Here is a 72,089-nt window from a genome sequence, read left to right as displayed (position 1 = left end):
GTGCAGGCAAGGTCACCAATGGCAAGTCAGGGAGGGATCGAGGGTGCTCCAACAGGAAAGGAGAGTGGTCAGGGTAAGTAGGACAATGAGTCCAGTGCAGGAAGGAGGATGGGTTGGAGCTCTGTAAGGGGGTCATGAGTTCCTTCCCATGGGGAGGCAGAATGTCAATGATGGATGGGAACTGGCAAATCCCAGAGGAGGGTGTTTAGAGAACTAGAAGAGGGCCTTAGGGGAATGGGACAATGTGCCAATGTGGCCAGACAAGGCCCTCAGTGAACCCAGACCAGGGGCACTCCGCTGCCCTGATGGCCTGGATGGTAGCAGAGGCTGACCCAGAGTCCCCACCACAGGATGCCAGAGGTACTGTTCTGGAACAGGCTCTGATATGGAGTGGCTCCCCACCAGGCCTTGCCCCAATCCCCCAATCCCTACCCCCCAGAGAGAGGACAGAACACAGAATATTAGAAGTCCTTTAATCAAAAACTGCTGTGAGACTGGGGCAGAGAGGGGGCAAAACAAGGGGCAGAGGATGCCCTGGTGGAGGCAGAACAGGAGGCAACAAGCTTGGCCACAGCTCACCAGCCCCGGAGGTAACATCTGCTCCTCTTGCAGAAAGATGTTGGGCTCAACCTGTGAAACAGCAGAGTCAGGGAAGAGCCTCAAGCCAGGGCCAGCCCACAGCCCTGCTCAACAGCCAGGACTGTGGGAAGGAGTATGGTATGTGTAACACTCACTTCAAAGGACCTGGAACTTGTCAGCCAGGTGCTGCATGGCGGCTGCAACAGGGAGAGGCATAAGAACGTGCTACAGACAAAATGATATAGAAGCCTGTCTCCTTGTCCCTGTGGGGAACCACCTAGCCCTACAACCTGAAACCCACCCCACTAGCCCCAGTGCAAAGAGCTCTGGGCCTGATCACCACCCACCACCTGAGTTAAATGTGGAGCTATTTCCTAAAATGAACCAAAATGTGCCAGCAGCTCTCAAGTTCAAAAATTGTCTCGCGAACAAACAATCTAACAAGAACCTTAGAGGCCACACCAAGCAGCAGTTAAAGGGAAAAATCAACATGGCATCTCTACAAGTCCTATCAGGAGGAGCTCTCTAGGACTCGAATGGCTGGCAGAGTGTGCGCGCAGTCCACACAGTACTTTGCTACTTGTCCACACGCCCAGCTGATCATGCACAGCACACTCCAGGGACACGCTTGCTAGGTTCTCCTCCCCACAGGAATGCTGATCCCTACGAGGTCCCCTGCACCTGCAGCCCACCCCACCCCAAGGGCCCACCCCGCTTCTGCACTAAGAACCCGCTGCTCTCTGTCCCTGGTTCCTGATACCGTATTGCTCCTTAAGGTCGTCTATTTCTCTCTGTAGCACCAGACGCTAGGCCAGTAGACATGGGAGGAAGAGAAAAGGTTAGTATACACTGCCCTCCTGTCGCCTCCTTTTTCTCCTCTCCCCAGGGCCATGCATCCCAAAGCCAGATGTCTAGAATGGCAAGGGAAAGACTTTCATCAGTGGAAAGGAGGTGGGCTCCTTCTGACCGGTGTGGGATGGGGACAAGGGGGGAGGCCCACACATTTCAGTTGAACTTGGATCCAGATTCCACCATGAGGATTGGGTGTGCATTTCAGGAGCCAGAGGAAGCATTACCCGAAGATAGTCCAGCATTCCCAGTGGCTGCTGCTGCCTTTCCAGTCTTGGGGAATGGTCAGTTGGTTCCTGGTCACCTGAGAGGGAAAGGGCACCCAATCCAGCTTCCCAGGCTCCCAGTGAGGTGGAAAGGGCCAACCAGGCTCTAACGCAAGGTGAGGCAGCACCCCCCTCTGCTGTCAACAGGCCTCCTCTGCTCTGCCTGGCAGCCCAAACCTTCTCTACGGGCCTGCCTCCCCTGTTCCCCAAGGGCAGCATTTTCACCACTGTGGTCCCCAAAGACTGTGGTTCTGGGTTCGAGCCTCTCAGAGCGGCAGCCACAGCCAGCACCTGGGAGAGCAATGTGGGTGAACAGCACTTCACAGAAAAGGCTATTAACCTGCAAGTTTACAGCCAGAGGAGCTGTTGGGGCACTGCCACTGATCACCTCTGCCAAACAAATCCCACACAGAGGATGATGGGGCCAGCCCTGTTGACATCCTGTTTCCCATGGAAGAAGCTGCCTAGGAGCAAGGCTGAGCCCCCAGGAGAGAGAGAGAGAGAGAGAGAGAGAGAGAGAGAGAGACAGAGAGAGAGGTTTCTGCCCTCACCCCTGGTCCCCTTCCCCCATATCAAAACCCAGGACACTCATCTGAGGGTTCAGGTCCTCTGGGCATGACTTCTCCCAGGTTCAGGGCCACGGGCTCTGAGTTTCCTGGGTCCTGGGGGGTCTCTGATGTGGAGGTCATCACTGCTGGGTTCTCCACGATGTGCCCATGGAGAAGATGGCCATGCCCCGTGAGTGGGCAGCTAAAAGAAAGATTTTTCACCAATCTGGACTAATGATGTGTGTGTGTATATATATGTATGTATGTGTGTACCAGTGCATTTATATGTCTATATCTGTGTATGTGTGAGCAGGTGTGATTTGGGACTGGGCTGAGGCGGGGGAATGGGAAGAGAATTGAAAGGCTGATCTCTTTAGCACTTTCTCCATCAGTCAGCCCCAGGCCAGCAGGCAGAGCTGAGCTGGGGACAACAGTGCAGCACTGAGAAAGCCCGGGCCCCTGAAAGGAGGTTTGGGGAACAGCTAGGAAGTAGGATTCAGGAAAGTGATTCATCTAAACACTGAAGCTCTATGAAGCTTTTAAGGGGTCCCCTTTACACAATTAAGCTACCAGCCCTCCCTTCCTCTCTAGTCCCAGACTCGCAGAGACTGGAAACAGGCCGAGGGTGGAGAACCCAGCCCAGCACACCCCAAGTGCTACTTTAACGTTTGCCCCTAGTAAAAGGACCCCAATATGGCATCCTAATGACCCACTGACCAAGGGGCACCCAATGATGACGCCTGAGGGATGGACAGAGGGAGCATGGGTGAAGAATTATGTCCTGGGGAGGGTGAGAGGGGGAAGAGTGGGGAGAGAGGAGGGGCCTGGCCTACTCACTTGGCCCTTTGTTACTGGGTCTCTATTTGGGTCGTTGTTTTCTCCCACCACCGCCATCACTGACACGGCCTCCCGTGCCCTCTTGGCCACAGATTTCGCACCAGCGCCCGTGTGCTTGGACTCTTTGGTTCCCAAAGGGACCAAGGTATGCCTCTTGGACCTCCCAAGCAGTGGAATGCCAGAGACTGGGGGCAAGGTGGCCGGTTCCAGGGAAGTGGCCACGATTCGCTGCTCCCAGGAAGGGAAGGTTCTCCCCAGGGCAGGTTTGGAGACGCCTCAGAGGGATTTCTTCTCCCGGTCTCCTTTCCTCCTAGGAGCGACCCGCGGCAGGCTGTCTGTAGTGGCAGCTGCAGTAGCTGCCGCTACTGGTACTCCCTGGTAGCTGTGCGGGCGGCCATCCTTCCCCCAGAGCTCGCTCTGCATTTTCTTAGGTGGAGAGATGTTCATTTAGCTCTGCATTGCCCTGCCTGTCCTGCCTTATCACAACCGAAGTGAATCCTCGCAGAGCGGAGGACAGGAACGGCCCTGGCAAGTGAAGGAGATTCTCCCTGCCCCAGACAGTCGAGTGTTTGGGCGTGTTCCTGGGACCCTTGAGGCTGTTGAGCTTGGCCTGGCCTCCTTCTTTGGGATAAATGCTCACCCTCATCAGCTCTCTCTCAATGAACTCATCAGAGGACTCGGAGTCAGACAGCAGCCCAAACGGGCCTTGCGAGGGCGGCCGCTGGTGATCCGCAGCCACGTTCAATGTACTCTTAGCGCCTCTCTTAGGGTTCCCCCAGGCCCGGCCCGCCTCGGCCCCACCGACCTGGAGAGGGCCAGCCGCAGCCAGCACCGCTGCCCCACAACTCTAGGGGACCGTGCCTCGACCGCTGGGACCCGCCTTGAGGTTGACCCACAAGGAGGTCTCATCAGTGATCGCATAGCTTTCCAGGGACAGGTATCTGCTGAAGCCCAGTACGTCCAGGTCGCTCAGTTGCCGCAGGATGGCCGCCACTGACTCGTCAGCCAGCTGCAGGGCATCCCCTTTGTCGTCGGCCAGGGAGCCAAGCTGGTCTTCGCAGCCCCACAGCACCGCCCCCCCCCACCCCCGCCCCCACCCCGCTTCCAGCACCTCCCGCTCTGAGTTGAATCCCTGAGTTTGGGTACCCATCTCCACTCTCACGGTGTCCTCACCTCGGAGCCCAGTCCAGGTCCCTGCGGGGCTGTGGAGCCGGCCTGAGGGACGCAGGTCCGCTCCCTGTCCTCTGGGCCGAAACCCGCTCCCCAAACTGACAGCTCATCATCTGGGGAATATGGGTGGCCCCCGGACCTGGGCTGGAGGTGATTTATCAACCGAGTTGCGGTGGCAGTGGTGGAGGCCGTCACGGAATGTGAGGCCAGCAGCGTCTGGAGCGAGCGGTCAAGCACCACAAGCACCGCACGCACAAGATTGTGGCCAACGGCGCCAGGCTTTCAGCAAGCCTGGGACGCCGGCGCCATGGCCTCCTTATTGGTCTGGTTCCCACCAACCAGCGCGCGCCTTGTTTGCCTGCCCCCTCGAGGAGTAACCAATGGGCCAAAGGCCTCCTCCTGTTTGCCGCCAAGCCCAAGGGTCATCAGGGCAGTTGATGAGTTGGCGGGTGAAGGTGATGGTGGTATGAGCACCTCTGTCAAGCCTCTCGTCCCACCTCCTCCTGTCCTGCCTTCCCTTTCTGATTAGAGTCACAGCTCTGAGCCCTGACTCTGTACAAAGTGGGTGGAGCGGGAAGCAGGAGGATCCTGAGGGCCCTGGTCTCCTGGGAGGTGAGGATGAAACGTCAGAATGGAGACGCTGAGCACTTAGAACGTGCTGAAACATTTGCCAGCCTCCCTTCCACCACAAGCCTTACGGCCCAATGAGAGAATGGGCAGAGGAATCCCACAGTCAGTGATCAGTGGTCGGCATACTTCTCCATATGTGGCCAGAGGGCAAAGGGATCCTATTTTTGTTCTGCAAGCAATCTGCCTCATCTGCTTCCATCAAACATTCTTGGCAGGCAGATTTGGGGGACAAACTGGGGTTGACCTCACTCCCTCAGCTCTTTCCCCACTCTGAGGCAATTCAAAGAATAGAGAGTCTCAGTGTCCAGTTACACCCACAAAGATGCTCACCACCGCTGATCCTGCAGATGTAAACTAAAACCATGAATCGGGTTTCACACTCTAGGACTGCAAGCTTCCAAGAGCTTAACCATTCTGAGAGTGGGAGAGGTTAGAAGCAAACCCCTGTGACTGTGCACCACTGTCTTGCACAGAGATCCATTTGGGGGGTAATTTGGGAAAATCTATGAAAAGCAACTTATACAGCAGGGACCCTGGGCCTGGCACTCTTCTAAGTGCTGTACATAAATAGTAATGCTTCCTTGTGACACTCCTAGGACTATAGTACCAATGAGTAAAAGCCTCTTACAGGTGAGGAAACAGGTTCTGAGAGGTTCAGCCACTGGCCCAAGGGCATTTGGCCCGTGCAGATCACTGGCAGAATTGAAACCAAGCAATATGACTCCAGAGTCCTTGCTTTGAGCCAAAGGTCTCAAATCTTGAACAAAAATGATAAAGCTATTTTTCCTCTGTTCCAGGAAGTCTGCTGCCAGGTACATCTTCCGGAGACACCCTGGTACTTGTGGTGTACAAAAACACATGCACAGTGGCATTGGTGATGGGAAAAACTGAGAACACTCCCAATTCTCATCAGTAAGCAAAGGGATCAATGCAACATGGTGTAGCATCCAGTAGATACAAGTGTGGCAGTCCAAAAGAATGGATCAGGCCATTATCATCGATTTCAAAAGCATCCTCCTGACTTCATTCTGCAAGTTGCAGGATGATGCTGTTGGATACATGTTTGTAAATTTATTAAAACCCCTGATGAATCCTATCTAATGTTTCATAGTCTTTGGGTGTATGTATGTTTCAGGTTCTGAAGTGTGTTTTTCACTGGCTGGGAAATATATTGGATAGCTCCTAACTGGATCCAGTAGGTGTATGGAACAAAGTTTTGGCCTTGGATCTCCCCGGGTTGGTTAAGAAGGTGTACAGTAGGTTTCTTTTAGGCTCAATGTTGCCTACAGGTACCCTGAAAGCAGCCGCTGTCAGTCTGCCTTCAATGAGGGCATGCTGGATTCAATCAGTTCTCCAATGGTATGATTATTGGCCACAATACTCATTCCTTCAGCTAGAATAGAAGATATTCCATATAGGAGCTTTAATAAAATTCACCCAGGAAGCCTTTAATGATAGTAACCAAGCCATTAGTTTGCTCAATTCAGGAATTGCCGTGGTGAGAAAAGCAGTCCTGCAGAATGCATGGCCCTCAATATTCTAACAGCTTCCCAAGGGGGACCTTATACTATAATACATAGTGAATGCTGTATTTTTACACCTGATGAGTCTTCTAATGCAACCCCCTTTATGATGTATATGAAAAGTCAAATTTCCACTCTGAATGATCCTCTTCTCAGTTTAAGGGAAATGCTAGGAAAATGGTTTGTTTCAAGAGGGTACTGGTTTAAATCTTTACTAATGATATCCTCCTATTTATTGGCAACTTTGATTATAGTTTGTGTATCTTATAAAGTGATAGTGTCTTGAATTTTGCACCGTGTATCACCTGTTCCTAGTAAAATAATGATATCTATAGAACCTGAAACTACTGATCACATCTATAGTTCTCTTTATTTTTTTATTTTTATTTTTTATGACTAATTTCTATAGTTCTCTTTAAAGTGGTGCACGTTTATTATGCACATGCATGTTAAAATTGGGATAGTCCTATTGGACAACTTGGAGTTGACTTTTATTCCTTGCCAGACATTTTACTATTACCACCCTCTAAAAGGAAACAGAGAGCTGGGTCTAGGACCCAACAGGGAGGGACATAGTGGACCCAGGGCAAGTGAAGAACCAATTGAGTGATGAAATACTTGATCACCTAATGCTTTCTATTGAAAGATTAATGATCAAAAGGAGAATTGATGAAATAAAATTAATTAAAGTACACACACACACACACCAGTCAGCCCCACTAAATGTTTGAGAATCATATAATCTATGTACAAGTATGTTTTCTTTTCATTCCAGTCCCAAAGAAAGGCAATGCCAAAGAATGATTAAGCTACTGCACAATTGCACTCATTTCACACATTAGCAAAATGCTCAAAATAATCAAAGCAAGGCTTTATGTTCATGTTCAGTCACTCAGTCGTGTCCAGCTCTTTGCGACCCCATGAATTGCAGCATACCAGGCCTCCCTGTCCATCACCATCCCGGAGTTCACTCAGACTCACATCCATCGAGTCAGTGATGCCATCCAGCCATCTCATCCTCTGTCGTCCCCTTCTCCTCCTGCCCCCAATCCCTCCCAGCATCACAGTCTTTTCCAATGAGTCAACTCTTCACATGAGGTGGCCAAAGTATTGGAGTTTCAGCTTTAGCATCATTCCTTCCAAAGAAATTCCAGGGCTGATCTCCTTCAGAATGGACTGGTTGGATCTCCTTGTAGTCCAAGGGACTCTCAAGAGTCTTCTCCAATACCACAGTTCAAAGCATCAGTTCTTCGGCGCTCAGCCTTCTTCATGATCCAACTCTCACATCCATACATGACCACAGGAAAAACCATAGCCTTGACTAGACGGACCTTAGTTGGCAAAGTAATGTCTCTCCTTTTGAATATGCTATCTAGGTTGGTCATAACTTTCTTTCCAAGGAGTAAGTGTCTTTTAATTCCATGGCTGCAGTCACCATCTGCAGTGATTTTGGAGCCCAAAAAGATAAAGTCTGACACTGTTTCCACTGTTTCCCCATCTATTTCCCATGAAGTGATGGGACCGGATGCCGTGATCTTAGTTTTCTGAATGTTGAGCGAGCCTCCAATAGTACACAAATGAGAACTTCCAGGTGTTCAAGTTGAATTTAGAAAAGGCAGAGGAACCAGAAATCAAATTGCCAACGTTCATTGGATCATAGAAAAAGCAAGAGAATTCCAGAAAAACACCTACTTCTGTTTAATTGGAAAATTCTCAAAGAGATGGTAATACCTTACCACCTTACCTGCCTCCTGAGAAATGTGAATTTAGATGAAGAAACAACAGTTAGAACTGGACATGGAACAATGGACTGTTATCAAATTGGGAAAGGAGTACATCAAGGCTGTATATTGTCACCCTGCTTATTTAATTTAAATGTAGAGTACATTATGTGAAATGCCAGGCTGGATTAAGCACAACCTGGAATAAATATTGCCAGGATATTTATTAATAACCTCAGATATGCAGATGACACCACACTTATGTCAGAAAGTGAAGAGTAACTAAAGAGCCTCCTGATGAAGGGGAAAGAGGAGAGTGAAAAAGCTGGGTTAAAACTCAACATTAAAAAGCTAAGATCATGGCATCCAGCCCCATCACTTCATGTCAAAAATAGATGGGGAAACAATGGAAACAGTGACAGACTTTATTTTCTTGGGCTCCAAAAATCACTGCAGATGGTGACTGCAACCATGAAATTAAAAGACACTTGCTCCTTGAAGAAAAGCTATGAGACACCTAGACAGCACATTAAAAAGTGGAGACACTACTTTGCCAACAAAGGTCCATCTAGTCAAAGCTATGGTTTTTTCAATAGTCACGTATGGATGTGAGAGTTGGACCATAAAGAAGGCTGATCGCCGAAAAATTGATGCTTTTGAACTGTGGTGAAGCCTCTTGAGGTTCCCTTGGACTGCAAGGAGATCCAGCCAGTCAATCCTAAAGAAAATCAGTCCTGAATATTCATTGGAAGCTGAAGCTGAAGCTCCAATACTTGGTCACCTATTGTGAAGAGCCGACTCATTAGAAAAGACCCTGATGCTGGGAAAGATTGAATGTGGGAGGAGAAGGGAATGACAGGGGATGAGGTTGTTGGATTGCATCACCGACTCGATGGACATGAGTTTGACCAAGCTCTTGGAGTTGGTGAAGGAAAAGAAAGCCTGGCATGCTGCAGTCCATGGGGTTGCAAAGAGTCAGACACGACTGAGTGACTGAACAACAACATGCAAGCAAATAAAAGTCCAGGGCCAAATGTCTTCACAGGCAAATTCTATCAGGCATTAAGGGAAGAGTCAATACCTATTCTTATGAATCTATTCCAAACTCATTCCATCAGGCCACTGTCACCCTGATACTGAAAGCAAACAAAGATACCACCAAAAGAGAAAATTATAGGTCGCTATCACTGATGAACATAGGCACAAAATCCTCAACAAAACAGTAGCAAACAGTCTGACAATACATTAAAAGGACCATACAATATTATCAAGTGGGATTTATCATATGATACAAGAATTTTTCAATATTCACAAATCCATAGGTCTCTATAGGCAGAAAAAGCTTTTGAGAAAAATCCAATAACCTTTTATGATTTAAATAAAAAGTTTACATTTCCTGAGGAAGGAGGCAAGTGGGCTTGAGTCTAGATATTTAAATCAGATTCCTGCTTGCACTTCAAAATAGAAATAACAACAGAAACAGGGTAGTCAGGCTTTGTCTCCTGAGGACACTTTAAGATGATAGCTATGGCAGAGACAGAGAGGGGCTACACCCTGTTTGAGTAAAAGATCAAGAGATCACATATTTCCCATCCTCAGGGCAGGAGAGACATGGCACATGTGCAGAATGTGCTCCTTGGGGGTCAAAAAGAAAAGGGCACCACCTCATAGTATGTGATGCCATCTACCCCATAGATGTCTGGGCTGGCTTCCATCTTGGAATAGAGTAGTGCATGCATGTTGGGAGGGTCCTAGGGCAAGTCAGATGTGGGAAAAGAAACCAGATAACTGGCCAAACATAAACTAAGACCCAGAATGACTGCCCTATATAAATGACTTAATTGACTCTTTACAGCACTCCTCCTCATTACAACGGATGCCCACACTGTTTCTCTCTAAGGGTGTATCTTTGCCTTCAGTTCAGTGCAGTCGCTCAGTTATGTCCCACTCTTTGCCACCCCATGGACTGCAGCATGCCAGGCTTCCCTGTCCATCACCAACTCCTGGAGCTTGGTCAAACTCATGTCCATCGAGTCGGTGATACCATCCCACTACCTCATGCTCTGTCATCCCCTTCTCCTCCTGCCTTCAATCTTTCCCAGCATCAGGGTCTTTTCCAATGAGTCACTTCTTCACATCAGGTGACCAAAGTATTGGAGCTTCAGCTTCAGCATCAGTCTTTCCAATGAATATTCAGGACTGATTTCCTTTAGGATGGACTGGTTTGATCTCCCTCCAGTCCAAGGACTCTCAAAAGTCTTCTCCAACACCACAGTGCAAAAGCTTCAATTCTTGGGTGCTCAGCTTTCTTTATGGTCCAACCCTCACATCCATACATGACCACTGGAAAAACCATAGCTTTGACCAGACGGACCTTTATTGGCAAAGTAATGTCTCCGCTTTTTAATACGCTGTCTGGGTTGGTCATAGTCTTTCTTCCGAGGAGCAAGTGTCTTTTAATTTTATGGCTGCAGGCACCATCTGCAGTGATTTTGGAGCCCAAGAAAATAGTCTGTCATGGTCCATTGTTTCCCCATCTTTTGCCATGAAGTGATGGGACTGGATACCATGGTCTTAGTTTTTTGAATGTTGAGTTTTGAGCTAGCTTTTTCACTCTATTCTTTCACTTCCATCAAGAGGCTCTTTAGTTCCTCTTTGGTGTCATCTGTGTATCTAAGGTTATTGATATTTCTTCCAGCAATCTTGATTCCAGCTTGTGCTTCATCCAGCCCAGCATTTTGCATAATGTGCTCTGCATATAAGTTAAATAAACAAGATGACAATATACAGCCTTGATGTACTCCTTTCCCAGTTTGAAACTAGTCCATTGTTCCATGTCAGTTGCTTCTTGCTGCGTACAGATTTCTTAGGAGGCAGGTCAGGTGATCTGGTATTCCCATCTCTTGAAGAATTTTCCAGTTTGTCATGATCCACACAGTCAAAGGCTCTGGCATAGTCAACAAAGCAAAAGTAGATGTTTTTCTGGAACTCTCTTGCTTTTCTTATGATCCAATGGATGTTGGCAACTTGCTCTCAGGCTCCTTTGCCTTTTCTAAATTCAGCTTGAACGTCTGGAAGTTCTTGGTTCATGCACTGTTGAAGCCTTGCTTGGAGAATTTTGAGCATTAATTTGCTATCGTGTGAGATGAATGCAATTGTGCAGTAGTTTGAACATTCTTTGGCATTGTCTTTCTTTGAGATTGGGATAAAAACTGACCTTTTTCCAGTCCTGTGGCCACAGCTGAGTTTTTAAAAATTCCTGGCATATTGAGTGCAGCACTTTCACAGCATCATCTTTTAGGATTTCAAATAGCTCAACTGGAATTCCATAAGCTCCAGTAGCTTTGTTCATAGTCATGCTTCCTAAGGCCCACTTGCCTTCACACTCCAGGATGTCTGGCTCTAGGTGAATGATCACACCATCATTGTTTTCCAGGTCATTAAGATCTTTTTTGTATAGATCTTCTGTGTATTCTTGCCACTTCTTCTTAATATCTTCTGCTTCTTTTAGGTCCATACCATTTCTGTCCTTTATTATGCCCATCTTTGCATGAAATGTTGCCTTGGTATCTCTAATTTTCTTGAAAAGATCTCTAGGCTTTACTATTCCATTGTTTTCCTCTATTTCTTTGCATTGATCACTTAGGAAGGCTTTCTTATCTCTCCTTGCTATTCTTTGGAACTCTGCATTCAGATGGGTATATCTTTCCTTTTCTCTTTTGCTTTGCTCTGTCTTAACGAAACAAACTGTTTCTCTGTGTGCTCTTCCACTTGTGCTGTATCACTAATAATAAACTTTGTACCTGTTTTTACAATGGAAACAGTGACAAAATTTATTTTCTTGGGTTCCAAAATCACTGCAGATGGTGACTGCAGCCATGAAATTAAAAGACGCTTACTCCTTGGAAGGAAAGTTATGACCAACCTAGATAGCATATTCAAAAGCAGAGACATAACTTTGCCAACAAAGGTCCGTCTAGTCAAGGCTATGGTTTTTCCTATGGTCATGTATGGATGTGAGAGTTGGACTGTGAAGAAGGCTGAGCACCGAAGAGTTGATGCTTTTGAACTGTGGTGTTGGAGAAGACTCTTGAGAGTCCCTTGACTACAAGGAGATCCAACCAGTCCATTCTGAAGGAGATCAGCCTGGATTTCTTTGGAAGGAATGATGCTAAAGCTGAAACCCAGTACTTTGGCCACTTCATGTGAAGAGTTGACTCATTGGAAAGACTCTGATGCTGGGAGGATTGGGGCAGGAGGAGAAGGGGACGACAGAGGATGAGATGGCTGGATGGCATCACTGACTCGATGGATGTGAGTCTGTGTGAACTCCGGGAGTTGGTGATGGACAGGGAGGCCTGGCATGCTGCTATTCATGGGGTTGCAGAGAGTCGGACAGGACTGAGCGACTGATCTGATCTGATCTGATCTGAGTAAAAGCTATGGTTTTTCCAGTGGTCATGTATGGATGTGAGAGTTGGACTATAAAGAAAGCTGAGTGCCGAAGAATTGATGCTTTTGAACTGTGGTGTTGGAGAAGACTCTTGAGAGTCCCTTGGACTGGAGAAAGATCAAACCAGTCCATCCTAAAGAAAACCAGCCCTGAGTATTCATTGGAAGGACTGATGCTGAAACCGAAGCTCCAATACTTTGGCCACCTGATGTGAAGAACGGACTCATTGGAAAAGACCTTGATGGTGGGAAAAATTGAAGGCAGGAGGAGAAGGGGATGACAGAGCATGAGATGGTTGGATGGTATCACTGACTCGATGGACATGAGTTTGAGCAAGCTCTGGGAGTTGGTGATGGAAGAAGTTGGGAAGCCTGGTGTGCTACAGTCCATGGTGTCACAAAGAGTCGGACACAACTGAGTGACTTAACTGACTGCACTGACTTAAAGTTTTTACTTCCTTGAGAAATGCAGTTTTCAATGGTGAAAGAGCTAGGGAAAACTTGCTTCTAGCCTCTAGCCGTTTTCAGTCTAGTGGGTAGGATTCCTGGTTTTCATCCAGGCTGTTGCTAAGTCACTTCAGTCGTGTCCGACTCTGTGTGACCCCATAGACGGCAGCCCACCAGTCTCCCCCGTCCCTGGGATTCTCTAGGCAAGAACACTGGAGAGGGTTGCCATTTCCTTCTCCAATGCATGAAAGTGAAAAGTGAAAGTGAAGTCACTCAGTTATGTTCAACCCTCAGTGACCCCATGGACTGCAGCCTTCCAGGCTCCTCCGTCCATGGGATTTTCCAGGCAAGAGTATTGGAGTGGGGTGCCATTGCCTTCTCCATTCATCCAGGCTACCCATGTTCAATTCCTGGGCAGGAAACTAAGATCTCATTCAAGCCACTGCTCACTGCTGCCTCTCCACTTGGATTGGAAGAATCAAAACTGTCAAAACGAATTCACTACCCAATGCAATCTACTGATCCAATGCAATCCTTATCAAATTACCAATGGTACCTTTCACAGAACTAGAAAAAAACTCAAAATTTGTATGGAGACACAAAGACCATGAATAGCCAAAGAAATCTTGAGAGAGAAAAATGGAGCTGGAGGAATCAGGCTCCAGGGCTTCAGAATATACTACAAAGGTGCAGTCACCGAAACAGTGTGGCACTGGCACAAACACAGAGATATTGATCAATGAAACAGGATAGAAAGCCCAGAAATAAACCCATGCACCTATGGTCAATCTCTGACAAAGGAGGAAAGAATAGACAAATGAGAAAAGACAGTCTCTGCAATAAGTGGTGCTGGGAAAGCAGTATGGTTACATGTCAAAAAATGAAATTAAAACATTTCCTAATATCATACAAAGAAATAAACTCAAAATGGATTAAAGACCTAAATGTAACACCAGAAACTATAAAATTGTTAGAGGAAAACATAGGCAGAACACTCTTTGACATAAATCGCAGCAATATGTTTTTTCATTCACCTCCTAGAGTAATGAAAATAAAAACAAAAATAAACAAATAGGACTTAATTAAAATTACAAGCTTTTGCACATCAAAGGAAACTATAAACAAGATGAAAGACATCACTCAGAATTGGAGAAAATATTTGCAAATATTTTTTGCAAATATTTTTGCAAACGAAGCAACCAACAAGGGATTACTTTCCAAAATATGCAAACAGGTCATGCAACTCTCTCTCTCTCTCTCTGTCTCTCTGTCCCTCTGTCTCACTCTCTCTCTCTACACACACACACACACACACACCTGGTTGTCATACATTTTACATCTATGCACATTATAAACTCTAAATACATTATCATTGTTCTGTTCTAAATGGTCAATTTTAAATATTTTTAATGAATAAAAATATCTTCTGTATTTGGCCACATACAAAGTAAAATAATTAAATAAGTAAAATAAAAACTAGTCAATTTGCCTAAGTTTTCAAACTGATTAGAATAAAATGGCTCATAGTGTCCTCTTTCCTCTCAAATTCTGTTTTTGGAAATATTAATATTTCTCCTACATACAGTAATTGCAAGAAAATAACACAGAACACCCAAACATCCATCACCTTGACTGACCCATTATTAAAATTTTGTCAAATTTCCCATATTCTGTTTCTGTCTCTGTTTTGTTGAATCATTAGAGTTACTTTAAGACATTGCAGTGTTTCTTCTCTCAATATTTCAGTATGTATCTCTTCAGAGAAAGATTAGTCTGCCTCAAATCTTAATTCAATTATCATATTCAGGAAATTTAACTTTGAGACAATATAATTAACTTACTATATGATCTTCATTCAAAATGTCTGATTGTCCCAAAATTGTTTTTGTACCTGAACTCTAAAATAAACCTTGCTTCCAAATAAAGGTTATGTAGTGCATTTGGTTGTCAGTGTCTTTAGTGTCCTTTATTTATTTTTTCTTTTTTTTTTAAAAAAAATTCTATTTTGGCCATGCCACATAGCATATGGGATCTTAGTTCCCCCACCAGGGATTGAACCTTCACCCCCTGCATTGGCAGCTCTGAGTCTTAACCACTGGACTGCCAGGGAAGCCCCTTTATTGTCCTTTAAACTATAACATTTTCCTAGATTTTTCGGGGGGGGGGGTCTTGCCTGATATTGAAAATTTTAAAGATCCAGTCCAGGTGGTTTTCAGAAAGCTTCTCCAGTGGAATTTGTCTGATTGCTGCTTCCTGATTCCATTCAAATTAAACGTTTCGGCAGGAATATTGCATAGGTGATGTCCTGTCTTTCTGAATTTATGGCATCAGGATATTCTTATGATTCTTCCAATTCTATTCAGATATATTTGACATACAGCACTGTATAAATTTAAAGTGTACAGCATAATGATTTGACATACATACATCATGAAATGATTATCACAATAAGTTTAGTAAACATGCATCTTCTCATATACACAGAAAATTAAAGATAAAGAAAAAATTTTTCTTGCGATGAGAACACTCGGAATTTATTCTCTTAACAACTTTCATATATAACATACAGCAATGTTAATTGTATTTATCTTGTTGTACATTACATCCCTTGTACTTATTTATCTAATAACTGGAAGTGTTTCCCTTCTGCCCACCTTTGTCCCCTCCCCCACACCTACCCTTTGGTAAGTGCAAATCTGAAATCTCTTCCTGTGAATCTTTGTTGGTTTGCTTGCTTGTTTGTTTTTGAAGTGTAATTGACCTACAACACTATATTAGCTCCTGGTACACAACATAGTGATTTATTATTTCTGTACATTTCAAAATGGTCAGCACTATGATTCCAGTTATAATGTGCCACCATACAGGATAGTACACAGCTATTGGCTATATTCCCTACACTGTGTGTAACTCTTTCTGTATCTGATTATTTTAAGTTGCTCACCTCTTAAGTTTAAACACATTTTAGTGCCCCCACATTTTTACTCCTCTCCTCATGTTTACTGTTTCTGACATCATATTTTCCCACTTTTTTTCTGTATATTCCTTAACTAAGGGGTTTCCCTGGTGGCTCAGCACTGGAGACATGAGTTCGATCCCCAGTTCGGGAAGATTCCCTGAAGAAGGAAATGGCAACCCACTCCACTATTCTTGCCTGGAGAATCCCATGGACAAAGGAGCCTGGCAGGTTACAGTCCATGGGATCTCGAAGAGTCGGACGTGACTTAGCAAATAAACAACAACAACAACAATCCATTAACTATGTATTGCGGATATAGATAATTTTACTACTTTTGTCTTTTAACCTTCCCACTAGCTTTGTAAGTCATTGATACAGCTTTGTAAACTGTATATTTGCCTTTATCAGTGAACTTTTTCCTTTCATCATTTTCATATTTCTAATTGTCTTTTTCTTTTTGCTTGGAGAAGTCCCCCTAACATTTCCTGTAAAGCTGGTTTGATGATGCTGAACTGTTAGCTTTTGCCTGTCTGTAAAACTTTTAATCTTCAAATCTGGATGACAGATTTGAAGAAATGACAGATTACCAGTAGTGTCTTCTTGGTTGTAGGTTTTCCTCTTTATTATTTTAAATATATCATGCCACTCCCTTCTCCCATGCAGAGTTTCTGCCCAAAAGTCCCTTGTTTGTAACTTGTTGCTTTTCCCTTGCTGCTTTTAATATCCACTCTTTAGCTTTAATTTTTGCCATTCTAATTACAGTGTGTCTTGTTGTGGTCTTTTTGTTTGGAACTCTGTGTTCCAGTACCTGGATGCCCATTTCTTTTCCCAGGTTAGCAAAGTGTTCAGCTAGTATGTCTTCACATATGCTCTCTGCCCCTTTCTCTCTTTCTTCTCCTGCTGGGACCCCCAGAATTCAAATGTTTCTATGCTTGATGTTGTCCCAGAGGTCTCTGAAACTCATTTTTGTTTATTCTTTCTTTTTTCTGTTCAGCTTCAGTGATTTCCACTATTCTGTCTTCCAGCTTATTGAGTCGTTCCTCTGTATCATCTCACCTACCATTGAAGTGTATTTTTCATTTCACTTATTGTACTCTTCAGCTCTGTTTGGTTCTCCTATAGATTTTTAATTTTTGGTTCTTTTTTAAACTTTTTTATTGATTATTTTTAATTGGAGGATAACTGCTTTAAAATATTATGTTGGTTTCTGACATACATCAACAGGAATCAGCCATAGGTATATATATGATCCTTTCCTCTGTTTTTTTGTACCCTTCTCTTGAACCTCCTTTTCAGCTCCCACCCCATCCCACCCATCTAGGTTGTCACAAAGCACCAAGTTTGAGCTCCCTGTGTCAGACAACAAATTCCCACTGGCTATCTGTTTTATATAAGGTAATGTATGTGTTTCAATGCTACTCTCTCCATTCGTTCCACCCACTCCTTCCCCCACTGTGTCCACATATCTGTTCTCTGTGTCTGTGTCTCCATTTCATCCCTGCAAATAGGTTCATCAGTACCATCTTTCTAGATTCCATGTGTATGCATTAATATCCGATACTTGTTTTTATCTTTCTGACTTACTTCATTCTGTATAATAGGCTCTAGGCTCATCCACCTCAATAGAACTGACTCAAATGCATTCCTTCTTCTGGCTGAGTAACATTCAATTGTATATATGTACCACAACTTCTTTATCCATTCATGCGTTTTTTTTCCATTATGGTTTCCTTATGGTATATGCCCAGTAGTGGGATTGCTGGGTCTTATGGTAGTTTTATTCCTAGTTTGTTTGTTTTAAGGACTCTCCATACTGTTTTCCATACTGGCTGTATCAATGTACATTTCCACCAATAGTGCAAGAGAGTTCCCTTTTCTCCACATCCCCTCTAGCATTTATTGTGTATAACTTTTTGATGATGACCATTCTGACAGGTGTGAGGTGATATCTCATTACAGTTCTGATTTACATGTCTCTAATAATGAGTGATGTTGAGCATCTTTCATCTGTTTATTAGCCGTCTGTGTCTTCTTTGCATAAATGTCTGTTTAGATATTTTGCCCAGTCTTTGACTGGGTTTTCTGTTTTTCTGGTATTGAGCTTCATGAACTGCTTGTATATTTTGAAGATTACTTCTTTGTCAGTTGTTTAATTTGCTGTTATTTTCTCCCATTCTGAGGGCTGTATTTTCATCTTGTTTATCATTTCCATTACTGTGCTAAAGCTTTTAAGTTTAGGTAGATCCCACTGTTTATTTTTATTTCCATTACTCTAGGTGGTGTGTCAGAGAATCTTGCTGTTCTGCCTGTTTTCCTCTAAGAATCTTAGAATTTCTTGTCTTAGATTTTCAATTCTCTGTTAAAAACTTGTAACTTCTTTCCCTGTTCATCCAATCTTGCCCTGAATTTTTTGATCTGGTTTATGATCCCTACCCTGAATGCTTTCTCAGGTAGAGTGCCTACCTCTACTTCACTTAGTGCTTCTTTTGGGGTTCTAACTTGCTCCTTTGTTTTGAACATATTCCTCTGTCTCCTCATTTTGTCTGATTTGCATTTTAATCTTATGCGTTTAGTAGGTTGATTACATCTACCAATCTTGGAAGAATGGCCTTTTCTAGGAGACATCCCATGCATCTCTGCAGTACACTCCCCTCTGGTCATCAGAGCTATATGCTCTAGGGTTGCCCCGTACGTAAGGCATGGTCTCATAGGGCTAGTTAGCCTCCGGTCTGACTGCTTGCCAGGCCCTGCTTTGTGTGGAGTCTGCCAGTCACTTATGAGTGGGGTGGGGTCATGGTACTACTGGCTCTGTGTCCCTGATGGTTTTTTGAGCCTGTTTCTCTTGTGAATAGGTGCAAGACTGGGAATCCCAGATCAAGTGTAGGCCTATTGTTTTGTAGGGCTAGTTCCTGCAATGCCGGGTATGGGGTCTTAGGTATCCCAAACCTTTTCTTATTCTGCTGGTGAGTGTGGCTGTTTCTGGGGGCAGCTGGCTGACATGCCAAGGTATCTTGAGGCTGGTTTGTCCTGCCGTTGACTGAGTTTGGGGCCCAGGGTGTCCTGGGGTAGTGCCAGCTCACTGGTGGGTGGAACTCTGTTTCTGTTCCTGGGTCTCTAGCTGCAGGGCCCTGGGGGTCCCAGAGCTGGTTTCAGTCCACTGTTGGGTGGGGCCAGTTCCTGACATGGCTGGCTGTGGGGTCCTAGATGTCCCAAAGGGGGCTTCCACACACTGCAGTGTGGGGCCAGATTCCAGAGCTGCTGGCTGAGAGCTCCAAAGTGTCCCAGACCTGGTGTCTACTTGCCAGTACACTGTGCTGGGACTCAGTGGCTCTTGGGGCTGGTGTGGGCCTGCTGGTGGGTGACCTATTTCCTGGTATGGCAGGCTGCAGGGCTGGAGTTACTTCGGTTGCTGTTGTCTGCCTGCTGGTGTGTGGAGCTGGTTCTTGGGTTCTCTGGCTTCAGGGCCCTGGAGGAGTCCAGGAGTTGGTGTTTTGGGCCATGGGTGGCTGGGGCTGGGGCTGGGTCCAGGGCGTACTAGGGCTGGTGCCTACCCACTGATGGGTAAAACTGGTCCTGGGGCTAGCGATGACCTGCTGTGGGCAGGAACTAGGTCCCAGGCTCTGACTGCAGGACCCTGGAGTCCTGGGCTTAGTGTCTTCTCATTGGTGTATAGGGCCAGTGTGGTGTGTCGGGGCCTCTGATTGACAGGTCCAGCTCCAGGGAGTCTTAAGGCAGCAGGCTTGCTTGTGGGTGGGGCTGTGTCTCTGTGTGGCTGGTAGCTTGTCCTGTCCTAGTATTACTGCCTACAGGCTGATGGGCAGGTCTGGGCACTGGTGCTGGTGAGCTGCAGGGAGGATTCCAAAATGGCACTTGCCAGCACCGGTGTCCACGTGGTCGATGGAGCTCCACAAAGTGGCTGTGTCCCCAGGGTGAGTCCAGCTGCCCCTTGCCTCTCTGGGAGGCTCTCCAAGATCAGCTGCTTTCAAATTATTGCTTCAGCCCAGGGTCCTGGAGCATGTGAGATTTTGTATGCCCCCTTTAAGAGTGGAGTCTGTTTCCCACAGCCCTCTGACTCTCCCAAAATTAAGCCCTGCAGGCTTCAAATCCAAAAGTTCTGGGAGGTCCTCTTCATGTGAATAAATACAATTTCATCAGCAAAAATATACAAACTACCACTACAGAGAATAGGCACGAATCTTATAAATTTAACATTGATTAAAAACCAAGAAGCAACACAGATATATTTAACAATTCCATTTATATAATTGTAAGTAGCTGTCAACACTAACTCATAACATTTTATATATATATATATAACAGTTGAGCTATTTCAAATCCTGAAATATGATGCTGTGAAAGTGCTGCACTCAATATGCCAGCAAATTTGGAAAACTCAGCAGTGGCCACAGGACTGGAAAAAGGTCAGTTTTCATTCCAATCCCAAAGAAAGGCAATGCCAAAAAATGCTCAAACAAATGAGTGCACAATTGCACTCATCTCACACGCTAGTAAAGTAATGCTCAAAATTCTCCAAGCCAGGCTTCAGCAATACGTGAACCGTGAACTTCCAGATGTTCAAGCTGGTTTTAGTAAAGGCAGAGGAACCAGAGATCAAATTGCCAACATCCACTGGATCATGGAAAAAGCAAGAGAGTTCCATAAAAACATCTATTTCTGCTTTATTGACTATGCCAAAGCCTTTGACTGTGTGGATCACAATAAACTGTGGGAAATTCTGAAAGAGATGGGAATACCAGACCACCTGATCTGCCTCCTGAGAAATCTGTATGCAGGTCAAAAAGCAACAGTTAGAACTGGACATGGAACAACATACTGGTTCCCAATAGGAAAAGGAGTATCTCAAGGCTGTATATTGTCACCCTGCTTATTTAACTTATATGCAGAGTACATCATGAGAAACCCTGGGCTGGAAGAAACACAAGCTGGAATCAAGATTGCCAAGAGAAATATCAATAACCTCAGATATGCAGATGACACCACCCTTATGACAGAAAGTGAAGAGGAACTAAAAAGCCTCTTAATGAAAGTGAAAGTGGAGAGTGAAAAAGTTGGCTTAAAGCTCAACATTCAGAAAACGAAGATCATGGCATCTGATCCCATCACTTCATGGGAAATAGATGGGGAAACAGTAGAAACAGTGTCAGACATTATTTTTTTGGGCTCCAAAATCACTGCAGATGGTGACTGCAGCCATGAAATTAAAAGACGCTTACTCCTTGGAAGCAAAGTTATGTCCAACCTAGATAGCATATTCAAAAACAGGGACATTACTTTGCCAACAAAGGTCCGTCTAGTCAAGGCTATGGTTTTTCCAGTGATCATGTATGGATGTGAGAGTTGGACCGTGAAGAAGGCTGAGCACCAAAGAATTGATGCTTTTGAACTGTGGTGTTGGAGAAGACTCTTGAGAGTCCCTTGGACTGCAAGGAGATCCAACCAGTCCATTCTGAAGGAGATCAGCCCTGGCATTTCTTTGAAAGGAATGATGCTACAGCTGAAACTCCAGTACTTTGGCCACCTCATGCGAAGAGTTGACTCACTGGAAAAGACTCTGATGCTGGGAGGGATTGGGGGCAGGAGGAGAAGGGGACGGCAGAGGATGAGATGGCTGGATGGCATCACTGACTTGATGGACGTGAGTCTGGGTGAACTCCGGGAGTCGGTGATGGACAGGGAGGCCTGGCATGCTGCGATTCATGGGGTCGCAAAGAGTTGGACACGACTGAGTGACTGAACTGAACTGATATATATATATGTACATATATAGTATAAAATTTTTGAGGAAAAGGGAAGAAAGGATGGCATATAAGTAAGAGTGTGCCTATTCTCCTTGAAGAAAGAGCGGGTCTAAGATAAGACAGGGAAACTTCAGGAGTGTTGGGGAAGCCGACACTATCCCCTTCTGTGACTTGGGGGTATACACTTGATAATCAGTTATTAAACTCCACGTATATATTGTGACTTTTTCTCTATCTATGTTACGTTTCAGTATATTTGGAGAAAAATATAATGCTTAGGGAAATAACATCCCAGTATAAGCATATTGTAATTATATTCTAACCAGAAGTAGAACCAAAGTTACCTTCTTTGTTTATAACGTATCTAATTGAGCTTAGTAATCTATTTCATCTACATTAATAGCTATATTTTTGAGAACTCATACCTTTGTAACGAAAAATAATAAAGTGATGCTTACATAATTATAATATCAATCTCAGTTTTTAATAAATATTCCATATTTGGGTAGTACATTATCATTCAGAATTTAATTGTGAACTTGTGCTGAAACCCACAGAAGTGATGTATTTGGATACGATTTCTCAGAGACTTCTCCCCTCCCCATCCACTTCCTCTCAGAGGTGGAGCACCAAGAACCTGAGAAAAAGAAATGAAGGCCAAAAATCCGGAGCGATGTCCCTGCATTGTAATACACCGACTTGACCAGGCGAGGGCAGTATCGGCTAAGGCTGTTTGTTGGGAAGGGCCAGATGCCACGGCTTGGAGTTCCTCCTGATCTTTGTGATTAGTCTGTTAACCCCTGAGACTGAAGAGCTTATTTGTGCCAATATGGTGGTGATGGTGATGGTGCTGGTGGTTGGATGCGCTGCATCTCCCTTGCCTGTTTGACACTTCCATCTCAACACCAGCCTTCACCTCTCCTCCCCGCAGCAGCAGCTCTTTTCTTCCTCTTTCTCCTCAGACAGAAACTGAGACCATTGATGTGCTAGACTGGGTGTGCTCCCACCTTCCACTGGCACAGAAGCAGTAGGTGGGTGTGCACAGCCCTTCAAGCCCTTCCCTTGTTCTTTGTAGGGAGCAAAGCTGAAAGGATTTTCCTGAAATGTTAGCCTCCACCCCGCAGTGAGTGCCCCTGCTTTTGTTTCTAGTCTTGTGGCCCAAGTGAAGGCTCCACACTGGTTCGTGGCATTGATAGGGTCAATAGGAAGAATGTCCTGTTTTTTAAATGCTCATTGATTGATGAAATGAAACAAGAGTCATTTTCTGGGGCCACCCCTCTGCCTAAAGATAACATAACTTTTCCCATTATAAATACTGTTCCATCTTCTAACCTTGTTGTTCAGAATTCCAGCTATTATAATTCGCCTCCCTTTTTAAGGATGGACCCGAAACAGAAATTGAGGAAACATTTCTGTTGAGACTTTACCTTAAATGACTGAGCGTGTAAAGGGTCTTCTCGTGCTTATTCGGGATTTTTCATCTCTTTAAACTACATGTGCTTTATTGCTAATTCTTGGACACCATCAGAAGACATTTTGAAAAAAAAATTGTTTTGCCCATGATTCTAGGACCATTCTAAAGGAGATCAGTCCTGGGTGTTCTTTGGAAGGACTGATGCTAAAGCTGAAACTCCAATACTTTGGCCACCTCATGCGAAGAGTTGACTCGTTGGAAAAGACTCTGATGCTCGGAGGGATTGAGGGCAGGAGGAGAAGGGGACGACAGAGGATGAGATGGCTGGATGGCGTCACCAACTTGATGGACATGAGTTTGGGTGAGCTCCGGGAGTTGGGGATGGACAGGGAGGCCTGGCGCGGTGCAGTTCATGGGGTCACAAAGAGTCGGACACGACTGAGCGACTGAACTGAACTGAACTAGGACCCAAATGCCTCAGCTGATTTTTCCCACATGGTTCCTGCCCCAGAATCACAGATCTACAGAATACTAGAGCTAGATAATCTCATGTAGAAATCTAACAGGTCTACTCCTGAGGGGTGTACAAATGAGGAATCTGAGAGTAGAGGGACAGTGCCATGTCCACGCCAGCAGACAGTTCAACTCTACCTGTTCAGTCCCCACTTTGCTGTTCATTAGGACAGAAGCACCTGCATCGCCTCACACTCAGAACTCTTGTGGATGTATGTTGAAGCTGGTGCAGCTTCTTCCCAACCTCCTGACTAATTTGAAACAATGAAATCGGTCCCATTTACTGTCAGTTATAGCTAGAGCCTTGTTCACTCACTTGAGCATCCCAGGTGAAGCACTCCCCTTCACTGCATCCACAGAATCTCTAGTGTTTTGGGGTCACCTTGGATTGCTGACCTAACAGCCCTAACATAAGGCAGAGTAAGGTGGGGCAAGCACTTGATGAGGAATCAGGAGACCTACCTCTCTCCTAACCTGATGAAAAGCACTTCCCCTTTCTGAACCTCTTGTTTCTCCATCTGGGAAAAGAGGAAGGTGACCTAGAACAGTGGCTCTCAACCTGGATTCCAAGAACTTCCTGAAATTGTGTGCAGAGTTGTGGGAGGTAATGTATACAGTCTTCTTGGGAGGGTGTGTAGAGCTTTCAATAGATTCTCAAAGGAGTCCTATTATGGGCTGAATTGTGTGGCCCTCAAATGCCTATCTTAAAGCCCTAACCCTCAATGTGACTGAATTTGGAGATGGAGCCTTTAGAGAGGTAATTAGGGTTAATTGAGGAGCTGGAAAAGAATCTGCCTGCAATATAGGTTTTGATTCCCGTGTCGGGAAGTACCCCTGCAGAAGGGATACGCTACCCAATCTAGTATTCTTGGGCTTCCCTGGTGGCTAGATGGTAACGAACCCACCTGCAATGTGGCACACCTGAGTTCCATCCCTGTGTTGGGAAGTTCCCCTGGAGGAGGGCATGGCAACCCACTCCAGGATTCTTGCCTGGAGAATTCCCATGGAGAGAGGAGCCTGGTGTGCCACAGTTCATGGGATCACCAAGAGTCGGACACAACTGAGTGACCAAGCACAACACATACAGAGGTGTAAGAGTGGGGCCCTAATCCCAAAGGATCTGACATCCTTATAAGAGGAGGAGTTACCAGACCTCTCACGCGCGGTCTCTCTCTGTCTCCATACACACACACAGGAAATGTCATGTGAGGAAACAGAGGGAAGGTGGCCAACTGCAATACAAGAGGAGTGCCTACACCAGGAGTTGAACTCGCTGGCACCTTGATCTTGGACTTCTAGTTTCCCGAACTATGAGAAACTAAATGTCTTTTGTTTAAGCCATCCAGCCTGTGGTATTTGGTTTTGGCAACTCGAACAGACTAACACAGGGCCCATAACCGAAAAAAAAAAAAAAAGCTTCAGAGCCATTGCACCCACTGGTTGCCAGAAACCCATCCTGGACATTCATGTTTCAATACAACGTTTTTAGGCACTTGCAGATTTCTTGAGTTCTTGCTTAGAACAGTGCAGTATATCTTTTATTGCAACATGCTTCCTTTTCGAATAGTTGTATAACACAGATTTGTATCTATATAAACCCAAAGACCAGAGTTTAAATCCTGATTCCACCACCTACTAGATGTTTGACTTTGGACAAGTTATCACATGTTTGTGCCTTGTATATAAAATAAGGATAAGATTAGTGTCTACCTCACATGGCTGTTGTGAGAATTAAATGACATAATGCATGTAGAGGGCCTAGCACATAGTAAAGTTTCAACAGATATTAGTAGCTTTTGTGATGAAAATGTAAGTAGCAGTCAGAGTTTTTTGCCCTTATAAACAACACTGTTGTGAGCAAACTTCTTTATACACAAAGAATTTTTTTTAAATACTTACCTAGATTAACTAAGAGAAAAAGACTAAAATAACTAAAATCATAAATAAAAGAGGGGATATTACAATCAATGTGACAATAACAAACAGGATTACACAAGAATATTATGGACAATTGTGGCAAGAAATTGGACAACCTAGAAGAAATGAATAAATTCCTAGAAACACACAGTCTACCAGAACTGAATCAAGGAGACACAGAAAACCCGATAGACCAATAATGAGATTGAATTGGTAATGACAAACCTCTCCCCCCACACACACAAAATCAGGAACTGATAGCTTCACTGGAGAATTCCACCAAACATTTAAAGAATTAATACCAATCTTTCTCAAATGCTTCCAAAAAATTGAAGAAGAGGGAACACTTCCAAACCCATTTTATGAGGCCAGCATTATCCTGATATCAAAGGCACCAAAAGAAAAGAACACTATAGGCCACTTTCCCAGACAAATGCAGATGCAAAAATCCTCAACAAAATACTAGCAAAACAATTCAATGGCACATTAGAAGGACTATGTGCCATGGTCAAAAGGGATTTATCCCTTGGTTGCATATAAAAATCAATCAATGTAATAAAACACATTAACAGAATGAAGGACAAAATTCACATGAACATCTCTATAGATGCATAAAAAATTCATCACTCCATGAGAAAAAACAGTCAAAGAACTAGGAGTAGAAAGAAATTACCTCAACATAATAAAGGCCACAACTAACATCAACATCATACTCAGTGGTGAAAAACTGAAATCTCTTCTTCTAAGATAAGGAACAAGGCAAGGAAGCCTGCTCTCACCATTATGTTAGTATTCAACAACTGGAAGTCATAGCCAGAGCTGTTAGGAAAGCAAAAGAAATAAAAGGCATCCAAATCAGAAAGAAGTAAAATTAGCTCTACTGAAGAGAGCGTGATTTTGTACATGCAAAACTCAAAAGATTACATGCGCCCACACACACACACATGCACACAACTGGTAGAACTAATAAACAAATTCAACAAAGTTGTAGGACACAAAATCCAAAAGCAAAATTCAGTTGTATTACTATACACTAACAAAGAACAATTTGAAAAGGAAATTAAGAAAACAATTCCATTGACATTAGCAGCAAAAAAGGATAAAATACTGAGGAATAAACTCAAGCAAGGAGTCAAAAAACTTGTACACTGCAAACTACAAAACATTGCTGAAAGAAACTGAAAAAGACAAATAAATGGAAAGGCATCTGTCTGCACAGACTGGAATACTAAATATTGTCAAGCAGCCCATACTATCTGAGGTGCTTAATTTTATGTGTCAGCTTGACTGGTCCACAGAGTGCCTAGATATTTAGTCAAACATTATTCTGGGTGTTTCTGTAGGGTGCTTTTTCATGAGATTAACATTTAAATCAGTCAACTGGGTAAAACAGATTTCCCCCCGACAACGTGGGTGGGCTTTACCTAATCAGCTGATAGGCTGAATAAAACAAAAAGGCAACCTTTCCTCATGTAAGAGAATTCCTCCTGCGTGAAAGCCTTTGGACCTGGGACATCAGCTTCTTTTCCTGCCTTTAGACCCAAACTGAAATATCAGCTCTACTGGTTTGGTTCTTAGGCCTTCTAACCTGGACTAGAGCTAAACCACAGGCTCTTCTGGGTCTCCAGCTACCCAACTCACCCTCTAGATCTTGGGACTCACCAGCTTCTATAATTGAATGAGTCAATTCTTTTACACACACACACACACACTCCACTGGATCTGTTCTTCTAACACACTACCCAGAGTGATCTACAGATCCAAAGCAAACCCTACTCTTTTCGTGCCTAGCGCAGCCATGGCTCGGGGTCCCAAGAAGCCCCTGAAATGCATAGCAGCTCCAAAACATTGGATGCTGGATAAACTGACTGGTGTGTTTGCCCCTCGTCCATCTACCGGCCCCCACAAGCTAAGGGAGTGTCTCCCCCTAATCACTTTCCTAAGGAATAGACTTAAGTATGCCCTAACTGGAGATGAAGTAAAGAAGATTTGCATGCAGCGTTTATTAAGATCAATGGCAAAGTCCGCACAGATATAACCTACCCTGCTGGTTTTATGGATGTCATCGGCATTGATAAGACTGGACAGAATTTTCGTTTGATCTATGACACCAAGGGTCGCTTTGCTGTTCATCGTATTACACCTCAGGAGGCCAAGTATAAATTGTGCAAAGTAAGAAAGATATTTGTGGGGACAAAAGGAATCCCTCATCTGGTAACCCATGATGCTCGTGCCATCCGTTACCCTGATCCCCTGATCAAGGTGAATGATACCATTCAGATTGACTTGGAGACTGGCAAGATTACTGATTTCATCAAATTTGACACTGGTAACCTGTGCATGGTGACTGGAGGTGCTAACCTGGGAAGAATTGGTGTGATTTCAAACCGGGAGAGGCATCTAGGTTCTTTTGATGTAGTTCATGTGAAAGATGTGAACGGCAACAGCTTTGCCACATGGCTCTCAAACATTTTCATTATTGGCAAAGGCAACAAACCGTGGATCTCTCTTCCTCGTGGAAAGGGTATTCGCCTTACCATTGCTGAGGAGAGAGATAAGAGATTGGCAGCCAAACAGAGCAGTGGATAAAATGATCTCTATGTGATGAGATTGGAAAAGTCTTTGTAATTAAAGATAATACCAAGTGGAAAAAAAACAAAAAACAAAGCAAACCCTATCAAAATCCCAATAGCATGCTTCACAGAAATAGAAAAACTTGTCCTAAAATTTAAGTAGAATCTAAAGAGATCCTTAACAGGCAAAGCAATTTGGACAAAGAAAAAGTAGAGAACTCAGACTTCTTGATCTCAAAACATTACAAAGCTACAGTAATCAAAACTGTGTGTTACTGCCATATTAACAAATAGACCAGTGGAGTAAAACAGACATCTGAGAAATAAACCCTCAATTTTAGAAGATGTGCCAGGCAGTGGACTTCCTGATAGAGGGGAAAAAAATAGCTTTTTTAGATCTTTGGATCAAAGCAAGGACTCTGGAGTCAGACCGCTTGGCTTCAATTCTACCACTGATTCCCATGGGCCAAATGACCATGGGCCAGTGGCCGAACCTCTCAGTACCTGTTTCCTCACCTGTAAGAGGCTGGTAATCATTAGTACTATGGTCCTAGGAGTGTCACAAGGAAGCATTACTATTTACGTACAGCACTTAGAAGAGTGCCGGGCACGGGGTCTCTGCTGTGTAAGTTGCTTTTCATAGATTGTGCCAAATTACCTCCCAAATGGATTTCTTGCACCACCACCACAGAGGTTTGCTCCTAAACTCTCCCACTCTCAGAATGGTTAAGCACTTGGAAGCTTGTCATCCTAGTGTGTGAAGCCCGATTCGTGGTTTTAGTTTACATCTGCAGGATCAGCAGGGGTGAGCATCTTTGCGGGTGTAACTGGACACTGACTGAGACTCTCTCTTCTTTGAATTGCCTCAGAGTGGGGAAAGAGCTGAGGGAGTGAGGTCAACCCCAGTCTGTCCCCCAAATCTGCCTGCCAAGAACGTTTGATGGAGCAGTTGAGGCAGAGATGTTACAGAACAAAACTACGATCCCTTTGTCCTCTGGCCACTTAGGGAGAAGTACGCCGACCACTCATCACTGAGTGCGGGATTCCTCTGCCCATTCTCCCATTGGGTCATAAGACTTGTGGTGGAAGGAAGGCTGGCAAATGCTTTCAGCACGTGCTAGGCGCCCAGCACCCTCAGTACCCACCCCAACCCCCCGCCCTCAGCCTCCGGCTCCACCCACTTCGTACACAGTCAGAACTCAGGGCTGTGACTCTAACCGGAAAGGGGAGGTGGGACAGGAGGAGGTGGGACGAGAGGCTTGACAGAGATACACTCGCAGCATGACCTTCATCAGCCAACTCGCCACCTGCCGGCATGGCTTTTGGGCTTGGCAACAAACCAGAGGAGGCCCTCGACCCCATTGGTTACACCTCGAGGGGGCGGGCAAACAAGGCGCGTGCTGGTTGGCGGGAACCGGACCAATGAGGAGGCGGCAGCGCTGGCACGCTGAAAGCCTCGCGTCGTTTGCGGCGATCTCTTGCGTGCGGTGCCTGTGGTGCTTGACGGCACGTCCAGACGCCACTCGCCTCAGGTGCCCCAACCGCCATCACCGCCACCACCGCGACCCGGTTGATAAACCGTCGCCGCCCCAGGTCCGGCGGCCACCCAGATCGCGACATGAGCTCCTCAGATGATGAGGTGCTTGTTTGGGGACCGGGTTTCGGCTCAGAGTGCGGGGAGCAGACCAGCGGCCTTGAGGCCGGCCCCACAGCCCCGCGGGGACCCGGCCCCGACCCCGGCCCCGAGCCCGGGGCACCGCAAAGTGGCGAGGGTGAGGGCGGGGATGGCTTCCCAGACCCTGAGGGCTTCGAGTCAGAGCGGGAGGTGCTGGAAGCGGGAGGGCCGGTGCTGTTGGGCTGCGAAGGTCGACCTGGCTCCCCGGCCGACGACACAGGGTACGCCGTGCAGCTGTCTGACGAGTCAGTGGCGGCCATCCTGCGGCAGCTGGCCGACCTGGACTTGCTGGGCATCCGCAGACACATGTCCCTGGAGAGCCACGGGGTCGGCGACGTGTCTCCCTTGCGGGACGTCGAGGCGCGTCCCGGCAGTCGAGGCGCGGCCGCCCAGAGGTGTGGGGAAGCGGCACGGGCTGAGGCCGGCCCTCGCTGGGTCGGCAGGCCCAGGGCGGGCCGGGCCTGGGGGAACCCTAAGAGAAGCACTAACGTGGCTGTGGATCGCCAGTGGCCCCCCTCAGTAAGCCCAGCCAGGCTGTTCTCCGACTCCGAGTCCTCTGATGAGTGCAGTGAGATACAGCCTATGAGGGTGAGCATTTATCCCAAAGACGGAGGCCAGGCCAAGCTGAACAGCCCCAAGGATCCCCGGGACACACCCAGACACTCGAATGTCCAAGGCAGGGAGACTCTCCCTAACGTGCCAGGCACTTGCCTGTCCTCGGCTCCGCGAGGATTGATTTCGGTTGTGGAAAGGCAGGGCAAGCAGGGCGATGCAGAGCAGGAGGATATCTCACCCCCTAAGAAAATACAGAGCGTGCTCTGGGGGAAGGGGGGCAGCCTGCCCAGCTTCCCGGGAGTAGCAGCAGCAGCAGCTACTGCAGCTGCCGCTACAGGCAGGCTGCCGCGGCCCAGTCCTAGGAGGAAGAGGGTCCAGGAGAAGAAATCCCTTGGGGGCGTCTCCAAACCTGCCCTGGGGAGAACCTTCCCTTCCTGTGGACGGGGAATCTCGGCCACTCCCCTGGATCCGGCCACCTTCCCCCCAATCTCCGGCATCCCGCTGCTTGGGAGGTCCCAGAAGTATGCCTTGGTCCCTTGGGGAGCCAAAGAGTCCAAGCACACCGGCGCTGGGAAGAAATCTGTGGCTAGGCGGGCCCGGGAGTTGGTGGCAGCAACGGCGGTGTCAGGGGAAGACAACGACCCAAATAGAGACCCAGTCCCAAAGGGCCAAGTGAGTATGCCAGGCCCCTCCTCTCTCCCCACTCTTCCCCTCCCACCCTCCCCAGGACTGATGTCTTCACCCCGTGCTCCCCTCTCTCCATTCCTCAGGGGTCGTCACTGGGTCATTAGGATGCCAGTTTGGGGTCCTTTTACTAGGGACAAACGTTAAGGTAGCACTTTGGGTGTGCTGGGCTCGGTTCTCCACCCTTGGCCTGTTTCCAGCCTCCTCCATGAGGCTGGGGCTGGCGTGGAAGGGAATTGATTTGAGGGGACCCCTTAAAAGCTTCACAGAGCTTCGGTGTTTAGACGCATCACTTTCCTGAATCCTACTTCCTGGCTGTTCCCCAAACCTTCCTTGCAGGGGCCCCGGGCTTTCTCAGTGCCACACTGTTGTCCCCTGCTCAGCTCTGCCTGCTGGCCTGGGGCTGACTGACAGAAAATGTGCTAAAGAGATCAGCCTTTCAATTCTCTTTCCAATTCCCTGCCTCAGCTCAGTCTTGAATCATACGAGCTCTCTCACACACAGACATAGACACATAAATGCACTGGTACACACACGCACACACACACACACACACACACACACATACACACACGTCCTTACTCCAGATCAGTGAGAAATCTTTGTTTTTAGCTGGCCACTGACAGGCCGTGGCCATCTTGTCCACGGGTGCATCATGGAGAACCCAGCACCGCCAACCTCAGCATCAGAGGTGGGCAGGATTCAGGCAACTCAAAGCCCGTGGCCATGAACAAGGGAGAAGTCATGCCCAGAGGGCCTGGCCCCTCAGGTGAGTGTCCTGGGTTTTGATTTGGGGGGTGGAGACCAGGGGTGAGGGCAGAAACCTCCGTCTCTGACTCACTCTCTCTTTTCTGGGGGCTCAGCGTTGCTCTCAGGCCACTTCTCCCATGGGAAACAGGGTGTCAACAGGGCTGACCCTGGCCCCATCACCTTCTGTGTGGGATTTGTTTGGCAGGGGTGATTGGTGGCAGTGCCCCAACAGCTACTCTGGGCGTAGACCTGCAGGCTAATAGCCTTTTCTGTGAAGTGCTGTTCGCCCACATTGCTCTCCCAGGTGCTGGCTGTGGCTGCTGCTCTGGGAAGCTCGAACCCAGAACCACAGTCTTTGGAGACCATCGTGGTGAAATGGCTGCCCCTGCGGAATAGGAGGGGCAGGCCCAGAGAGAAGGTTTGGGCTGCCTGCCAGGCAGAGCAGGGGAGGCTTGATGCTAGCAGAGGGTGGTACTGCCTCACCTCACGTTAGACCCTGCTTGGCCCTTTCCACCTCACTGGGAGCCTGGGAAGCTGGATTGTGTGTCTTTTCCCTGTCAGGTGACCAGAAACCAGCTGACCATCACCCAAGACTGAAAAGGCAGCAGCAGCCACCCAGAAGGCAGGGCTGTCCTCGGGTAATGCTTCTTCTGACTCCTGGAAATGCACACCCAAACCCCATGGTGGGATCTGGGTCCAAGTTCAACTGATATGTGTGGGCCCCCTCCCCCCCGTCCCCATCCCACACCCCAGGGAGGGAGCCCACCTCCTTTCCACTGAGGAAAGTCTTTCCCTTGCCAGTCTGGACACCTGGCTTTGGGATGGAGGGCCCAGGGGAGAGGAGAGGAGGAGGAGAGGGGAGGCGGGTGTATACTAACCATTTCTCTTCCTCCTGTGTCTGCTGGCCTAGTGTCTGGTGCTACAGAAAGAAATAGACGACCTTAAGGAGCAACTTGGTATGAGGAACCAGGGACAGAGAGCAGCGGGTTCTCAGTGCAGAAGCGGGGTGGGCCCTTGGGGTGGGGTGGGCTGCAAGTGCAGGGGACCTCGCAGGGATCAGCATTCCTGTGGGGAGGAGAACCTAGCAAGCCTGCCCCTGGGGCGTGTGGACAAGTAACAACGTACTGTGTGGACTGCGTGCACACTCTGCCAGCCATTCGAGTCCTAGAGAGTTCCTTCTGATAGGACTTGTAGAGATGCCTTGTTGATCTGGTGTGGCCTCTAAGGTTCTTGTTGGATATTTTGCGAGACAATTTTTGAATGGTTTGGGCGTGGCCCCAAGCTTGAGAGCTGCTGGCACATTTTGTTTCCTTTTAGGAAATGGCTCCACATTTAATTCCGGTAGTAGGGCCCGATCAGGCCCAGAGCTCTTTCTTTGCATCAGGGCTGGGGGTACGTGGGTTTCAGGTTGCAGGGCTAGGTGGTTCCCCACGGGGACAGGGGGACAGGCTTCTGTGTCCGTCTGTCTGGAGCACCTGTTTATGCCTCTCCCTGTTGCAGCCTCCATGCAGTACCTGGCTGAGAAGTTCCGGATCCTTTGAAGTGAGTGTTACACATTCCATACCCCTTCCCACAACGTCGGCTGTTGAGCAGGGCTGTGGGCTGGCCCTGGCTTGAGGCTCTTCCCTGACTGCTGTTTCACAGGTTGAGCCCAGTATCTTCCTGCAAGAGGAGCAGCTGTTACCTCCGGGACCGGCGAGCTGTGGCCAAGCTTGTTGCCTCTTGTTCTGCCTCCACCAGGGCATCCTCTGCCCCTTGTTTTGCCCCCTCTCTGCCCCAGTCTCACAGCAGTTGTTTTTTTAAAAAATTAATTTATTTTACTTTACAATATTGTATTGGTTTTGCCACAGCAGTTTTTGATTAAAGGACTTCTCATATTCTGTGTTCTGCCCTCTCTCTGCGGGGTAGGGGTTAAGGGAGTGGGACGAGGCCTGGTGGGGAGCTGTTCCACCTCAGAGCATTTTCCAGAACAGTACCTCTGGAATCTGTGGTGGGGACTCTGGGTCAGCCTCTGCTACCATCCAGGCCATCAGGCCAGCAGAGCGCCCCCAGTCTGTGTTCTGTGTGGGCTCTGTCTGGCCACATTGGCACGTCCTCCCTTTTCCCTGAAGGCCCTCTTCTAGTTCTCTAAACACCCTCCTCTGGGGTTTAGCAGTTTCCATTCATTGCTGCCATTCTGCCTCCCTGTCAGAAGGAACTCGTGACCCCCTTACAGAGCTCCAGTCTTTCACCCTTCCCTCACTGCACTCACTGTCCTGCTTACCCTGACCACTCTGCTTTCCTGTCAGAGCACCCTTGATCCCTCCCCTGGCTTGCCATCGATGACCTTGCCTGCGTGTTTACTTAAGCAGGTGGTAACAGGCACAGGTGTGCTCATCTTCCCCCTTCCCAGGCCCTACCCTCTCAGTGGAGTCCCTATCCCACCCACCGGTGCCACCTTGCAAGCAGGAACCTGCATACTCTCCCCCTCTCCTCTTTAGCACTCATCCCCGAGACTCAGGCACCAAAACTTTTGCTTCCCCTTCCTCGGGGTCAGTAAAGGGCATGAGGATGAATCTTGGACCCAGTGAACTGGGGAGCAGGAGCGAAGGTACAGGGAGCACAGGAGAAAAGCTGAGGTTAGTTGCCGAGCTGGAAGTCAGGAGAGGCGTCTGGTGCCAATCTGGGGCAGAGTGCACCCTGACAGCTAGAGATGGATGGTCCAGTCCTTGGAGCTTTCATGGCCTCCCTGCCCTAGCCAGCTGACCAGCCTACACTCCTGCAGCCTGGATGTCTCTCTGCCCTTGAGTGGAAACAGGCCCATCAGGCTCTATGACAAGTATGGTTGGTAAGTCTGTGTTCTTACAGGGTCTCCATCAAATACTGTTCCACCAGCCCCAATGATATAGATTTTCCTGCAAATGATGTTTCCCAGAGTGTCCCAGCTCAGTCTCCCAGACTACTTGTTAGGGCACACAAGACTAAGTCTGAAATCCATGTTCAGTTCCCCCCCCACCCCCTGCCCTGAAGTTTGGGGAGGACTTCCTTCTGTCAGCCAAGGCCCCAGGGCTGTGCCAGCCTGCGACTCAGAGGGACACATTTGTATTTGAGTGAAGTGAGGGTAGGTTCTGCCTGACTCCCTTCCTGAAAGACCATGGTTTTATTTCACAAAAGAGGGTATGATGCACATTCCAAGTTGGTGCCTGGGCATCTCTGTGTGTGAATAAAAGTCGTCAGGGATAATGCCCCTTGAGGCAGAAAGATGTGAATCAGGGAGTAATGGAAGTAGAGACTGGTCCAGATTCTGTAAGGCACTGAGTGAGCCAAAGCAAGGGTTGGATCTCCTTTATTCAAGGGGTGTTGTCACGTTCCCAAAACTTAGAAGGGGAGGATGCAGTTCACCAAACCTCAGGACAGGACATCTCAAAATGTTGGAGTCGCTGGAGGAGGCACTGGATCCTACCTTGTGATTCTGTGATGTCTGCCAACTGCTGAGGGTGTGGATGAGTGAAAATGGGAAGGTGGCTCTGGGGACATGGCTGCCCATCTTAGAAACAGGAGACCCCCCCGAAACCTGGGTTACTTGTGGGGAGTTAGGGGTGACTGGACCTGAGCAATGGGGAGCACTTGGGTCCGCCCTTCCCCCATATTCTCACATTGACTTCCTTCCGGGGCTCATAGCATGAGGTCAGGTGGACAGAGCACGAGGGTTGGGACAGTCACAGACCTCAGGGTCAGAAAAGAACGTGCGTGGAACTTACTCCTTCCACTCAATATTACAAAAACATACAACACAGTGGTAGAGGGACGAATACATTCAGATCCAGAATAATCTAACAGTGTAATATGGGGGTGTACCTACTTAACTCTAGCATCAAGATTAAAAGATAAAAATTTGCTGTAGCATCAACAATTTGTTAATGGGTATGCAATTTAAAATACATAAATGGTAATATAAAAAATCTTAACGTGTGTGATATTTTATGCAAGCTCCATGGTAACCACAAAGCAAAAGCATACATTAGATTCACAAAGATGAAGAGAAGGGAACCAAAACTTACCATGAAAATCAATTTACAAAGGAAAGCAGCTAAAATGGAAGAAAGGAATTAGGGAACTAAGAATCAGTCAGAAATCAATATGATGGCATTATTAAATACTTACCTATCGATAATTACTCTAAATGTAACTGGATTTAGTTCTCCAGCAAAAGGAATAGAGTGGATGGATGGATTAAAAACAAAACAAAACAAATGCTCAACTGCACTGCTGCCTACAAGAGACTCACTTCAGTTTTAAGGTCATACCTATGCTCAACATGAAGGGATGGTGAAAGGTATTCCATGAAAGTGGGAAACAAAAGAGAGCAGGAGTAGCCATACCGATATCAGACCAAATAGGCTTTAAGCCAAAAATGGTAATTTGAGGCAAAGAAAGTCATTATATAATGATAAAGGGTGTCAGTTCATCGAGATGATACAAGAATTGTGAGTCTTAATATATACCCACCCACCATTGGAACACCTGAGTATATTGAGCAAATACTAACAGATCTGAAGGGCTAAATAGGTAACAACACAACAATAGTAGGGGACTTCAGTATTCCACTTTCACAATGGATAGATTAACCATACGAGATCAGCAAAAGGAAAAAGGAAATGGGCTTGAACCATACTGTAGACCAGATGGACTTAGCAGACTTATACAACATTCCATCTCACAGCCGCAGAACACAGTCTTCTCAAGTTCAAATGGAACATCTTCCAGGATGGATCATATGATATCTCATGAAACATCTCTAAGCAAATTTAAGAAGGTTGAAACCACATCAAGTATCTTTTGCGACTACAATGGCATGAAACTAGAAATCAATAACAGGAACAAAGCTGGAAAATTCAGATATCTGGATATTAAATAGCACACTCCTGAACAACTAATGGGTCAAAGAAGAAGTAAAACGGTATGTTTAAAAATATCTCGAAACAAATGAAAACGGAACCACAATGTACTACAAAAGCAGTTCTACGAAAGAAGTTTATAGTGATAAATGAATACATTAAGAAACAAGAAAGAGGGCTTCCCTGGTGGCTCAGTGGAAAAGAATGTGCTTGCCCGTGCAGGATACACAGGTTCACTCCCTGATCTGGGAGGATCCACAGGCCGCAGAGCAACTAAGCCTGTGCACTACAACTATGAGCCTGCGCGCTAGAGCCCGGGAGCTGCAGCTACTGAGTCTGCGCACCTAGAGCCTGTGCTCCAAACAAGAGAAGCCACTGCAATTAGGGGCCCGCACACCTCAACTAGAGAGTAGCCCCCACTTGCCGCAACTAGAGAAAAGCCTGCACATCAACGGAGACCCAGTTTGGCCAAAAATAAATAAATGAATGAAATTAAAAAAAAAAAGAAACAGGAAAGATATCAAATAAAAAACCTTGTGGAATAAGAGAAAAAAGAAAAAAAATCTAAGTGCAAAGTTAGAGATAGAAGGAATTAACAAAGATCAGAGAAGAAAAAAAAATTGAAATGGAGACCAGAGAATGAATAGAAAAGATCAATGAAAATAAGAGCTGGCTTTTTGAAATGATAAACAAAATTGACAAACTTGTTACTAGATTAACTAAAAAAAAAAAGAGTTCAAACAAATAAAATCAGAAATGAAATAGGAGACATTACAATGACACCACAGAAATACAAAGGATTGTGAGAGACAAATATGAGCAAACATACACCATCAAATTGGAAGTCTAGGAATGGATAAATTCCTAGAAACATGCAATTTACCAAGACTGAATCATGTAGAAATAGAAAATGTAAACAGACCAATTGTGAGTAAGGAGATTGAATCAGTGAAGACAAAAAAACTCTCAGGAAAGCCCAAGACCAGATGGTTCCAATTGTGAATTCTAACAATCATTTAAGGAAGAATTAATACCAGTCCTTCTCAAACACTTCCAAAAAACTAAAAAAGATGGAATACTTCCAAACTCATTTCACAAGGCCAGTGTTATTGGATACCAAGGTCAGAGAAAGACACTGTAAGAAAACTATAGACTAATGTCACTGATGTCACTAAAATTCTCAACAAAATAGCAGGCCAAACTCAACAGTACATGAAAAGAAGTATATACCATGACCAAGTGAGAACTATCCTTGAGAGGCAAGGGTGGTTCAACATGTTTAAATCAATAAATGTGATATACCACATTAAAAAAGAAAAAATAAAAATCATATGATCATTTCAATATATACAGAAAAAGTATTTTACAAAATACGTCATTTCAGGATAAAAACACTGAACAAATTGGGTATAGAAGGAACAACTTCAACATAATAAAGGCCTTATATGACAAGCCCATCATCAGCATCATACTAAACAGTGAAAAGTCATGTCACACATGACCAAAAAAAGTCTGGGAAATTGTTCTAGTTTAAAGGACATTAAAGAAAGCATCACTACAAACAAAGCTAGTGGAGGTGATGGAATTCCAGTTGAGCGATTTCAAATCCTGAAAGATGATGCTGTGAAAGTGCTGCACTCAATATGCCAGCAAATTTGGAAAACTCAGCAGTGGCCACAGGACTGGAAAAGTTCAGTTTTCATTCCAATCCCAAAGAAAGGCAATGCCAAAGAATGCTCAAACTACCGCACAATTGCACTCATCTCACATGCTAGTAAAGTAATGCTGAAAATTCTCCAAGCCAGGCTTCAGCAATACGTGAACTGTGAACTTCCAGATGTTCAAGCTGGTTTTAGAAAAGGCAGAGGAACCAGAGACCAAATTGCCAACATCAGCTGGATCATCAAAAAAGCAAGAAAGTTCCATAAAAACATCTATTTCTGCTTTGTTGTCTATGCCAAAGCCTTTGACTGTGTGGATCACAATAAACTGTGGAAAATCCTGAAAGAGATGGGAATACCGGACCACCTGACCTGCCTCTTGAGAAATTTGTATGCAGGTCAGGAAGCAACAGTTAGAACTGGACATGGAACAACAGACTGGTTCCAAATAGGAAAAGGAGTACGTCAAGTCTGTATATTGTCACCCTGCTTATTTAACTTATATGCAGAGTACATCATGAGAAACCCTGGGCTGGAAGAAGCACAAGCTGGAATCAAGATTGCCAGGAGAAATATCAATAACCTCAGATATGCAGATGAGACCAGCCTTATGGCAGAAACTGAAGAGGAACTAAAAAGCCTCTTGATGAAGGTGAAAGAGGAGAGTGAAAAAGTTGGCTTAAAACTCAACATTCAGAAAACAAAGATCATGGCAACTGGTCCCATCACTTCATGGGAAATAGATGGGGAAACAGTGGAAACAGTGTCAGACTTTATTTTTTTTTGGGCTCCAAAATCACTGCAGATGGTGACTGCAGCCATGAAATTAAAAGACGCTTACTCCTTGGAGGAAAAGTTATGACCAACCTAGATAGCATACTGGAAAGTGGAGGCATTACTTTGCCAACAAAGGTCCGTCTAGTCAAGGCTATGGTTTTTCCAGTGGTCATGTATGGATGTGAGAGTTGGACTGTGAAGAAAGCTGAGTGCTGAAGAATTGATGGTTTTGAACTGTGGTGTTGGAGAAGACTCTTGAGAGTCCCTTGGGCTGCAAGGAGATCCAACCAGTCCATTCTGAAGGAGATCAGCCCTGGGATTTCTTTGGAAGGAATGATGCTAAAGCTGAGACTCCAGTACTTTGGCCACCTCATGCGAAGAGTTGACTCATTGGAAAGGACTCTGATGCTGGGAGGGACTGGGGGCAGGAGGAGAAGGGAACGACAGAGGATGAGATGGCTGGATGGCATAACTGACTTGATGGATGTGAGTCTGAGTGAACTTCGGGTGTTGGTGATGGACAGGGAGGCCTGGTGTGCTGCGATTCATGGGGTCGCAAAGAGTCGGACATGACTGAGCGACTGAACTGAATGAAAGAGACACGAAAACTGAATGCAATGCATGTTCTTTGATTGGAAGCAGAATTTAAAAAATAGGTACAAAGAACAATTTTGGGACACATGAATTTTGAATGAATGCCTACAGTAGATAATTATATTGCCTCAAAGTTAAATTTGCTAAGTTTGAAAACTGCTTAAGATCTTGTAGCAATCATTATGTAAAAGAATGAAATTAGTACACCTCCTAAACACCATACACAAAAATAAACTCAAAATGGATTAAAGACCTGAATGTAAGGTCAGAAACTATAAAACTCTTAGAGGAAAACATAGGCAGAACACTTGATGACATAAATCAAAGCAAGATCCTCTATGACCCACCTCCTAGAGGAATGGAAATAACAGAAGTAAACAAGTGGGACCTAATTAAACTTAAAGCTTTTGCACAGCAAAGGAAACTCTAAGCAAGGTGAAAAGACAACCTTCGGAATGGGAGAAAATAATAGCAGATGAAAAAACTGACAAAGGATTAATTTCCAAAATACACAAGCTGCTCATACAAGTCAATACAAGATAAACAAAGAACCCAATCAAAAAGTGGGGAAAAGACCTAAACAGACATTTCTCCAAAGAAAACATACAGATGGCTAACAAACACATGAAAAGATGCTCAACATCACTCATTATAAGAGAAATGCAAATCAAAACTACAGTGAGATATCACCTCACACTGGTCAGAATGGCCATCATCAAAAAGTCTACAAACAATAAATGCTGGAGAGGGTTTGGAGAAAAGGGAAGCCTCTTGCAGTGTTGGTGGGAATGTAAATTGACACAGCCACTATGGAAGATGGTATGGAGATTCCTTAAAAAACTGTGAATAAAACTACCATATGACCCAGCAATCCCACTCCTAGGCATATACCCCAAGGAAACCAAAATTTAAAAAGACACATGTACCCCAATGTTCATTGCGGCACTGTTTACAATAGCTAGGACATGGAAGCAACCTAGGTGTCCATCAGCAGACGAATGGGTAAAGAAGCCATGGTACATATACACAATGGGATATTACTCAGCCATAAAAAGGAATGTATTTGAATCAGTTCTAATGAGGTGGATGAACCTAGAGCCTATTATACAGAGAGAAGTAAGTCAGAAAGAGAAAGATAAATATCATATACACTAATGCATATATATGGAATCTAGAAAGATGGTACCAATGAATTTATTTGCAGGGCAGCAGTAGAGAAACAGACATAGAGAACAGACTTATGGACATGGGGAGAGGGGAGGAGAGGGTGAGATGCATGGAGAGAGTAATATGGAAGCTTACATTACCATATGTAAAATAGACGGCCAATGGGAATTTGCTGTATGTTTCAGGGAACTCAAACAGGGGCTCTGTATCAACCTAGAGGGGTGGGATGGGGAGGGAGTGAAGGGAGTGAGGAGGGAGTGAGAGGGAGGTTCAAGAGGGAGGGGGCATATGTATACCTATGGCCGATTCATGTCAAGGTTTGACAGAAAAAAACAAAATTCTGTAAAGTAATTATCTTTCAATTTAAAAATAAATTAATTAAAAAAGAAAAAAAAGATGTTGTAGCAATCCGTTTTTTTCCCCAAGAGGAAGATCATGATATTTAGGGACAATGTACTATAATATATTCAAATACCTCAAATGATTCAACACAATAATTAAAAATACACAGATACAGGGAAAGGAAATATGTCAAAAGCTACAATGGGTAAGTTCAACTGAAGGATGAATGGATATTGCTTGAAATTTTCTTGTATAAATATCTGTAGGACAGACTTTTAAGTCAAGGAAGGAAAAATATTGTATGACATCTCTTATATGTGGAATGTAAAAAGTAACGATACAAATGAACTTACTTACAAAACAGAAAGAGACTCGCAGACATAAAATGAACTTATGGTTGCCAAGGGGAAGGGATAGTTAGGGAGTTTGTTGTGTACACACTGCTATATTTAAAATGGATAACCAACAAGGACATATTGTATAGCACATGGAACTCTGTTCAATGTTATGTGGCAGCCTGAATGGGAGGGGAGTTTGGGGGAGGATGGATACATGTATATGAATGGCTGAGTCCCTTCACTGTTCACCTGAAACCATCACAACATGTTCATTGGCTATATCCCAATACAAAATTTTTTTTCTTTCTTTTTTTTATTTATTCACTTTTTTTTACTTTACAATATTGTATTGATTTTGCCATACATCAACAAAAGTTCAAAAGAAAAATAAATTTAAAAAATAAGGGAAAAACAGGATATTATAGACCATTTTAATATAATCAATTTGAAAACTTAGAAAAAGGTCACCCATTTTTACAAAAACATAACTTGCCAAAAATGACTCAGGAAGGAATAGCCAACCGGAATTGTTTCATAATAATTGTAAAGAAATATACTAGTAGTCAAAATGCTTTTCAAAAAAAGTACTCTAGGCTTCACCACAGAATTTTGTTAAGCATTCTAAGCATATTTTCAGTTTGATACAAAATCTTAGAAAAAATAGAAAAGGCAGGGCACTCCTCAACTCATTTCTTAGGAGGGAATAACCTTGATAACTAAATCCTGTCGACAGTTTGAGAAAGAAAAACCACAGGTCAACCACAGGCTCACGGCCTGTGAATCTTTCAGGATATAAAAAGAAAATACAAAACATACCATGACTAGATTCATCCCAGGAATACAAACTTGATTTAATTAATTTCAGAGAATAAGGCGATATAGCTTTACCTGTTAACAGATTATAAGAGAAAATTATGATTCTCACGTTTAAAAATAAACAGTAAGTAACAGTGGTGGTGGTGGTGGTTCAGTTGTTCAGTCATGTCCAACTCTTGCGACCCCATAGACTGTGGTCTGCCAGGCTTCTCTGTCCATGGGATTTCCCAGGCAAACGTACTAGAGTGGGTTGCCATATCCTTCTCCATGGGATCTTCTGGACCCAGGGATCGAACCGGGTCTCCTGCATTGCAGGCATATTCTTTACCAACTTCCATTTGTAACAATAACATAAGTAACAATATCCATCTGTAATGTACTTTTAAAAACTGAAGTAGAGATGATTTACAATGCTGTGTTAGTTTCAGGTGTACAGCAAAGTGATTCATGTATATATATATATATATATATTCTTTTCCAATTCTTTCCCATTATAGTTTACTATTAACACAATATATTAAACATAGTTCCCTGTGCTATACAGTAGGTCCTTGTTGTTTATTTTACATATATTAGTGTGTATCTATCTGTTCATTCCAAACTCCTAATTTATCCCTCCTTCCTTTTCCCTTTGGCAACCATCAGTTTGTTTTTGATATCTGCTTCTGTTTTGTAAATAAGTTCATTTGTATCATTTTTAAAATAGATTCCACACATGAGCGATATCATATTGTATTTGTCCTTCTTTGCCTGACTTACTTTTCCTAGTATGATAATCTCTAGGTCCATCCATGTTGATGCAAATGGCATTATTTCATTCTATTTTATGGCTAATATTCCATTGTATATACATATATATACCACATCCATTCTATTCCATGTGTGTATGTATGAATATATACACATGCATCTATATGTGTGTATATATGTATATGCATATTTATATCACATCTTCTTTATTCATTCCTCAGTTGATGGACATTTAGGTTACTTCCATGTCTTGGCTATTGTAAATAGTGCTGCTATGAACATAGGGGTACATGTATCTTTTCAAATTAAAGTTTTCTCTGGATATATGCCCCAGTGGAATTGTTAGATCATATGGTAACTCTATTTTTCGCTTAAGGAACCTCCATACTGTATTCCATAGTGGTCGCACTAATTTACATTCCCACCAAAACAACTGTTCCCTTTTCTACACACCCTTTCCAGCATTTATTATCTGTAGACTTTGTGATGATGGCCATTCTGACAAGTGTGAGGTAAAACTTCATTATAGTCTTGATTTGCATTTCTCTAATAGTTAGCAATGTAGAGCATCTTTTCATATGCCTGTTGGCCATTTGTATGTCTTCTCTGGAGAAATGTCTATTTAGGTCTTCAGCCCACTTTTTGATTGGGTTGCTTGTTGTTGTTTTTTGATATTGAGCTGCATGAGCTGTTTGCATGTTTTGGAAATTAACCCCTGTGTCAGTCCATTTTTTATAAATATTTTCTCCAGTCCATAGGTTGTCTTTTTGTTTTCCTTATGGTATCCTTTGCTGTGCAAAAACTTTTTTTAAAATTTATTTATTTTTTATTGAAGGATAATTGTTTTGCGGAATTTTGCTATTTTCTGTCAAACCTCAACATGAATCAGCCATAGGTATACATATATCCCCTCCCTTTTGAAACTCCCTCCCATCTCCCTTCCCATCCCACCCCTCCAGGTTGATACAGAGCCCCTGTTTGAGTTTCCTGAACCATACAGAAAATTCCCATTGGCTATCTATTTTACATATGGTGATGTAAGTTTCCATGTTACTCTTTCCATACATCTCACCCTTTCTTCCCCTCTCCCCATGTCCATAAGTCTATTCTCTATGTCTGCTTCTCCATTGTTGTCCTGTAAATAAATTTTTCAGTACCATTTTTCTAGATTTCCTATATATGTGTTAGAATATGGTATTTATCTTTCTCTTTCTGACTGACTTCACTCTGTATAATAGGTTCTAGGTTCATCCACCTCATTAGACCTGACTCAAATGCACTCCTTTTTATGGCTGAGTAATATTCCATTGTGTTTATATACCACAACTTCTTTATCCATTCATCTGTTGATGGACATCTAGGTTGCTTCCATGTTCTGGCTACTGTAAATAGTGCTGCAATGAACAATGGGATACAGGTGTCTCTTTCAATTTTGGTTTCCTCAGGGTATATGCCTAGGAGTGGGATTGCTGGGCCATATGGTGGTTTTATTCCTAGTTTTTTAAAGAATCTCCATACTATCTTCCATAGTGGCTGTATAAATTTACATTCCCACCAACACTGCAAGAGCATTCCCTTTTCTCCACACCCTTTCCAGCATTTATTGTTTGTAGATTTTTGATGATGGCCATTCTGACCAGTGTGAGGTGGTATCTCATTGTAGTTTTGATTTGCATTTCTCTAATAATGAGTGATGTTGAGCATCTTTTCATGTGTTTGTTAGCCATCTGTATGTCTTCTTTGGAGAAATGTCTGTTAAGGTCTTTTCCCCACTTTTTGATTGGGTTGTTTGTTTTTCTGGTATTGACTTGTATGAGCAGCTTGTATATTTTGGAAATTAATCCTTTGTCAGTTGTTTCATTTGCTATTGTTTTTTCCCATTCTGAGGGTTGTCTTTTCACCTTGCTTAGAGTTTCCTTTGCTCTGCAAAAGCTTTTAAGTTTAATCAGGTCCTGCTTGTTTACTTTCATTTTTATTTCTGTTACTCTAGGAGGTGGGCCATAGAGGATCTTGATTTATGTCATTGAGTGTTCTGCCTATGTTTTCCTCTAAGAGTTTTATGGTTTCTGATCTTGCATTTAGGTCTTTAATCCGTTTTGAGTTTATCTTTGTGTGTGGTGTTAGGAAGTGTTCTAATTTCATTCTTTTACATGTAGCTGTCCAGTTTTCCCAGCACCATTTATTGAAGAGGCTGTCTTTGCCCCATTGTATATTCTTGCCTCCTTTGTCAAAAATAAGGTACCCATAGGTGCATGGGTTTACTTCTGGGCTTTCTATTTTGGTCCCTTGGTCTACATTTCTATTTCTGTGCCAGTACTATACTGTCTTGATGACTGTAGCTTTGTAGTATAACCTGAAGTCAGGAAGCCTGATTCCTCCAGTTTCATTCTTCTTTCTTAAGACTGCTTTGGCTATTTGGGAGTCTTTTGTGTGTTTCCATATAAATTGTGAAAATCATGCCCGACTCTTAGCAACCCCACGGACTGCAGCCTACCAGGCTCCTCTGTCCGTGGGATTTTCCAGGCAAGAGTACTGGAGTGGGGTGCCATTGCCTTCTCCATGATAATTTAATAGGGATTGCATTAAATCTTTAGATTGCATTAGTAGTATAGTCATTTTTATAGTATTGATTCTTCCTACCCAGGAACATGAAATATCTCTCCATCTGTTTATGTCATCTTTGATTTATTTCATTTGTGTCTTATAATTTTCTGTGTACAGTTCTTTCATCTCCTTAGGTAAGTTTGTTCCTAGATATTTAATTCTTTTTGTTGCAATGGTGAATAGGATTGATTCCCAAATTGCTCTTTCTGATTTTCCATTGTTACTATATAGAAATGCAAGTGATTTCTGTGTATTGATTTTGTATCCTGCAACTTTGTTAAATTCACTGATTATCTGTAGTAATTTTCTGATACTATCTTTAGGGTTTTCTATGTACATGTGCAAAAACTTTTAAGTTTAATTCAGTCACATTTGTTAATTTTTGCTATTGTTTCCATTACTCTAGGGGATAGATTCAAAAAGTATTGCTGTGATTTATATCAAAGACTGTCCTGCCTATGTTTTCCTCTATTGGTTTTATAATATCCTGCCATACATTTAGGTCTTTAATCCATTTGAGTTTATTTTTCTATATGGTGTTAGAGAATGTTCTGGTTTTATTATTTTATGTGTAGCTGTCCAGTTTTCCCAGCACCACTTACTGAAGAGACTGTCTTTTCTCCATTGTACATTCTTGCCTCATTTGTCATAGAGTAATTGACCTTAAGTGCATGGCTTTATTCCTGAGCCTTCTACCCTGTAGCATTGATCTATGTGTTTCTTTTTGTGTCGGTACCATGATGTTTTGATTACTGTATCTTTGTAGCAGTCTGAGGTCAGGGAACATAATTCCTACAACTACATTCTTCTTTCTCAAGATTGTTTCCACAATTCAGGGTTGTTTGTGTTTCCATACGAATTTGATAATTATTTGTTTCAGTTGTGTGAAAAATGCCATTGGTAATTTGATAGGGATTGCATTGAATCTGTAGCTTGCCTTGGGTACCGTGGACATTTTACAATACTGATTCTTCCAATCCAAGGACATGGTTTATCTTTTCATATGCTTGTGTCACGTTCAACTTCTTTCAACAGTCTTACAGTTTTTGGAGTACAGGTCTTTCGCCTCCTGTGCTAAGTTGCTTCAGTCATCTCTCTTTTTGACCGTATGGACTGTAGCCCGCCAGGCTCCTCTTCCTATGGGATTCTCCAGGCAAGAATACTGGTATTTTATTCTATTTGATGCAGTGCTAAATGAAATTGTTTCCCTAATTTCTCTTTCTGGTATTTCATTCTTAGTGTATAACAATGTTTTCTGTTGTTGCTGTTCAGTCATTAAGTGGACTGTGACCCCATGGACTGCAGCATGCAGGCTCCCCTGTCCTTCACAATCTCCCAGAGTTTGCTCCTATTCATGTCCATTGAGTCAGTAATGCTACCTAACCATCTCTACCTCTGCCACTCCCTTCTCCTTTTGGCCTCAGTCTTTCTCAGCATCAGGGTCTTTTCCAATGAGTCTGCTCTTTGCATCAGGTGACCTAAGTATTGGAACTTCAGCATCAGTCCTTCCAATGAATATTCAGGCTTGATTTCCTTAAGGTTTGACTGGTATAATCTCATTGCCGTCCAAGGGACTCTCAAGTTCTCCAGTGCCACAGTTCAAAAGCATCAATTCTTCGGCACTCAGCCTTCTTTATGTCCCAACTCTCACATCTGTACATGACTACTGGAAAAACCATAGCTTTGCCTATACAGACCTTTGTCGGCAAAGTGGTGTTTTATAATAGGCTGTCTAGGTTTGTCAGAGCTTTCCTTCCAAGACGCAAGCCTCTTTTAATTTCATGGCTCCAATCATTGTCCACAGAGATTTTGGAGCCCAAGAAAATAAAATTTGCTACTGGTTTGACTTTTTCCCCTTTGATTTGCCATGAAGTGATGGGACAAGATGCCATGATCTTCGGCTTTGGAATGTTGCATTTTAAGTTCAGTTCAGTCTCTCAGTCGTGTCCAACTCTTTGCAACCCCATGGACTACAGCACGCCAGGCTTCCCTGTCCATCACCAATTCCTGGAGCTTGCTCAAACTCATGTCATCATCGAGTCGGTGATGCCATCCAATCATCTCATCCTCTGTCATCCCCTTCTCCTCCTGACTTCAATCTTTCCCAGCATCTGGGTCTTTGCCAATGAGTCAGTTCTTTGCATCAGGTGGTCAAATTATTGGAATTTCAGCCCCAGCATCAGTCCTTCCAATGAACATTCAGGACCAATTTCCTTTAGGATGGACTGGTTGGGATCTCCTTGCAGTCCAAGGGACTCTCAAGAGTCTTCTGCAACACCACAGTTCAAAAGCATCAATTCTTCAGGGCTCAGCTTTCTTTATAGTCCAACTCTCACATCCATACTTGACTACTGGAAAACAATATCTTTGACTAGATGGACCTTTGTTGGCAAAGTAATGTCTCTGCCTTTTAATATGCTGTCTAGGTTGGTCATAGCTTTTCTTCCAAGGAGCAAGTGTCTTTTAATTTCATGGCTGTAGTCACCATCTGCAGTGATTTTGGAGCCCAAGAAAATAAAGTCTGTCACTGTTCCCATTGTTGCCCCCATCAATTTGGCATGAAGTGATGGGACCAGATGCCATGAACTTCATTTTTTGAAGTATTTTAAGCCAACTTTTTCACTCTCTTCTATCACCTTCATCAAGAGGTGTTTTCTGCCATTGGAGTGGTATCATCCACCTATCTGAGATTACTGCTATTTCTCCTGGCAATCTTGATTTCAGCCTGTGATTCATCCAGCCCAGCATTTCGCATGATGTACTCTGATTATTTAATCAGGGTGACAGTGTACAGCCTTGACATACTCTTTCCCCAATTTTGAACCAGTCCATTATTCCATGTTTGGTTCTAACTGTTGCTTCTTGACCCACATACACGTTTCTCAGGAGACAGGTAAAGTGGCATCTCTTTAAGAATTTTCCACAGTTCATTATGATCACAGTCAAAGGCTTTAGCATAGTCAATGAAGAAGAAGTAGATGTTTTTCTGGAACTCCCTTGCTTTCTACGTGATCCCACAAATGTTGACAATCTGATCTCTGGTTCCTCTGCCTTTTCTAAACCCAGTTTGTACATCTGGAAGTTCTTGGTTCATGTACAGCTGAAGCCTAGCTTGAAGGACATTGAGCTTCACCTCACTAGCACCAGGGTCTTCCTTGGTGGCTCAGATGATAGAGAATCTGACAGCAAGGTAGGAAACCTGAGTTCTGGGCCCTGGGTCAGGAAGATCCCCTGGAGGAGGGGAATGGCTACTCACTCTAGTGTTCTTGCCTGGAGAAACCCATAAACAGAGGAGCCTGGTGGGTTACAGTCCATGGGGTTGCCAAGAGTCACACACGACTGAGCAACTAATACTTTACTTTCACTTACTAGCGTGTGAAATGAGCACAATTGTATGGTAGTTTGAACATTCTTTGGCATTACCCTTCTTTGGGATTGGACTCCTTGAACAGGATAGAAATGTAACAGATTTCTATATAATAATTTTGTACTCTGCAACTTCACTGAATTGATTTATGAATTCTGGTAGATTTTAGGTGGCATCCTTAGGACTTCCAATGTATAATGACATGTCATCTGCAAACAGTGACTTTTAATTTTTCTTTTCCATTTTGGATTCCCTTTGTTTCTTTTTCTTCTCTGATTGTGATCTCATAATGTACTTTCTACAATTTATTAAATAATATGGGTTTATTGAAATTAATTTACATACAAACTCTAAGTGCCTACAAACATTCTATTATGGAACCACCACTACAATCTACATAAAAAATATTTTTATCAGCTACAAAATTGTTTCATGCTCTTTGGTAGTTTAACCCATAATCTCAACCCCAAGACCCTGGCAACCCCCAATCTGTTTTCTGGCTCTGTAGTTTGGCCTCCTCAAGAATGTGAAGTAAATGGAATCAGGCAGTATGTTGATTTATCCATTGGGGTTCCTCAGAGAAAAGAACACATAGGTGACTTCTGGATGTGCAATGTACATCTGAGTATAGTTACCTGAGTATAGTTACATGGGATGATTGGTTCATAATTGTCATTCTGAGGGCTGACACTCTCCACAACATGTATATGTATGCTGCTGCTGCTGCTGCTAAGTCGCTTCAGTCGTGTCCGACTCTGTGCGACCCCATAGACAACAGCCCACCACGCTCCCCCGTCCCTGGGATTCTCCAGGCAAGAGTACTGGAGTTGGTTGCCATTTCCTTCTCCAATGCATGAAAGTGAAAAGTGAAAGTGAAGCCGCTCAGTTCTTTCTGATGCTTAGCGACCCCATGGATTGCAGCCTACCAGGCTCCTCCATCCATGGGATTTTGTGGATATATATATAGTTTGTTTAATTCATATTTAATTCAATGTAGTTAGTCTTTTATGTTTGGAAGGGTTATTTTATGAAAAAGCAACAGTAAATCATTTCTTAAAAGTGAGTCATCATTGTAAAAGTCAGGCTGGCAGATACCTCAAGAGGACTAGGGAGAAAGAAATGATTGGCTTGGAACAAAAGTGAGGTTCAAAACTACAGGCCTCTTCTCCATCTGCGCCTGAGAAGTACTTACCAGGCCTTCAATATTGCACAAGCACAAGGGCACCAAGCACACCACAGTCATTCAAACACTGGGACAGTCCAGGGACTGGGATAGTTACCCAGGGATAGTCAAGGTGGAAAACCTGGCAGTCCCAAAGTGCCCAGCCGGACGTGACCAATGCAGGAGAAAGTTGCCCCACCTTAAGTCGGCTAAGTGGCAGCCTTTATTACATCTGCAAGCATAACCCACTGTTATCATGCAAAGGAACATATAAGTCAACTGCAGGGATTAGGACTTGTTCGTCTTTGGGCATGATTACTGTGCCTACCACACGCAGCTCCTTCTTCAGGGCTCACCTACTCTACCTTGTTTGTGCCAGTCTCCCTCAAGAGTCCAGACAGAGCGGTAGACCTGGGGCTGGGGCTGGTAGACGTGGGGATGGGTGTGATGGGGAGGAAGCATCTTCCCTAGAGTTGGACAGGCAGCAGAACCAGGCAGGATGGGGCCTAGGGCTCTCCAAAGCAGCTGCCACTGTCTCCTAGGCTGGAGAAGGGGCATGAGGGGGAAAGGCGACAGGGGTGCACTGAATGAGGCTGGGCTTCGGCCTTCCTTCTACCCTCTGGGGCACAGATATATTTCCTTTAACCTATGCCTCAGGCCCTGCCACAGATTTCCCGCTGGAAGTGGATGGCTTGGGGCTGAGCCACGGCCTGTGATGTATGTGTTTCCAGCAACATTATAGTGAGGTAGTTGGTCTGAACTGTGGGCTCAGAGGAGGGAAGGGAGCCTGGTAAAAAGTGAATGAAGGGTTGCGTTCATGCCCTCCCACCTCCCCTTCCATGAGCTTCTCCACTTCTTCACCCTGGTAACCACAGCCCCAGGCCCCTCTCTGCCTGAGGGTGGTACTGAATACTGGTGCTGGACTTCTTCCCAGGTACAACTTACCTACATGTGTCATTGGGCAGAAACCTCAGCTGGAAGGTCTCTGCCAAATTTGCTCACTCGGACAACAGCGAGATGTGCTATACCACCAGGCAATAACCACTGGATCAGCTGTAAACTAAGTGATCAAGCCCACCTGCTCCAGGGAGGGGTTTGTATGGGAGGATTAAGTCCCATGAATGTTCTTTTCTGACCCTGAGGTCTGTGACTATCCCAACCCTTGTGCTCTGTCCACCTGACGTCATGCCATGAGCCCCGGAAGGAAATCAAGGTGAGAATATGAGGGAAGGGTGGACCCAAGTGCTCCCCATTGTTCAGCTGCAGTCACCCCTAACTCCCCACAAGTAACTTATTTTCGGTGGTCTCCTGTTTCTAAGATGAGCATTCATGTTTCTGGTACTCTCCGGAGCCACCCTTCCCATTTTCATTCATCCACACGCTCAGCAGTTGGCTTATAACATAGAATGGTAAGGTAGGATCCAGAGGCTCCTCCAGCGAATCCAACATTTTGGGAGTTCCAACACCCTGTCCTGTGGTTTGGTGACTCATGCACCACCCCCTCCTATGTTTGGGGAATGTGACGACACCCCTTGAATAAAAGAGATCCAACCCTTGCTTCAGCTCAATGCCTTACAGCATCTGGACTGGTCTCTACTTCCATTACTCTTCAAATCACATCTTTCTGCTTCAAGAGGCATTATTATCCCTGATGACTTATTCACACACACAGATGCCCAGGCACCAACTTTGAATGTGCTACCTACCATCATACCACTTATTGTGTAATAAAACACTGGCCTTTAGGGAGTCAGGCAGAACTTACCCTCACTTCACTTAAACCAAATGTTTCCCTCTGAGTCTCAGGCTGGCACAGCCCTGGGGTCCTGGCTGAGAGAAGGAAGTGCTCCCCAAATCCCAGTGAGGCAGAAACTGAACATGAATTTCAGACTCAATCATGTGTGCCCTAACAAGTAGTCTGGGAGACTGAGCTGGGACACTCCGGGAAGTATAATTTTGCAAGAAAATCTGTGTCACGGGACTGGTGGAACAGTATTTGATGGAGACCTTGTAAGAACACAGACCTACCAACCTCACTTGCCATAGAGCCTGATGGGCCCATTTCCACTCAAGGGTAGAGAGACAACCAGGCTAGAGGAGAGTAGGCTGGCAAGACGGCTACAGCAGAGAGGATGTGAAAGCTCCAAGGACTGGACCATCCACCTCTAGCTGCCAGGGTGCACTCTGCACCAGTTTGGCACCAGACGCCTCTCTTGACCTCCATCTCAGCGACTACCCTGAACTTCCCTCCTGTGTTCCCTGTACCATCCCTCTTGGTCCCCAGCTCACTGGGTCCAGGCTCTATCCTCAAGCCCTTTGCTGAACCCAAGGAAGGAAAAGCGAAAGTATTGGTGCCTGAGCCTCAGGGGTGAGGGCTAAAGAGGAGAGGAGGACAGTGTGCAGATTCCTGCATGAAGGTGGTACTGGGGAATGGGGGTGGGGTAGGGACTCCATTGAGAGGGCAGGGCCCGGGAAGGGGGAAGATGAGCACACCTGTGCCTGTTTCCACCTGCTGAAGTACACGTGCAGGCAAGGTCACTAATGGCAAGTCAGGGGAGGGATCCAGGGTGCTCTGGTAGGAAAGACGAGTGGTCAGGGCAAGCAGGACAATGAGAACAGTGAGAGAAAGGGGATGGATCGGAGCTCTGTGAAGTGGTCATGAGTTCCTTCTGATGGGGAGGCAGAATGGCAGTGGTGAATGGGAACCGCCAAATCCCAGAGGAGGGTGTTTAGAGAACTCTAAGAGGACCTTCAGGGGAAAGGGGGGATGTGGCAACGTGGCCAGACAGAGCTCATACAGAACTGCTCCACTGGCCTGATGGCCTGGATGGTAGCAGAGGCTGACCCAGAGTCCCCACCACAGGATGGCAGAGGTACCGTTCTTGAACAGGCTCTGATGTGGGGCAGCTCCCCACATCAGCTCCCCAGGCCTCGCCCCACTCCCCCAAACCCCTACCCCCCAGAGAGAGGACAGAACACGAGAAGTCCTTTAATCAAAAACTGCTGTGAAACTGGGGCAGAGAGGGGGCAAAGCAAGGGGGAGAGGATGCCCTGGTGGACGCAGAACAGGAGGGAACAAGCTTGGCCACAGCTCGCCGGCCCCAAAGTAACAGCTGCTCCTCTTGCAGGAAGATGCTGGGCTCAACCTGTGAAACAGCAGTCAGGGAACAGACTCAAGCCAGGGCCAGCCCACAGCCCTGCTCAACAGCCAGGACTGTGGGAAGGGGTATGGTGTGTGTAACACTCACTTCAAAGGACCTGGAACTTGTCAGCCAGGTGCTGCATGGAGGCTGCAACAGGGAGAGGCATAAGCAGGCGCACCAGACAGAGGGGATATAGAAGCCTGTTCCCCTGTCCCCGTGGGGAACCTCCTGGCCCTGAAACCTGAAACCCACTCCCCTCCTAGCTCTGATGCAAAGAGCTCTGGGCCTCATCACTCCCCACCACCTGAATTAAATGTGGAGCCCTTTCCTAAAAGGAAACAAAATGTGCCAGCAGCTCTCAAGCTTGGGGCCACACCCAAACCATGCAAACAAACAATCCAACAAGAACCTTAGAGGCCACACCAAGAATCAGTTAAAGGGAAGGATCAACAAGGCATCTCTACAAGCCCAATCAGAAGGAACTCTCTAGGACTCGTCTGGCTGGCAGAGTGTGCTCGGAGCCCACACAGTACTTTGCTACTTGTCCACACGCCCAGCTGAACATGCACCGCACGCTCCAGGGGCAGGCTTGCTAGGTTCTCCTCCCCACAGGAATGCTGATCCCTGCGAGGTCCCCTGCACTTGCAGCCCACCCAGCTTCTGCACTAAGAACCCGCTGCTCTCTGTCCCTGGTTCCTCATACCAAGTTGCTCCTTAAGGTCGTCTATTTCTTTCTGTAGCACCAGACACTAGGCCAGCAGACACAGGAGGAAGAGAAATGGTTAGTATACACCCGCCTCCCTCTCCTCCTCCTCTCCTCTCCCCCGGGCCCTCCATCCCAAAGCCAGGTGTCCAGACTGTCAAGGGAAAGACTTTCCTCAGTGGAAAGGAGGTGGGCTCCCTCCCTGGGGTGTGGGATGGGGATGAGGGAGGGGGGCCCACACATGTCCATTGAACTTGGACCCAGATCCCACCATGGGGTTTGGGTGTGCATTTCCAGGAGCCAGAGGAAGCATTACCCGAAGACAGCCCTGCCTTCCGGGTGGCTGCCGCTTCCTTTCCAGTCTCGGGGAATGGTCAGTTGGTTCCTGGTCACCTGAGGGGGAATGGGCACACAATCCAGCTTCCCAGGCTCCCAGTGAGGTGGAAAGGGCCAAGCAAGGTCTAACGCAAGGTGAGGCAGCACCCCTCTCTGCTGGCAACAGGCCTCCCCTGCTCTGCCCGGCAGCAGAAACCTTCTCTCTGGGCCTGACTCCCCTGTTCCCCAGGGGCAGTATTTTCACCACTGTGGTTTGAAAATCCCATGGTTCTGGGTTCAAGCTTCCCAGAGCTGTAGCCACAGTCAGCACCTGGCAGAGCAATGTGGGCAAACAGCATTTCACACAAAAAGCTATTAACCTGCAGGTCTATACCCAGACTAGCTGTTGGGGCAATGCCACCAATCACCAAACAAACCCCATACAGAGGATGATAGGGCCAGGGCCAGGCCTGTTGACACCCTGTTTCCCATGGGAGAAGCTGCCTGGGAGCAAGGCTGAGCCCCCAGCAGAGAGAGAGAGAGACAGAGAGAGAGAGACAGAGAGAAAGAGGTTTCTGCCCTCACCCCTGGTCCCCTGCCCCCATATCAAAACCCAGGACACTCACCTGAGGGTTCAGGCCCTCTGGGCATGACTTCTCCTCAGTTCAGGGCCATGGGCTCTGAGTTTCCTGGATCCTGTGGGCCTCTGATGTTGAGGTCACCACGGCTGGGTTCTCCATGATGCACCCATGGACAAGATGGCCATGGCCTGTGAGTGGGCAGCTAAAACAAAGGTTTCTCACCGATCTGGACTAAGGATGTGTGTGTATGTGTGTGTGTGTGTGTGTACCAGTGCATTTGTATGTCTGTGTGTGTGTGTGTGTGTGTGTGTGTGCATGTGTGCATGCACATGTGATGTGGGACCAGGCTGAGGCATGGGCTTGGGAAGAGCATTGAAAGGCTGATCTCTTTAGCACATTCTCTGTCAGTCAGCCCCAGGCCAGCAGGCAGAGCTGAGCTGGGGACAACAGTGTGGCACTGAGAAAGCCAGCGCCCCTGCAAAGGTTTGGGGAACAGCTAGGAAGTAGGATTCAGGAAAGTGCTGTGTCTAAACACCGAAGCTCTGTGAAGCTTTTAATGGGTCCCCTTGACCCAATTCGGCTACCAGCCCTCCTTTCCACTCCAGCCCCAGCCTCGTGGAGGAGGCTGGAAATAAGCCAAGGGTGGAGAACCAAACCCAGCACACCCGAAGAGCTACCTTAACGTTTGTCCCTAGTAAAAGGACCCCAATCTGGCATCCTAATGACCCACTGACGGAAGGGCACCCAATGGCGACCCCTGAGGGATGGACAGAGGAAGCACAGGTGAAGACGTGTGTCCTGGGGAGGGTGGGAGGGGGAATAGTGGGGAGAGAGGAGGGGCCTGGCCTACTCACTTGGCCCTTTGGGACTGGGTCTCTATTTGGGTCGTTGTCTTCTCCCGCCATCGCCAGCACAGACACCACCTGCCCCAACTGCCCGAACCAAGGATTTCTTCCCAGCGCCCGCGTGCTTGGACTCTTTGGTTCCCGAAGGGACCAAGGTATACCTCTTGGACCTCCCAAGCAGCAGGATGCCAAAGACTTGGGGGAAGGTGGCTGGTTCCAGGGGAGTGGCCGAGATTCCCTGCCCCCAGGAAGGGAAGGTTCCCCCAGGGCAAGTTTGGAGGCTCCCCCGAGGGATTTCTTTCTTCTCCTGGGCCCCTGCTTGCCCTGCCTTTCCACAACCGAAGTGAGTCCTCGCAGAGCCGAGCATAGGAGAGTGCCTGGCACGTTAAGGAGATTCTCCCTGCCTTGGACATTCGAGTGTCTGGGTGTGTCCCCGGGATCCTCGGGGCTGTTGAGCTTGGCCTGGCCTCCTTCTTTGGGATACCTGCTCACCCTCATTAGCTCTATCTCGCTGAACTCAGCAAAGGACTCGAGGTCAGACAGCAGCCCAGCCGAGCCTTCCGCGGGAGGCCACTGGTGATCCACAGCCACGTTCAACCTACTCTTAGTGCCTCTCTTAGGGTTCCCCCAGGCCCGGCCCACCTTGGGCCCACCGACCTGGAGAGGGCAGGCCACAACCGGCACCACTTCCCCACTACTCTGGGCGGCCGCGCCTCTACCGCCGGGACCCGCCTCGAGGTCAGCCCACAGGCGGACACTTCACCAACTGCGTAGCTCTCCGGGGATGGGTATCTGACGACACCCAGCACGTCCAGGTCGCTCAGCTGCTGCAGGATGGCCGCCACCGTCTCGTCAGCCAGCTCCAGGGCGTCCCCCTTGTCGTCAGCCGGGGAGCCAGGCCAGCCTTCGCGGCCCCACAACACCAGCCCTCCGGCTTCCAGCACCTCCTGCTCTGACTCGAAGCCCTCAGGGTCTGGGAAGCCACCTCCGCCCTCACCCTCGCCGCTTCGCGGTGCCCCCGGCTTGGGGCCCGGTCTGGGTCCCCGTGGGGCTGCGGAACTGGCCTAATGGACGCTGGTCTGCTCCCCGCCCAGTGGGCCAAAACCTGCTCCCCAAACAGACACCTCATCATCCCGGGAGCTCATATCACGATCTGGGTGGCCCCCGAAACTGGGGCGGGGACGATTTATCACCCAGGTCACGGTGGCAGTGGTGGTGGTGGTGGCGGCAGTCAGGGCAGGTGAAGTGGGCAGCGTCTGGAGCACGCCATCAAGCACCACAGGCACTGCACGCAGGAGGTCGCTGCAAATGACGCGAGGCTTTCAGCGTGCCTGGGACGGCTGTGCCACTGCCTCCTCATTGGTCTGGTTCCCACCAACCAGCACGCGCCTTGTTGGCCTGCCCCCTCGAGGCATAACCAATGGGGTCAAGGGCCTCCTCTGGTTTGTTGCCAAGCCCAAAAGCCATGCCGGCAGTTGGCGAGTTGGCGGGTGAAGGTCATGCTGCGGGTGTACCTCTGTCAAGCCTCTCGTCCCACCTCCTCCTGTCCCACCTCCCCTTTCTGGCTAGAGTCACAACCCTGAGCCCTGACTGTGTACAAAAGTGGGTGGAGCGGGAGGCAGGAGGGTACTGAGGGTGCTGGTCTCCTGGGAGGCGAGGATGAAACGTCAGGATGGAGGCGCTAGGCACCTAGCACATGCTGAAAGCATTTGCCATCCTCCCTTCCACCGTGAGCCTTACGACCCAATGGGAGAACGGGCAAAAGAATCCCACAGGCAGTGATCAGTGGTAGGCGTACTTTCTCCATAAACGGCCAGAGAGCAAAGAGTGTCCTATTTACTGCTTAAACAGTCTGATTCAACTGCTCTATTAGATAGGTGATCAGATCGTCCCGGGCCTGTGTTCTCAGCAAACATTATTTGCAGGTGGATCTGGGGATAGGCTGGGCTTGGCCCCACTCCCTCAGCTCCTCCTCCACTCCGAAGCAATTTAAAGAAGAGGGAATTCCAGTGGCCAGTACACACTGCAAAAGATGCTCACCACTGATACTCCTGGAGGTGCAAACTAAAACCACAAATCGGTTTTCACACTCTAGGTTTGTGATCTTCAAAGAGGTTAACCATTCAGAGGTGGGAGAGGTTAGGAGTCAACCCCTACTGTGGTGTTGAAAAGAGCTATTTGGGTGGATAATTTGGCAGAATCCAGGAAAAGCAACAGTATACAGCATGGACTCTGTTCCTGGCACTCTTTTAAAAGTGCTTCTACTCTTCTACAGTGCTTCTACTTTAAGCACTGTAGCTAAATAGTAATGCATCTTTGCACCAATCCTAGGACTTAAGTACCCACTATTACAGGCTTCTTACAGGAAACAGGTACAAGAGGTTTAGCTACTGGCCCAAGGTCATTTGGCTTGTCTGGATCAATGGCAGGATTGAAACCAAGCAGTCTGGTTCCAGAGTCCTTGCTTTGAGCCAAAGACCTTAAAAATGAAAGTAAAAATGAAATGCTAGTTCCTCTATGTTCAAGCAAGTCTGCTGCCTGGTGCATCTTCTAGGGACATGGCTATTACCTGTAGTGCACAAGAACACATGCACAAAGATGTTTGTGATGGGAAAAACTGGGAAGACTCCAAATTCCCATCAATATGGAGATGGATGAATGCAACGTGGAGTCACATCCAGCGGATCAAAACCTGGCAGTCCAAAGGAACACATCAGGCCCCATGCACAGATTTCAAAAGCATCCTCCTGACTGCATGCTGCAAGTCACTGAATTATGGAGTTGGATTCACACTGGTAACTTGAAACACACACACACAGTCAACTGTATCTAACATTTGAGAATTCATATAAGTGTATGTACGGGTATGTTTTCAATGTCCAGAAGGAAGCACAACCAAGGCCTACCAGTGCCGGTAGCAGTGGGTGTGGATTACCAGGTGTCTCTCAGATTTTCCTGAAACTGGAGATTCCTAGCTTCCCTCATGTCTGGGAACTGGTCTTTCCCTTGGAAAAGCCAAGGAGTGTTAGAATTTAGGCCCTGGAGTGTTAGAATTTTTCCGTTGTCTGCCACCCAACCCCTACTCCAACAACCAGCCCTCCATTTCCTCCTACCTTCCTCCCTCTCTTTCCCATTCATACTCCTCTGTCTTCAGTCACCTCTCCCTCCTGCATCCCTCTCTAGCTAACCTCCTGGAGAAGCCTGGGGTGCCTGAACCCCTCTTTTCTGTTTAAGTCAAATGCCCAATTTCTCTGGGTCTGCACCTGAGAAGCTGGCCCTGCTGGAGAAGGTTACAGAGCAGAGGAGATTGGGCAAATTGTAAATCTTCAACCCTCCTCCTCAAGCGTGCCCCCCCCCCCCGCCATGGTTCCTGCCTGTGTGTGGATACTGCCCTCTCCCACTTCTCCCAGGGACTTTTAAGGTCATGGTGTGCTGTTTCAGACATGCTGAAATGGATAAGGAAGCAGAAAGCAAAATCTCCTGCATCCACCAGTTCCCTAGGAAACATTACTGGTGGATCCAGTGGAAGCCTCTGTCATCCCTCTCACCATTTCCATTCCCTTCCTCCCTCCCCCATAGAGAGAATGCTAAAATTTCTTCTCACCACCTCCACCCTCTTCATCCCTGTGGCTCTCCTACCTCCTCTTTCCCTGCATCCCATACATCTCCAATGATGTCCCTGGTCTCTAATTTACCTCTCTATCCTCACCAGGATCCGATACTGGTTTTGACTTGCTCTCTTGTCCTGGGGTGGGAGCCAGTGTCAGAGGTTCCTCTTGGCCTTCATAAGCTGATAGCTCGTACCCCACAAACCAGTGATCCAATGTGAGGCTCATTGGTCCAACTGCCAAGTATATCACTTAGAATTATTGCCTTGGGCACTGGAGAAATGACCACTGTGTCAGGGACCCAGTCAGCTCACTGTGATCTGGTCTCTATTTCCCAACTCCTTTTAATGCCAGAACCTCATAAGCCACATTCTAACGGGGCGCCATCGTGACACTTTGGGCCTCTGGGATCAATGTCAGCTCATATCCTGTGTTCAGTAGTAGTAGAAATGTTTGGATATTTTTCCAGCCTCAGTGTACCGTCACCTGAGAAATGGCAGTCGTTCTCTTTAGGAAAGGATGTAACCCACTGCCTTGTTTCTGGATCCTTCCTCCTCAGGACTCATCCACCTCTTCAGTGGGGCCAGTCTCTAAGTTGGCTCAGGACCAGGAACTGAGCAAGAGATTGTGGCTTTTTAGTGGGACAACTGCCCTCCTTCTCTTGCATTCTTGCCTGTATCTGGCTGTAGTTACCCATAGGGAGCCATGCTATCTGAGCCATCTTCTGAGCTTTATCCCTGTCAAGCAGGCACCCTTGACTGCCCCTCTGACCTTGCTGGTCATTACTGGAAATGTGTTCCGCTGGCATGTCTTGATTAAGAGCTGCCCTCTATTACATCAGAGTTCCTTGGTTCCCGTGGGTGGTAATGAGCCCAGGGCGGGACCACTTTTCTTCCATCATCAGGACTGGCCTGCAGAAGGGCACAACCACCAAGCTTCTTAGTGATGCTGGGGCCCCTCTCACTAGAACGCTCCTGATGGCTTTGGTGAGTGATGAGCCCTCTCAGCCCTACAGTGGGACATAACCATCAGGCCACGTGACTGGCCTCACCTTTCCTATCCATTCTAGCATGTCTGCATCACTCAACCTTTTTGTTCCGTCCTCTGCCATCTGCCAGTCCAAGGCGGCATTTCCACTTCTCTCTGTATGGGCCATCACTTTCTCAAAGCTTCAAAGGACCAGTCTGGCAGTGAATTTCTTCCATCTCCTGGACTCCTTGCCAGTGTGTTAAATCCCATGGCATGATAGAGCATCTCCACTCAGTAAAACTTGCTTATCTGATCTTATATTCCAGTCCCCTTGATCCAGCACCCTCAAAATCCTGTCCCAGGGACATTGTCCTGCTCCTGCCAGGACAGGCTAGCTATTTATTGCAACTCCCTTAGTGTATCATTTCTTTTTCCTCTTATCAGGCTCAGCAAATCCCCAGTGCATTTATGGAGAAGAGATGAGGGTTTTCCCTGGGAGAGGCATCTGTTGCTTTGTGGGGGAGCAGACTCTGTAGCATCTACCAGCACAGGGCACGTGCTAGCTCTTGCTAGAGAGGGAAGGGCCACCTGCAAGCTCTGAGACCTCAGCTGGTAAGCTCTGGAACAGGGGAACCAAGTGGCACTGGAACATACCTATTTAACTCAAATGATTGTAGTGATAGAGGATTAGAGGAACAGAAAGACATGAAAAATGTATAAAACTCATAGCAAAACACATAAATCTAACTATATTATGAATTTATTAAACACTCAAATCAAAAGGCAATAACTGTCCACTTGATGTAAGAACCAGGTTCAAGCTTATTCTCTTGACAGTGGGTATACTTTCAAATTAATGACATAATCTTTTCCGAATAAAAGGGTAGAAAAAATATACTAGAATTAAGCATTCAAAGACTCCTGTTGTATCCATAACAATTTCAGAGAAAGCAGACTTTTCAGGCAGAAAGTGTTACTAGAGACATCATTGAACATTTTATAGTGATAAAAGGATCCCATGATTAGGGAAACATGACAATTTTAAGCTTTATGCACGTAGCAACAGAGCCTCAAAATACACGTAACAAAACTTGACAGAATTCAAGTGAGAACTAGGACATTCAACAATTATATCTGAAGCCTTTAATATTCTACTCTACCTAATTGATAGACGATTACCAAGGAGACTTGAACTGCATTCCCTATTAACTCAAGATAACTGGCATCTATAAAACATTTCATTCAACAATAGTGGAATGCACATTCTTTTCAATTTCACATAGATCATTCTCCAAGATAGAATATATTGAAGGCAATGAAACTAATCTCAATAACTTAAAAAGGATCTAAATCCTACAGAAGTATTAGCTTGATATTGGTGGAGGTGTGTGAGATGACAGTACCACTTTCAAAAGCTTCAAGGAAAGTGAATATCTTAGAGACCAGCCAGCTTTCTGTTAGAAGAAAGAAGGTAAGAGGAACATCTAGAGATGTTGAAGATACTGGGGAGTATCTTCACTGTCACCCAATGGCCTTGTCTCCCATTTCCCTGAGACTATAGGGTAGTCGGAAGAAATCTTTCTTCCTTCCACCTAAATGTTTTCCTCTTTTGAAGATCATTTCTATCAGCATATAGTCATGTCATTTCTCCTAAATTAAAAACTCTCTTCTTATCCCATTTTTCTTTCAGCTATCCCACGTTTCTAAGATCAGCTTTCTAGAAAACTTCTTTTTTTAATTTTTTTAAAAATTTTATTTTATTTTTAAACTTTACATAGTTGTATTAGTTTTGCCAAATATCAAAATGAATCCTCCACAGGTATACATGTGTTCCCCATCCTGAACCCTCCTCCCTCCTCCCTCCCCATACCATCCCTCTGGGTCGTCCCAGTGCACTAGCCCCAAGCATCCAGTATCGTGTATCGAACCTGGACTGGCATCTCGTTTCTTACATGGTATTTTACATGTTTCAATGTCATTCTCCCAAATCTTCCCACCCTCTCCCTCTCCCACAGAGTCCATAACACTGTTCTATACATCAGTGTCTCTTTTGTTGTCTCGTACACTGGGCTAAATTCCATATATATGCGTTAGTATACTGTAGAAAAGAGCTGTGTATACTCACTGCATCAAGTTCCTCTACTCCCATTCACTCTTCCTCCCTTTTCTTTTTCACTTAATAAATCTTTACTGAATGCTTTCCATGTGCCAGATACTCTTCCAAGACCTCAGACCACAACAGTGAACAAGACACAGTAAGTTCCTGCCCTAAAGGAACTTAATATTTCTGTCATAGGCTTATCAGTGGTATTTTCCAAATCTTCACATATTCACTCCTTTGGTCTTGGAGATCATTTTGTTAATTGGTATTCCAAAGTTTACTCATTGCTAAGGGTGCTGCATTGATCTAGAACATTCCTTTGCCTAGGCCCTAAGTGAGATATTCAGAGAAGGCAATGGCATCCCACTCCAGTACTCTTGCCTGGAAAATCCCATGGATGAAGGAGCCTGGTGGGCTGCAGTCCATGGGGTCGATAAGAGTCTGACATGACTGAGCGACTTCACTTTCACTTTTCACTTTCCTGCATTGGAGAAGGAAATGGCAACCCACTCCAGTGTTCTTGCCTGGAGAATCCCAGGGACGGAAACCTGGTGGGCTGCCGTCTATGGGGTCGTAGAGAGACGGACATGACTGAAGCGGCTTAGCAGCAGTAGCAAATGAGATATTCTGTTTACTGGAACTGCCCCCTCCTTTTTTTCTGCTACTACAATGTTTTTGATGGGACATAGCCTCCAGGAGCTTCCTGAGAAAAGGTACATGGGAAATGATTTCTTTTGAGATTTTGCATGAGCAGGGTTTGTCTTTGCTTTACACTTATTTGACAGCTTGTTTTATAATTTCAGGCTGAAAATTTCACCAAGATTTTTTAAAGGCATTGATCTAAAGGTTTGTAACTTCCCTCGTGTCACTTTTGAGATGGGTGGTGTTATTTTGAATGCTATTTTGTTTCCTAATTCTCTATATGTGACTCATTAACATTTTAAATAATATCCTTGAAATTATTATAGTGAAATTACATTTTTTTTTGTTTTCAGCACCATGAATTTTAACACATGAATAAATTCATATAACTATTACAGTAATCAGGGTATAAAAGAGTTTTATCATCCCCCCAAAATCCCTCTTCTGCCCTTTGTAGTCAAACCATGCCCTCCATCCCAGACCTCTGATAACCAGTAATCTATTCCCTGTCCTTACAGTTTTACCTTTTCTGTAATGTTAAACAAACATAATCATACGTTTTGAGATGGGCCTCTTTCATTTAGCATAATGCATTTGTGATTCATCCAGTCTGTGGATATATCAACTGTATCCTCTTCATGGATGTACCAGAGGCTGTTTAATCCATTCATCTGTTGGAAGACATCTTGGCTGCTTTCAGTTTTTAGAGATTATAAATAAGATTGGCATGAACATTCGTGCACAGGTGTTTTTGTAAACCTAAGTTTTCATTTCTCTAGGGCAAGCACCCAGGAGGGGACTGATGCCTCATGTACTAAGTGTGTGTGCTTAGTCGCTCAGTCACATCTGACTCTTTGTGACCCCATGGACTGTTCGCCAGGCTCCTCTGTTCATGGGATCATCCTGACAAGAATACTGGAGTGGGTTGCCATTTCCTCCTCCAGGGGATCTTCCCAACCGAGGGATTGAACCTTGTGTCTCTGGCGTCTCCTGCATTGGCAGGCGGATTCTTTACTACTGAGCCACTTGGGGAAACCAAGTGTATATTTACCTTTCAAAGAAATTGGCAAAATGTCTTCCAGAGTAACTGTATTATTCTGCATTCCCTCCATCAATATATGAACATTCCATTTGCTTCAGATTCTCTCCAGCACTTTGATATTGTCAGTTTTTTTTTTTTTTAAACTACAGCTATTCTAATAGGTATGTAGTGGTATCTGTGGTTTTAATTTGCAGTTTCCTAACAGCTAATGCAGAGAAGGCAATGGTACCCCACTCCAGTACTCTTGCCTGGAAAATCCATGGATGGAGGAGCCTGGTAGGCTACAGTTATGGGGTTGCTGGGAGTCGGACACGACTGAGGGACTTCACTTTCACTTTTCACTTTCATGCATTGGAGAAGGAAATGGCAACCCACTCCAGTGTTCTTGCCTGGAGAATCCCAGGGACGGGGGAGCTTGGTGGGCTGCCGTCTATGGGGTCGCACAGAGTCCGACACGACTGAAGCGACTTAGCAGCAGCGGCAGCGGCAGCAGCAACAGCTAATGATTTTAAACATTATTTTGTGTGTTTTTTGTGTTTATTTGCCATTCTTATGTCCTCTTCGGTGCATTGTCTGTTCGGTCCTTTGCTTGCTTTTTAATTTAGCTGTTAATTTTCTTATTGTTGAGTTTTGAGGGTTCTTCATATATGCTGTGTGTTTTGGATCTTAGTTGGATGTGTAATTTACAAATACTTCATTGTGAATATCTGTTCGTCTTTTCATTCTCTTAATAAGCTTTCTCAGAATAAACGTTTTAAATTATGATGAGATAAAATGTAGCACCTTGTTTCTTTATGATTTCTCTTTTAAATTTTATTTATTTATTGATGTGGACCATTTTTAAAGTCTTTATTGAATTTGTTACAATAATGCTTTTTGTTTTTGTTTTTTTTGGCCATGAGGAATGAGGGATCTTAGCTCCACAACCAGAGATTGAACCAACACCCCCTGCATTGGAAGGCAAAATCTTAACCAGTGGACCCCCAGGGAAGTCCCCCTTACAATTTCTTATTGTTCATGCTTTTGGTGTAATGTCTAAGAATTCTTCATGTGTCCACAAGTCATGAAATTTTCTGTTTTCTTCTAAAAAATATTATAGCTTTATGTTCTACACTTAAAAATATGATCCATTTTTCCTTTATTTTTTCTTTCAGTTTTATTGAGATATAATTGACATACAGCACTATATAAGTTTAAGGTATATTAATCATAAGATTTATTTACATACATCCTGTAATGATTACTATAGTATAATAAATTTAGTGAACATTCATCATCTCATATAGATACAAAATAAAAGAAATAGAAAAAAATTTTTTTCTTTTGATGAAAACTCTTAGGATTTACTTTCTTAACTCTCATATATAAGTTCGTTATAATACAATATATAACTGTATTAATCATGTTGTATATTACATCCCTGCTACTGCTGCTACCGCTGCTGCTAAGTCGCTTCAGTCGTGTCGGACTCTGTGTGACCCCATAGACCGCGGCCCACCAGGCCCCGCCGCCCCTGGGATTCTCCAGGCAAGAACACTGGAGTGGGTTGCCATTTCCTCCTCCAATGCATGAAAGTGAAAAGTGAAAGTGAAGTCCCTCAGTCGTGTCCGACTCTTAGCGACCCCATGGACTGCAGCCTACCAGGCGCCAGCATTCACGGGATTTTCCAGGCAAGAGTACTGGAGTGGGGTGCCGTTGCCTTCTCCGATTACATCCCTAGTACTTATTAATCTTATAACTGGAAGTTGGTAAGTGTTGACTGCATTTATCCCATCCCCTCTGTTCCCACCCTTGCCTCTAATAGCCACAAATCTGATATTTTTCTATGAATTTGTTTGTGTTTGAGGTATATTAGACCAACAGCACTATGTTAGTTTCCGGTGCGCAATACAGTGATTCAGTGTTTCTATACATTTCAAAATGATCGCCACAATAAGTCTACCATCTGTCACAATACGAAGATATCATATATTTATTGACTATATTCCCTACACTGTACATTTCATACCCATGATTCATTTACTTAGTAACTGGAAGTTTGTACCTCTTGTTCTTGTTTAGCGGCTAAGTCGTTTCCGACTCTTTGAGGATCCATGGAATGCAGCACACCAGGCTTCCCTGTCCTTCACTGTCTCCCTGAATTTGCTCAAACTCATGTCTATTAAGTCAATGATGCCATCCGACCATCTCATTCTCTGTCGCCCCCTTCTCATCCTGCTCTTTTTTCCTGTGGCTCCTCTTTTCCAGTGACTTGGCTCTTTGCATCAGGTGGCCAAAGTATTGGAGCTTCAGCTTCAGCATCGGTCCATCCAATGAATATTCAGGGTTGATTTCCTTTAGGATTGACTGGTTTGATCTCCTTGATGTCCAAGGGACTCTCAAGACTCTTCTCCAGCACCATAGTTTGTAAGCATCAATTCTTCAGAGCTCAACCTTCATGGAACAACTCTCACATCCATACATGACAACTGGAAAAACCATAGCTTTGATTATGCAGATCTTTGTTGGCAAAGTAATATCTCTGCTTTTTAATACACTGTCTAGGTTTGTCATAGCCTTTCTTCCAAGGAGATATCATCTTTTAATTTCATGGTGGCAGTCACCATCTGCAGTGATTTTGGAATGCAAGGAAAGAAAATCTGCCGCTGTTTCCATTTTTTTCCCCATCTATTTGGCATGAAGTGATGGGACCGGATGCCATGATCTTTTTGAATGCTGAGTTTTAAGCCAGCTTTTTAACTCTCCTATTTCACCTTCATCAAGAGGCTCTTTATTTCCTCCTCGCTTTCTGCCATTGGGGTGATATCATCTGCATATCTGACATTCTTGGTATTTTTCCTGGCAATCTTGATTCCAGCTTATGATTCATCCAGCCCTGCATTTTGCATGATGTAGTCTGCATGTGAGTTAAATAAGCAGGGTGACAATATATAGCCTTGACATAATCCTTTCCCAATTCAAGACACTCTGTTGTTCCATGTCCAGTTCTAACTGTTGCTTCTTGACCTGCATACAGGCTTCTTAGGAGGCAGATAATGTGGGTCTGGTATTCCCATGTCTTTAAGAATTTTCCACAGTTTTTTTGTGATCTACACAGTCAAAGGCTTTAATGTTGTCATTGATGTAGAAGTAGATGTTTTTCTGGAATTCTCTTGCTTTCTCTACAATCCAATGGATGTTGGCAATTTGATCTCTGGTTCCTCTACCTTTTCTAAATCTAGCTTGTACATCTGGAAGTTCTTGGTTCATGTGCTGTTGAAGCCTAGCTTGTGGGATTTTGAGCATTACTTTGCCAGCATGTGAAATGAGCACAATTGTATGGTAGTTTGAACATTCTTTGGCATTGCCCTTCTTTGAGACTGGAATGAAAACTGACCTTTTCCAGTTCTGTGGCAATTGCTGAGTTTTCCAAATTTGCTGGCATGTTAAGTGCAGGACTTTAACAGCATTATCTTTTAGGATTTGAAATAGTTCAGGTGGAATTCCATCACCTCCACTAGCTTTGTTTGTAGTATTGCTTCCAAAAGCCCACTTGACTTCACACTCCAGGATGTCTGGATCTAGGTGAATAATCCCACCATCATGGTTATTGGGGTAATTTAGACTTTTTTTTTTTTTGTATGGTTTACCTCTTCTTAGTCTCTTCTACTTCTGTTAGGTCCTTGCTGTTTTTGTCCTTTATTGTGCCCATATTTGGTTCCCTTTATCTTCCTCATCTATTTCCTTCATCCCCTACTCCTTTCTCTTCTGGAAACCACTTGTTTGTTTTCTGTGTATATAGCTCTCTTTTGTTGTATTTCTTCACTTGTTTTTAGATTCCACATATGAGTGAAATCATATGCTATTTTTCTTTCTCTGTCTTATTTATTTCACTTAACATAAAACCCTCCAGGTCAATCCATGTTGTCACAAATGGCAGAATGTCATTATTTTTTATGGCTGAGTACTATTCTGTCATAGGTATATACCACTCTTCTTTATCCATTCATCCATTGATGAGCATTTAAGTTGTTTCAATATTTTGGCTGTTTTAAATGATGTTGCCATGAACATAGGGGTTGATATGTATTTTTTAATTAGTATTTTTGTTTTTTTTTTTTGATAAATAGCTTGGACTGGAACTTCTGGATCATATAGTAATTCTATTTTTAATTTTTAAAGAAGCCTCCACACTGTTTTTCATAGTGGCTGCTTGAATTTACATTCTAAGCAACAGCACATGAGGATTCTTTTTCTCCACATCCTTGCCAATACTTGTTTCTTGTATTTTTGATAATAATCATTGTGACATGTGTGAGGAGATATTGCACTGTGGTTTTCATTTGCATTTCCCTGATGATTAGTGATGTTGACCATATTTTCATGCGCCTGTTGGCCACCCGAAAAATGTCTGTCCAGGTCCTATGCCCATTTTTCAGTAGGGTTGTTTTTTTTTTCCTCTTTTATTTTGAGGTATATGAGTTCTTTGTATATTTTAGATATTAACCCGTTGTCAGATATATCATTTGCAAATATTTTCTTCCATTCATTAGGCAACCTTTTAGTTTTGTTGATAGCTTGGTTCACTGTACAAAAGAGTTTTAGTTTGATGTAGCCCTACTTATTTATTTTTACTTTTGTTTCCCTTGCCTAAGGAGACATAGTGAAAAACAATATTACTAGGACCAATGTCAAAGAGCATACTACTTATGTTTTCTTCTAGAGTTTTTATGATTTCAGGTATTACATTTACGTCTTTAACCCATTTTGAGTTTATTTTTATATGGTGTGAGAAAGTACTCTAATATGATTCTTTTACATGTAGCTGTCAAATTTTCCCAACAACATTTATTGAAGTAGCAGTCTTGTCCCCACTGTATATTCTTGCCTCACTTGCCATAGACTAATTGACCAAATAAGAGTGCATTCATTTCTGGACTCTATTCTGTTCTTGTGCCAGTACCATACTGTTTTGATTACTGTAGCTTTATAGTACAGTTTGAAACCAAGGAGTGTGGTACCTCCAGTTTTGTTCTGAACCTTTCTAAAGATTGTTTTGGCTATTCAGGGTCTTTTGTGTTTCTATACAAATTTTAGAATTATTTGCTCTAGTTGTGTAAAAAATGCCATTGGTATTTTGACAGGGATTGCATTGAATCTGTACATTGCTTTGGGTAGTATGGTCACATTAACAATATTAATTATTCCAATCTGTGAGCAGGGTATATCTTTCCATTCATTTGTGTTGTCTTTAATTTCTTTCATCAGTGTTTTATAGTTTTCCAACTACAGATCTTTTACCTCTTTAACTAATTTATCTTGGCTGTCTTATTCCTTTTGATGTGATTGTAAATGAGATAGTTTTCTTAATTTCCTTTCCAATAGTTTGCTGTTAGTGTATATAAATGTGACAGGTTTATATATATTAAATCTCTTACCCTGAGACTTTAGTGAACTCATTGATGAGTTCTGGTAATTTTTTTAATGGTGTCCTTAGGATATTTTAAATATAGCATCATGTCATCTACAAATAGTGACAGTTTTACTTCTTCCTTTCCAACTGAGATCACTCTTATTTATTTTTCTTGTCTGACTGCTGTGGCTAGAACTTGTAACACCATGTTGAATACATGTGGTGAGAGTGGGCATACTTGTCTTGCTCTTCATCTTAGAGAAAATGCTTTTCACTATAGTGGGCTTATCATATATGGCTTTTATTGTGCCGAGGTATATTTCCTTTATACCCACTTTGTTGAGAGTCTAAAGCTTTTTCTGCATCTATTGAAATATTTAGATAATTATATGGTTTTTATTATTTAATTTGTTATTGTGCTGTATCACATTGATTGATTGGTGATTGAACCACCTGAGCATCCCTATTGTTAATAGCACTTGGCCATAGTGTACCATCCTTTTTAATGTATTGTTGAATTTGTTTATAATATTTTATTGAGTATTTCTGCATCTATGTTCATCAATGATATTGGCATATAATTTTCTTTTTTTGTGGTGTCTTTGTCTGGCTTTGGTATCAGGGTGATGCTGGCCTTGTAGATTGAATTTGGAAATGTTCCTTTCACTGCAACCTTTTTTGGAATAGTTTGAGAAGGATTGATATTAATGCTCCTTTAAATGTGTGATAGAATTCAGCTGAGAAACCATCTGGTCCTGGACTTTAGTTTGTTGGGAGGTGTTTTTTTTTTTTTAAATAGTGATTCAATTAACTTATTGGTAACTGGTCTGTTCATATATTTTACTTCTTCCTGGTTCAGTCTTGGGAAATAGTGCATTTCTAGGAATTCATTCATTTATTCTATGTTGTTTATTCCATTTTATTAGCATGTAGCTGTTCATAGTAATCTTTTATGATCCTTTGTATTTCTGTGGTGTTGGTTGTGACTTCTAGTTTTTTTATTTCTGATTTCATTAATTTGGGCCCTCTCCCTCTTTTCTGATGAGTTTAGCTAAAGGTTTATCTATTGTGTTTATCTTTTCAAAAAACTCTTAGTTTCATTGCTCTTTTCTATTTTTTGTGTGTGTCTACTTCATTTATTTCTGCTCTGAATGTTTATGATTTCTTTCCTTCTACCAACTTCAGGTTTTGCTTGTTCTTCTTCTCATTCCTCTAGGTACAAGGTTGTTTACTTGAGTTTTTTCTTGTTTCTTGAGGTAGACTTTTATTGCTATAAACTTGCCTGTTTACAACTGCTTTTGATGCATCCCTTAGAATTTAGATCATTGTGTTTTAGTTTTCATTTGTCTCCAGGTACCTTTGGTTTTCTCTTTTAGTGATTTCCTCTTTTAGTGATCCATTGGTTGTTTGGTAACATATTATTTAGCCACCACGTATTTGTGGGTTTTTTTTCTTGTAGTTGATTTCTGGTTTCACAGTGTTGTGGTCCAAAAAGATGCTTGATATGATTTCAAATTTCTTAATTTAGTGAGACTTGTTTTCTGGCCTAGCATGTGTTCTATCCTGGACAATGTTTCATGTGCACTTAAAAGGAATGTATTCTGATACTTTTGGATGGAATGTTCTCAGTTCAGTTCAGTTCAGTCGCTCAGGCATGTCTGACTCTTTGCGAATGTTCTTTGTATATCTATTCAATCCATCAATCTGATCTAATGTGTCACTTAAGGTTAGTGTTTCCTTATTGATTTTTTGCCTAATCTGTCCTTGATATAAGTGAAGTGTTAAATTCTTCTACTATTATTGTGTTATTGTCAACTTCTCCCTGGGTGTTTGTTAATATTTGCTTTATGTATTCAGGTGCCCCTGCTGGGTGCATATATATTTACAGTTGTTACATTTTTTTCAGGGTCGATTCCTTGATCATCGTGCAATTAATGTCTTTCTTTTGTTACAGTCTTTGTTTTACAGTTGATTTGGTCTAATATGAGTGTGGCAACCCCAGATTTCATTTCCATTTGCATGGAATATATTTTTCCATCCCCTCACTTTCAGTTTGCATGTGTCTTTGGATCTGAGGTGAATCTCTTATAAGACAGCATATATGTGGTTCTTGTTTTTGTATCCATTCAGCCATTTAATATTTTTTATCGGAGCATTTAGTCCATTTCCATTTAAAGTAATTATTGATAGATATGTACCTAGTGCCATTTTGCTCATTGTTTTAGGGTTGCTTCTATAGTTCTTTTTCTGTTCATTTTTTCTTCTTTTTCTTTTTTCCTTTTTGATTTAATGATCATTGTTAGTGCTATGTTAGGATTCCAATCTCTTTTCTTGTGTATCTATATAGATTTTTTTTGGTTTGTGATTACCATAAGGCTTATAAAATATGTGCATCTTCATCTCCCTATGTTCAATGTTTTTGACATCATATTTTACAACCTTTTTGATTCACATCTCTCTTAATCACTTGTT

At 44.7% G+C, this 72,089-nt stretch overlaps 1 protein-coding gene and 1 pseudogene across 1 annotated transcript; both read left to right on the top strand.

The window, feature by feature from the left end:
• Positions 1-27,375: 27,375 nt before the first annotated feature.
• Positions 27,376-28,219, top strand: LOC133243181 (small ribosomal subunit protein eS4, X isoform-like; annotated as a pseudogene).
• Positions 28,220-29,598: 1,379 nt separating this feature from the next.
• On the top strand, positions 29,599-33,703 carry LOC133243179 (uncharacterized protein CXorf49 homolog). The gene is made up of 6 exons (XM_061409728.1): positions 29,599-31,059; positions 31,684-31,840; positions 32,383-32,459; positions 32,732-32,777; positions 33,322-33,363; positions 33,466-33,703. Exons 1-5 carry the CDS (start codon positions 29,776-29,778, stop codon positions 33,360-33,362), a joined length of 1,605 nt encoding a protein of 534 aa, XP_061265712.1. The 5' UTR covers positions 29,599-29,775; the 3' UTR covers position 33,363; positions 33,466-33,703.
• Positions 33,704-72,089: the final 38,386 nt, after the last annotated feature.

The sequence above is a fragment of the Bos javanicus genome, chromosome X, assembly GCF_032452875.1.
Source record: "Bos javanicus breed banteng chromosome X, ARS-OSU_banteng_1.0, whole genome shotgun sequence".
Lineage (NCBI taxonomy): Eukaryota > Metazoa > Chordata > Mammalia > Artiodactyla > Bovidae > Bos > Bos javanicus.
This window is presented reverse-complemented; position numbering and strand designations above follow the sequence as displayed.

Excerpts from the sequence above, each read along its gene's own strand:
- LOC133243179 (XM_061409728.1), top strand. The coding sequence starts at position 29,776 with ATGAGCTCCTCAGATGATGAGGTGCTTGTTTGGGGACCGGGTTTCGGC. Across the intron at positions 31,060-31,683 it reads ACCCAGTCCCAAAGGGCCAA|CTGGCCACTGACAGGCCGTG; the intron begins GTGAGTATGCCA and ends CTTTGTTTTTAG. Across the intron at positions 32,460-32,731 it reads GAAGGCAGGGCTGTCCTCGG|TGTCTGGTGCTACAGAAAGA; the intron begins GTAATGCTTCTT and ends CTGCTGGCCTAG.